Here is a 72,089-nt window from a genome sequence, read left to right on the forward strand (position 1 = left end):
AGGGGTACTTCCTCTTCTTCTCTTGCCTCTGGTGAAAGCTCCACTTCAAGCTCCTCCTCCGACGGCCCCATCTGTGCCCCCTGCTCCTATCATTCCGCTGAGGACAGATTAAGAAAGTGAAGGTAGCTTGATCAGTGACATTTCGTCCATCCTATCAGAGCAAGATATGGATCGTCTTCATGATAAATACTAAATTTTTCGCGAAATCTTTCACGTTTTTTCTTCATCCTCGAATGTTCGCGTGAATGACTTGATCCCTACAGAGGATACCATTATAATCTACACAGAGCAGCTGAAGGTGGATCTTCAATTCTCCATTGACCCATTTTTTATTAATGTCCTTCGGTTAAAATAAATTATGCAAACATGAAAAAAATAAATTAAATATAACTTATGAAAAAAAAAAGAAAAATAAAATATAGCAAGAGATAAATTAAAATATAGAAAAAATAAATTAAACAATGTAAAAAATAACAAGAATTAAGGGAGTTACAATAATTACATAACCTATTTAGATATGAATTTAAGAAAAATAAATCTAAGAAAATAAAAAAATGCAAATCAAATTTCTCAATTATGGAAGAAAGACTCGACCAACCCTAGCTACCGAAGGAAAATTTTAACAATTTTTTTACCACCTATTTTAATACTCAAATATAAGTTAATAACATGAAATCAAAGATTAAAACACAAAAATACAAAGATTGAACTTACAAAAAATTTCTATCTGGTTGTTGATAATTCTAGTACCATAAATCGAAATTTAATGAAAAAAAGGCAAACATATTAAAAAAATTATAGAATTTTAAGAGGATATCTTACAGACATAGAATATAAGAGAAGAAAAAGAAAAACACCGAAAAAACTTAGATTTTTTGAGTTATTATAATCAAAATAGAACTGTCACAGTATAGTTATAACTTGTGCATGGATTTTATTTACAATATAGTATTGTATTAGAGGTAGAAATGTGAAAATCTCAAAACACAAAAATTATAATAAATTTCTCAAATTTGATTTTAGACTCAAGAATTACCTTATTTGATAATCTTAAAGTCAAGTTAAGGATCCTTGAAAATTTAGGTACTCTGACTCAAATTTCAGATTTATCTCTGTAATTTTAAAAATTCATAATTAATTCCATAAAAATAAGAGAAATAAGAATAATATATGAAAATTGAAATAAAATTTGTGAATAATTTAAGAAAAATGTTTAGAGAGGTATAATATTTTTCAATTGATATAGAAAATTCGAAAAGTTCTATTACTCAAGTAGTTTTATACATAAAATTTGTGTTGCCATTAAATTTTATATCTAAATTTATTTGGGTGGTGCCCAACATCTCAAATCAAGTCAATAATATGCAAAAAAAAATATTTTTATGTCATAAAATTATTTATTTCAATAAATTATATTAAAAATAAATAAAAAAAGAAAGAAAAGAAATCTAAAGAGAAGGTTTGAAGGCTTAAAGGAGATATTTTTTATTTCTTTTAAAGCAAAAATTGAGAGAATCAGAAGAGTTAGGTGAGAGGTGACTATTACAAGGAAGAACGAAGAGAAAATAATTGTGATTAGGGTTTTTGAGAATAAAAAAGAGTTTAAATAGGAAGATAAATAAAAAAAGAAAATAAATTATTATTATTATTATTATTATTATTATTATAAGAAAGGGGTGACAACCTCTCCTCTTTTTTTTTATTTTTTTTTTCAAATTAATCAATTATGAAATTAATTTTATTATATGAATAAATTATTTTTATTTTATTTTTAATATTTTTTATGATGTAAAATATCTCTCAATATTTTTAAAAATTAATTTTAAGTATATCAGAATATGATATGATTCTATTATCAGACTCTTATTATTTCAAATATGTATATATTTTAATATGAAAAATAGGAGTGTATAATTATAACTCTCAAAATTTTTTATATTTGAAACAGATTTGAGACATATCTCTCTAGGTTTTCAAAGAAAAAAATTCTCAAATTATTTTTTATTATTTAATTTAAATTTAAAAATAAAATGTATTAACAAATTTATATAGACAAATGTTAACAAAATTTTTAAAATGTAAAAAATAATTTCCTCTTTTGAACAGAAGATGCCATTTTTTTTACATTGATTTATTTTTTTTATTAACTAATTTTTTTAAGTATTTAAACGTTAAAAAAATATGAAAAAATATTTTGCTAAATTTTTTTTATAAAATTAATAGAATCTTAAATTTGAATTATCTATAAGGCTCATAAAGAGATGGAATTGAAAAGTAGAATATAAAATACAACTATGAATCAATACAGGGGCGGAGGGAGGAGCTTCTTTTAGTAGGGCACCGCTGTGCACTGCTGCGGCATTATCGGCTGCGCCGCTGCGGCACCTTCATCCCGCATTTTCCGATCACCGGTACGGCACGTGACTCCCCTTGCTGTATCCTCCCTCCGCCCCTATATCAACTATATACTTTATCAATACTATCAAATATTCTAAATTCTTTTTTTTTTCTTTTCCCGATACAAAGAGGCCATGGACCAATACGTGGAAAGCAACCCCTGTATATCCTATTCCACCAATTCAGCAAACCCTTAGGTTGAGAAGATAAATTTCTATTTTCTCGACTGTTTGTCTTCTCTCATCGTGCTTGGTGGTTTGCAGTGGCGATTGTTGTCCTGAGTTTGCTGGTTGGAAAGTCTGTTTCATCCTCTCTGGGTGAGTCAGTAGGTTGGTACAATGATGAGCTGATTGAGCTTGGGCTGTGTTTTGTTCAACTTTGTTTGGATTGGGATCAGTGTTTAATGGGTTAGGCTTCTTTATTCTTAGTATTATGGACTTAGTGTAACGACTGTAAGCTGTTGTGGCCTTTTGAGCTATTTTAATGTAAAAAAATTGAAAAGAATTTAATAGATGTGACAGAAGCAAACTTAGCGGCTAGATATTTTTTTTTTATTTAAAAAAGTCAAATGATAAAATAAAAATAAATAAATTAATAAATGAAAATATTTCTTCATCCAAGATAATTGTCATTTCTAAGTAAATGACTCGTCTATTTATAATATTTTTTTAATATTATAAATTAAATAATAAAAATAATTTTCTTATAAATATCTTTCACGCCTAAATTACCGAAAAAATAATTCTACAAGAAAAAAAAAATGAACCGACCCAACAAATCAGACACGTAAGCTCCATCTGAGCTTCAAGCGAATCCAACTACTTAAGCACCGCATGCTACGTGGAGTTCACTCGAATCCGCTACTTATGTAAGCATGCCACGTGGGCTTCTACTTCTTCTCCTGTTTCCTGCCTCCAACTATTGCTTACCCTGAAACGTCCTCCAAATCAAAATCCATTTCTTCATTTACGAATGCTACGAACTACACCCTCCATTCGTAAAGAACTTAAGATGATGAATCTTTTGGCCTTGTCTCTTCTTCTCACTTCGCTATTTGCTGCAGCAGTATGCTCTCCAAGCTCGTCAGACAACCAAGAGAATCACAAGTACGAGGATGTCGTTGTTAAAGAAGGTCACAGATTCATTCTGGTTGAGACTTATGACGAACATGGCAAACACAACACTAAAATATCTATCTCACCTCCTCAGGATCCAATTTCCACCGCCGAAGATGGGAAGTTTCCGTCTGGGTTCATAGAGAATGCCAAACAAAAGGTGAAACGAGCCGCAAGTAGCATTTCTAGTTCTGCAGTCTCCAAATCCAGTGGTGGAGACCATCTTGGAGAGCTTGCATGCGAGGCTTTGGGGAAGTGCAGTCATGAGATAGTTACAGCTATTGGTAAAGGTAAAGACAAGGTTTCTGAGAAAGTACATGAAGTGGTTGATGAAAAGAAAGAGGTAGCTCATGAAGCTAAAGGGATGGCTAAGGAAGGAATTATTAAGAAGAGAAGGATAGCCCATGAAGCTAAAGAGAAAGTGGAAGATGCATACGAGATGGCGAAGGAGACTGTGTGTCGTAAAGCCCACGAAGCAAAACAAGCGGTGAAGGAGTCTGCAACACTGCACAAAGCTCAGTCCTTTCAAGGAACTGCAAAACAAGCTGCAGAAGATGTATATGAGAAAGCCAAGGAGTCTGCAATCCATGGAGTTAAGGGTATCAAAGAAACAGCGAAAACAGCAAAAGATTTGAGCAAGACGATTAGAGCAGACGCAGCAGGAAATGTCTCTGCTGAATGGCATAAAATGATCACAGGCCAAGCTGCAGCAAGAATATCTAGGTTTTTTAGCCTTCTGGGTTTTTCTGATGGACTCGATTCTTTGATGGGTGTGGTGAATCTGTTGGGTTTTTCAACAGCTTATGGAATGTGTGTGTGGGTGACATTCATTTCGAGCTATGTTTTGGGTTCTGCTTTAACAAGGCACCAGTTCAGTATTGTGCAAAGCAAGATATATCCTGTGTATTTCAGGGCCATGGCTTATTGTATTGGAGCAGCTTTGTTGGGGCATCTATTTGGGCAGAGGAAGAAGTTTACCAAGGCAGAAATGTTCCAAGTTTATAATCTTCTCGCAGCAATTTCAGTGGTCCTGATCAATGCCCTCTTCTTGGAGCCTTTAGCTACTAAGGTACCATGGTTGAATCTGTCTTTTTTTTAAGTCATACTATTGATTTGAACTTCATATATCTGTTGTTTTTACTGATTTTAATCTGCAGTTGATATTTGAGGAACTGAAGATTGAAAAGGAAGAAGGCAGAATAAGAGAAAGCCTAAGTGAAGAAGGAAACGGCTGCAGTCGGGGAGAGGAGCAGCCAGTTACGGCGGCAGCAGCCAACGCGTCCAACAATCCAGAGCAACAAGAGATCAATTCAAGAATGGCTACATTGAATGCGAGGCTGAAGAAGCTAAATTCCCGTTCTTCCTTTCTGAACATTCTGACACTGATGGCTCTTGGTTGGCACTTAGTGTATCTAGGCCAGGACCTCCACAGAACTTGCTAATAAGAGGGTATATGTAAGGTGGTGTTTTTTTTAATGGTTTGAATTTAGGGAAAAAAAAAAAAAAAGCAGGATTTTAGATTTAATTTTCATGTAAATTAAGAAATTTTTATTTTGTTGCATTAAGATGTTTAGAGTCTGTTATTTCATTTATTAGAAAGTGAGTAGTTTTTTTGGAAAATTTTTCTAGGAAATTGGAAATGGAGTTTTGTATACCAGTTTCAATGGAGGGTTTTTCAATTAATAAAATTTAGTTAGTATTGTATTGTGTTGTTTTCTAGTGTTTTTTTTTTATAATTTTATCAATTTTTCATTTAAAAAACAGTGACTTTTATAAAATAAAAATTATTTTATTATAAGATCTGCATAATGAAAACCATACAACTACTTTAAAAATATTTATTTAAATTATAAAACTAATTATATTATAAAATAAATGAAATATTTTAAAAATAAACTAAAATAATTAAATTATTAAATATATTTTATTAACTTATTTTATTATTATAAAATTTGATTTTTATTGTTTTAAATTATAAAATGTTTTTCAATTATTTTGAGAGATGAATGTGTTTTTTTTTTTTTTTTATTGTTTCACTTATTAAAAAAAATTTGGTTGTGTACACATAAAGAACTTTTTTATTTTTCATAAATAGATAATAGATATTTTTCAGGTTTTACTTGAATTTGTATATACTATTTTGGAAAAACTACCCTATGCAATTAATTCTAATTATCGTAATTAATTTAGTATTAATTAGAAATATTTTATGGAAAAATTTACTTTTTTATTTTTGAAATATAGCATAATTAACGGATTTATTTTCAAAGTTTAATTCCGTCAAAATTAGAGGTATTTTTATGAAAAATGCTGTTAGTAATAGAAAAAAATAACCGAACTATCTTTTTAGAACTTAACACTTTAGTTTCTAAAATTTAATTCCTACAAATTTGTAGGTCACTTTCTCAAAAAAATAAAAAAAAAATATTTTTTCATCCCTAAAATATTGCATAATTAATAGATTTGTCCCTCTATTTTTTGAATTCAATATTTTAATTTTTAAAATTTAATTTTGTCAAAATTTAAAAAAAAAATCTCAAATTTAATCTCCATAAATAAATAAAAATTTTAATAAATTTAATATTTAAATTTAGTAAAGATAATAAAAATCAAAATATATAAAATTTAAATTATTAAAAATAAAAAGTTAAAATTCAATTTCTAATTACTTTTGTGAGATATTGTTCGCTGTCGATTATTGCTCGCCATTTGAAAAATTCATTAAAACATCTCTGATATTTTAAAAAGTATATTAGTTAGTATTTCGTTAATTTTAGTCATTAAATATGATAAAAAAAACCTAAAATACTCCTGATATGAAGGGACTAACTAGTAAACTTTTTAATAATTTGAGAGATCAACTAATAATTTTTTCTTAACTATAGGGACTAAATAGTAAAATATTTAGTGATAAAATTAATAGAGAAACTAACTAGTAGACTTTTTAAAATGTCAGTGATATTTTAATGTATTTTTTAAATTTGAGAGACTAAATAGTAAGGTTTTTCATACTATAAAGACTAAATAGTAATTTTTTATTTTATTATTGATAAAGATATTTTTGAAATTATATTTATTCTCTTTTCTTTGACTAAGTGAAAATCATTAATTTAACAGAAATTTTTGACCGAAATATTTTAAATTTTAACGGAATTAAACCACAGAAACTAAAGTGTTGGATTTTAAAAATAGAGAAACAAAGCACTCTGAAACTTAGCCTGGTGGAAAGTGCATCCTAGTATCCTTGAGAGGTCTAAGGATTTACTCCCCCAACCCCCTAAAAAATAATTTTTTTCATATTTTATTTTCTCCCCGCTTTTGAAGCGGTGGTGTGAAGCGATAAGTAATGGTAATCGTAATACGTGTGTCTCAATGGATATCGATGATATGATGAATCATATTTTAAAGATCATAGGGAAAGTAGCGCTACGCTAGATTATTTGTTAGACCAAAGACTAATTTATATTGAAACTTGGATTTTTTATTTTTGGTTTTCTACTTAGTTGCTCTCTAGATTTTTAATGCAAATTATTATAGTATTATAAAAAAATAATAAAACTATTTATTATCTATTGTAATTTATGTACATGGAAGAGAAATGGATAATAACAATATATGTTAAATTCTATTTCAGGTTTTACTTGAATTTGTATATACTATAAAGGGAAAACTACATTAATTCTAGTCATCCTTATCAATCTAGCATTAATAAAATATTTTATTTTTTCATTTATTTTAAAACGGTGATGTAAAGCGGTAAGTAATAGTAATTTATATATCGGTGGTATAATTTTAAAGCGGTGGTGTAAAGCGGTAAGTAATAGTAATTTATATATCGGTGGTATGATGAATTATATTTTAAAAATCATAAGGTAAATAGCGCGATTTGAAATGATTTGTTAGATCAGATTAATTTATATTGGACCTTGATTTTTTGATTTTTAGTCTTCTATTTAATTACTCTCTAGATTTTTAACACAAATTATTATAGTATGGTAAAAAAATAATGAAACTATTTATTATCTATGGTAACTTATACCTTTTTTTTTAAATATTAACTTATTGATTAATTTTTTATATATTACTATTTTATTTATTGTACATTAATTAAAATTATTAGTTCCTTATTAAAGAAATATAAGTGATTGATATGCTAGAAAAAAATAATTTAAAATTTTGTTTTAATTATATTAATTATATTTTTTAATTATGAAAATAAATAAATTTATTTTAGTGGGATGGATTATTATTATTATTATTATTAAGATTTAATTAAAAAACACCATTGAATGAATATATTCTCAATAAATTTATCCATTAATTTAATTTAAAAGAGAACAGATACATCAAAAAAAAATTTTCTTAAAGATGAAAAACGCAAGCAGTAAGTTCAAAAGTCAGCTTTCAAAACGCAAGCAGTGAATCTGGTTTGTGAATCGGTGAATGGCAGTGATTTTATGAAATGGATTTCATTCATTTATGAATCGGTGGGTGACGGTAATTTAATGAATCAGCTTTCAAAAGTCATCAAATTAAGTAGAATTGGTGGGTGACGGCAGCTTTCAAAAGTCATCAGATGATTAGAGTGGCTAGGGATAATTTATTGGATTGGACTATTCTGTATTGACTTGAGTTTTTGGTCTTTAATCTTGTACTCGTTATTCTGAAGATTTTTAATATAACTTAGCACAACATAATAAAAAAAACTGAAATTATTAATTATCTATTCAATTTATAGGCCACTTTTCTTTTTAAAATAGTAATTTATAGATTAATTTTTTTATTGTATTATTATTTTATTTATTATGAGTTAAAAGTGAAAACTATTAGTTCCTTAACTATGAGGGAATGGTATGCTAGAAAAAATAATATAAATTTTTATCATTTTAATTATATTAATTTTTTTAATTATGAAAATAAATAATTTTATTTTAGTGGGTGGAAGGATTATTATTATTATTATTATTAAGATTTAACTAAAAAAATCATCATGAATGAATATTCTCCTTGTAAATTTGCCCATTAGTCTAATTTAAAAGAAAACGGATAAAAAAAAAATTTGCTTAAAGATGAGAAAAGCAAGCAATAATTTTGGGAAAATCTCAAAATCTTTGATTTGTTAAGTAGCGCGACTTGAGATGATTTGTTAAATCAGACTAATTTATATTTGATAGATCTAATTTTCTTTTTTACTCCATCATATGGGTCTCTCAATACTCGTTTTGAGGAAAATGATATGCAAAATAAGAAATCTGACATTTAAGTCAGGTTCATGAACTAGTGTAGTATGGATAGACAAGAGTTGTCGAGAAAAAATGAAGCCTCGAAAGAAGAAGAAGAAAGCCGGAAGAAGAAGAAAGCCGGAAGAAGAAGACCCCCCTTTTCCTCCTCTGCTAGTGATGTATAACTGCCTATCTGTTACAGTGCCATCTGTCCCTGTCACTCAGCTCCGTACATACGGATGTGTCAGAACCCCTCTCCACGCAAGGCGGCCATTTAATTCTCTCCGGTGCGCATGCGGGCAGGACTGCGAGGTGACTGGGCCTGCTTCCCTACTTCTTGTCATGTCACCGGGCTAGGCTCCCTTCAGATAGGTCCGTACGTGTGACTTGTCCGGCCTGCTTCTCGTTGCTAGGCTGGAGCATGCCGTATGGGGCTGGTTGGATTTGAGAAAGACTTGGTGGGTCTTAGGCCTGCGTCCTTCTTTTAAGGCCTGGCCTTGCCCCCAGATGCAGGAAGCCCGGTGGTCATCAAGTGCCCCTTTACCTCCTCAGCAGTTATTCCATGAGTGATGAGGGGGTAAATCCCTAGGCCCCCATTATGACCGCGCTGCCCTAGAATGGCTCTTGTCAAAACGTCCTTTCCTCCCCTTTTTATTTCTTTGTCTCTTTACTTCGATATTTGAATGTATGGCAATTTGGAGATGTGTATTTGATGATGAATGATATTTCACCCTAGCCTATGCCTCATTTATACTTAGATGATTTTGTTTAAGTTATTTATTCACTGCGAGCTGATCCGAGCTCGGAGCACGACCCTTTGTTTTCATTTGTCCTTTTGTGCATTCCGCATTTGTGGACCTTTTCATATGGGGAGCTCGGCTCTCCGCTATTTCTTCCATACTTAGCTTTATTCTGCTTGGTTGTTTACTTGTTGTGAGTCCGTCCGTACTGCGAGTTCGGGATCTCAGATTTTTATTCTTTGCTTAGGCTTTTATGTCTATAGCTTGTGATGCTGCTCGTGCTACAAGCTCGGGAGTTCGGGATTTTGCTTTCTTTACTTTGGTGCCCCGAGCTCTTTTGTGAAGGTGGACTTAATTTCTTGCTTTCTTGTCTAGCCTTATACAGGTTATGTTTCAGCCTGCCTGCTTGTTGGTTCAGCTTTAACTTTTCTTTTTATAGGCTTATAGCCTCGTCGGTACAGTCATAAGGCTCAGCAGGGAGGTATGTCTGGCCCCTCTAGGCTTTTCGGAAGATCGATCCCGGGTCAAAGAGGTTGGACTATCTGTTTTGGGCTTGACCATACTGGGATTCGATTCTTTTGTATCCAATGAGTCAAGGCTTTCTATTGCCCTGTCCGATCATTTCATAATGGTTCACTTGGCCTTTTACATAGCTCCTGTCCCCTTGATTCTTTCTTTGAGTATTTGGTTCTCGGGTATGTCTCGGTTGTTTGGGTTTTTGCCCCTGAGTGCTTTCCAGGTGATCTACCCTCAAGTGTTTTGCAGGCTCTTTACTGCTTAGACCTTTCTCTAGGCTAGCCGAGCTGGTTTAGTGCCGACGGTCAATTCTCAAGGTCAGTGCCCCTTATGATTACCCCTGGTCCTTTGTTTGGTTCTCTATCTCAGTATGCATTTTGCTTAGGATTCATTTCGCCTTAATTTGGACTGCCTATTGGCTTTATCAGTGCCGAGCTCATTTTCTTGAGATCAGCATGGCGCTTTGGCATTTTGGCTCCGTGAGCCTTGAATTGGCCTTTAGTAGGCCGCATTGCTACATGATACAGGCGTTGGGCGCCTTAGTTTAATTTCTTTATACGCTGGCTGTTTTGCAAGATCGATGTCTTGTTAGCTTATGACCCGAGCTCCCTTGGGAGGTCAGATTTTAACTTTTCATTTGTGGTCCAGTGCCCCAATCTTTTATGTGAGGTCGAAACTGTGTTCCTATGTGATGTTTTTGTGCGTTGTTAGCGTATGCCGCTGTTTGTTGTGAGCATACGGTGTTCTTTAATAAAAGGCGAAAGAATGGTTCGTTTTGTGCTCTTAGTGTGACTGCGTGGTATCGTCGGCCTTTTTCCGAGAGCGGTTGTCTACCTTATTGGGGCCTTCTTTCCCTCTCAACTCGGTTTTGTGCGGATCTGCTCGGGATTTAGGCTTGTTGGCCTTACTGTCGCTTCCAGACTCCTCGACCTTGCTTAAGATTTAGCCTTTTTGGCTTTACTGTCGTTTCGTCCTCTCAGCCGGTTTTGTAGTGCCGGGGGTCATTTTCCAAGACCACTCACCTACATCACTGAGATCTTCTACATTCAAGCTCTTTGGCATTACTGTCACTTCATCATTTCAACCGGTTTTGTGGTGTCAGGGGTTATTTTTCGAGGCCGGTCACCTACCTCACTGAGGTCTTGCGCAAGATTCAGGCTCTTTGGCCTTACTGTCGCTTCATCATCTCAGCCAGTTTTGTGATGCTGGGAGTCATTTTCCGAGATCGGTCACCTACCTCACTGAGGTCTTGCGCAAGATTCAGGCTCTTTGGCCTTACTGTCACTTCATCATCTCAGCCGGTTTTATGGTGCCAGGGGTCATTTTTCGAGACCGATCACCTACCTCATTGAGGTCTTCTAGATTCAAGCTCTTTGGCCTTACTGTCGCTTCATCATCTCAGCAGGTTTTGTGGTGCCAGGGGTCATTTTTTGAGGCCGGTCACCTATCTCACTGAGGTTTTCTAGATTCAGACTCTTTGGCCTTACTGTCGCTTCATCATCTCAGCCGGTTTTGTGGTGCCAGGGGTCATTTTCCGAGGCCGGTCACCTACCTCACTAAGGTCTTGCGCAAGATTCAAGCTCTTTGGCCTTACTATCGCATCATCATCTCAGTCGGTTTTGTGGTGCCGGGGGTCATTTTCCGATACCGGTCACCTACCTCACTGAAGTCTTCTAGATTCAGGCTCTTTGGCCTTACTGTCGCTTCATCATCTCAGCCGGTTTTGTAGTGCCGGGAGGTCATTTTCTGAGGCCTGTCACCTATCTCACTGAAGTCTTCTAGATTCAGGCTCTTTGGCCTTACTATCGCTTCATCATCTCAGCCGGTTTTGTAGTGCCGGGGGTCATTTTCCGAGACTGGTCACCTACCTCACTGAGGTCTTCTAGATTCAAGCTCTTTGACTTTACTCTTTCTTCTGATTTTTTCCTGCAAAATAAGAGTTTGCACAGAGCATACATAACCAGAATGCTCGTTGTTAATTCAATAATATTCATCAATAAATAATATGTCGCACATGTCACTTAGTTTCATATTTCAGATGAATGTAAATATTAGTTTTAACTAACGATATTAACTCATGCAATTTAGAGATTCAATAAATAATATTTTGCATGTGTAAATTTCTCCAAGATTTTTCAATCTATAAAATACATGATCTTTCTTTTAGGAATGTCTGTGCTAACATTGATTAATAATAAAATTTTCATGACAATACTTGAATTTTAATGTTATGTAAACAATTATCACGATATCTAAACTCAGGTAAGTATACTTTAATTAAATTTGGCGTTATTATTTACATGCAAAGCATACCTTTTAATAAATCTATGAAATCCTTTGTATTCAACAATAATTAATCAAAAATAATTGCCAGTAACTAAAAGGTAGTCTTGGAATTCTAGAGCAAAATAATGAGCATACATGGCAAGTGGCAATTTTGAAATTTAAGTTCTATTTTGCTTAGTTGTAATTTGATGGCAATATTGTGATCATGATAAAATGCCTAGGTTGCCCTTTGAATGATGGTAATAATGGGTCAATGGTATTGGACGTAAATAAGTTAGAATTATTTTACGTGGCAAATTATGATGGTCTCCCTATTAATGTAAGCAAGATAATTAATTGTTGTTTTCAATCTTCTCCTTTCATTATAACAGTTGAGGAATATTTTACACAATAAAATTATATATACTATTTTATTTTTTTTTTATTTACAGAAAATAATAACACTTATATTTCAAAGGATGTGTTGGCAACCTAACTAATAGTTTATTTTGTAAATAAAGCTTTCCTTACCTCTTTCCTTCTAACTGAGCAAATGCAGATATGCATGGCCATTGGGTCTTCCTCCACAGGAGAGCCCTCTCAGCCTTAACAAGCTCATCTGTTTGTCGATTTGGATATGTAGTTCCCAAGTTGGCTAGCACGCTGCATGACTCGCTCAACTTCAGTGAGCCCAAGTGGCGGTCGCACCCCAATTTCACTCGTCTTCAAGTTGGCTAACATGTACAACCCGAATCCCTCCTCGATCGGCTTGGGTATTTGATCATTTCTTGTCGTCTCCCTGTCGCACCGATACCTGAGGGGCACTGTTATCCAACCAAGTTGGATGGCTATGAGTCGCGCCCTGGCTGCTCTACAACATCATCCTATCCGATCTGAAATGTGAGTTTGACCTCAAACAGGGCTACGATCTCGAGCACGGATCTAATTTCAAGCACGGGTTCGACTTCAATGTGTAATCTCTTAACGACGTTGTTGACTTTAGTAAAATTCAACCAGTGATTCCTTCTCAAGCCGACGTGCTTTCACTTACAATACTATGATTATTGGATTTTTCGAGCTCTTTTCAGTCCTGCTACTCCGACTAGCCGTCCAATCCATTTTTCCAACTCACCCAATCCGGCCGACTTGCTAATTCGAATCTTGAGGACAGTACAGCCATTCGACCAGGAATGCAAGACCGACTTCAAATATGACTCCAACCTCAAGCATACATCTATCTGACTTCTCGCGTTCAATCTCAAGCGTGAGTCCGTCCACTATTAAGTATAACCTGATTTATTCAAGTTGTTCAATGTCCAGTCGGGCTCGTGATGTTTACTGGGGACCTCTCGTTGGTTTGCTGAAGTCGTTTTTTTCAAATTTGCTTTATCGACCTGTCTGGGCTCTTTCTTTGACCTGTTGAGCGTGATCTGTTGGAGCCTTCCCACTCGAAAGTTGATCATCTGGTGGTGGTGTCTGTTTTAACTCTTGAAGGTTGTGGTTTCTTCATTTGCAGACATGTGGTGTTGGCTCCATCATGTCCACCTATTTGCATTGACAGGTGGTCCATTTCAGTGTCGCGCCGACCTCACTTGTTGGAGTTCGACCAAACCAGCGATTTCCTCATCAGGTCGACACATCTTTGGCAGCTCGAGCTTTTTCCAATCTTGCTATTCCAACCAACCGACCTCTCGTTGCTCTGACCAATAGACTCTGAAGTCCTCAATCAAAATTTGTGCTCGGCAGAGTTTGAGTTTCTTGCTCAAAGCCTTCCATATTCCACCTCTCTAACTTGCCGGGTCTTTCCTCTAATTTGTTGAGAACGACCCGCGGGCACTTCCTTCCACCAACTTGTTAAACATTTAAACAGTTGGAGTCTTTTCACCTGAGTTCTTTCGCCGATCTATTTTTCATCCTTTGTTGCGCAGTACGACCTCGCCTATTTGTTGTCCAGTCAAAGAGCTGTCCAATCTACCCAACCTGCTTTATTTTTCCTCGCGGATCCCTTTTTTTTTATTTATTAATTTTCTCTCTAACTTGCTAACTCGGGACCTTATAGCCGACCTGCTCATCTAACCTTTACAACATATGTACAACCGACCTCACAATTTCAACAAATATATACATCGCTCATTCTTTTTTTTTTTTTTCTTGTTATAGAAAAGATTAAGATTTTATACTCATAGATAAGTATTTCGATCTGAAGTTTCACTTCACCAGATTTCAAAGAAAGAGTTAGTAATAATAAAATTCAATAAACATTAAAATAAACTATCTAAAAAACTATCAGGATATTATTAAACACAATGAATCTTTCTTTTCAGCTGGGTTACTGTAAACCTCTAGCTTTCTTTTCGCACAAACTTTCATACCTTCATGTGGATTTCAATGGGTGAATTTAGAAACTTTAGAGATAGTAAAATCTCTTTCGTCCCCACAAACGGCGCCAATTGATAGATCTGATTTTCTTTTTGCTTCATCATATGGGTCCCTCAATGCTTGATTTGAGGAAAGGATCTGCAAAATAAGAAAAGATGGTCAGGGGTCTACCGGGGATGCCCCCAGTGAAGACTCTCCGACGTTCAAGTCAGGTTCATAAACTAGTGTAGTATGGATAGACAAGAGTTGTCGAGAAAAAATGAAACCTCGGAAGAAGAAGATGAAAGCCGGAAGAAGAAGACCCCCCTTTTCCTCCTCTGCTGGTGATGTATAACTGCCTCTGTAACGACTCGAAAATCAGACCGCTACCGGCGCTAGGATCCAGATCGGCTTAAGGCCGCCGGGACCCGTAGCAAGCCTCACATACAACCTATATACCTGTTTAATCCCATACATGATCAACACATACATAAAAATTTTGAATTTTTCCTCATTCATTTACCAAACTCAACCTGTACATGCACAACTCATAGGCATAACCATCAACCCCACACTGGAGTCCTCATCAATACTCCAATAGGGTAACATAACATATTTTAAGTTTGGTTTACATAATATCATAAAACATTTCATTAAAAGATCATGTAACTAAAAAGGGATTAACAACATACTAGGGTCAAGCACAACTATAAATCTCAATAGACATCATTACATTACATTACTATACATTACATCATTCTCATGTCCACAGCTAGCTATTATATAAAACATAACTTTACTCTTCTTGACCTCCTGGCCTATCCCGTACCTGCATACCTGGGGGATTAGGGAAATGGGGTGAGCTACTAGAGCCCAGTGAGCAAAATAATAAAACATTATAATTAAAGTTCATGCGCTCATGAAATGCATCACAACACAAACAATTCACATTAAGGATGAACTTGTCACCAATAGTCCTCTACATATCCAATAGTGCCAGGGACGTAGAATGGGTCTTCCTGGACTTTCTCTTACATAATATATCATAACATTCCAATGTGCCAGGGACGTAGAATGGGTCTTTCTGGACTTTCTCTTACATTGTGCCAGGGACGTAGAATGGGTCTTCCTGGACTTCCATACCATATCATCATCATATCATACCATATCATATGAGAACTAATGAATCATTCAATATTCATCCACATCAACAACATAATATGCAATGCAACATATTCGTGAATTCTAATGCAAACAACCTAATATATCTCATGGCATTCGTGATGCGTGAATATGCTCAAAACTGATTTATTTACTTTGAAACATAAAGAGTTATTCTACTCACCTCAGGCTAGCTCTGACAAGACACTGAAGCAGCTATTTCACTGCTGGGGTCCTCGGTTCCTCGGGTCCGAACCTACACAGGTGGACTCAAATGAGGGACCAAACATACATGAACATGAATCTAAAATACTCCCCAAAAACCCCCTAAAACACCTTAAAACAATCATAGAAAACATGCAAAGGAAGGCTGAACAGGGCACTTTCGGCGGCAGGTTCGGCGGCCGAAAGTCCCTCCAGAGACGAAAGTCATGCACCTTTGGCGGCACTTTCGGCGGCCGAAGGTTCCTTCCAGAGACGAAACTCATGCATGTTCGACGGCACCTTCGACGGCCGAAACTCCCTTCCAGATCCGAAAGTCCACTTTCGGGGGCAGGGTTCGGCAGCCAAAGGCTAGCCTCCACAGGCAGGTTCGGCGGCCGAAAGTCCTTTCGGCTGCCGAACCTGAGTTCTTCCAAAGGCAGAACTCAGCCTCCAATCATGCATATTTGCCTCCCAAACCATTCAATTCAAACACAACACTTCCACAACATGCATACACACATACATAAGCTCCTAGGGGCTTCAAACTATCCTAAATCCCAACTACAACACAGCAAACATACATAACAACCCATATTGCTCAAAAACTCAACATAAACCCATGAACTCAAAATAACCTAAACATGCATTTCTACCCCATAAACCTTTATAAATCTTGTTTATAATATAAAATGAGCTAAGGATCTACGCTTACCTCTTGGAGAATGAGAAGAGAGGCGATCTAACTCAGAGATGGGGGAGATCTAGCTCCTTGGGTCTCCAAGCTCCAAAACTTGCTCAAAGCTCACAAATCTTCAAAAACCAAGCAAACACTTGTTAAAACTTGAAAGATTGGAGGAAAATCATCAAAAACGACCATGGGAGAGCATGGACTCACCGTTGGCCGAAAATGGGGAGAAAACTCGCCCGTTTCGGCCATGGAGCCCTTATATAGGGGCTGGCCAGACCACCTTCGGCAGCCTAAAGTGCCTCCAAAACTCATGCAAGTTTGGCGGCCGAACATGAACCACATTCGGAAGCCTAACGTGCCCCCCTAAACTATCCCACGTTCGGCGGCCGAACTTGAGGTTCGGCGGCCGAACTTGAGGTTCGGCGGCCGAACTTGAGGTTCGGCGGCCGAACCTGGAAATGCCTCCATAGTCTTTTTCATTTCAAACCCAATTTCTTTCTTACTTAAAACCTTAAAATATATTAAAACATTTTATAAAAACATGATTCTACCCTTCTAGAGGTTTCCGACATCCGAGATTCCACCGGACGGTAGGAATTCCGATACCGGAGTCTAGCCGGGTATTACAGCCTCTTTGTTACAATGCCATTTGTCCCTGTCACTTAGCTCCGTACATACGGATGTGTCAGAACCCCTCTCCATGCCAGACGGCCATTTAATTTTCCTTGGCATGCATGCGGGCAGGGCTGCGAGGTGACTGAGCCTGCTCCCTTACTTCTTGTCACGTCACCAGGCTAGGCTCCCTTCATATGGGTCTGAACGAGTGACCTGTCCGGCCTGCTTCTCATTGCTGGGCTGGGGTGCGCCGTGTGGGGCTGGTTGGATTTGAGAAAGGCCTGGTGGGTCTTGGGCCTGCTGTAACGACCAGAAAACCGGTACCCCTTTGTAACGATCTGAACCATTACTGGCACTAGGATCCAGATCGGCTTAAGGCCGCCGAAGGTGCTGCCGAAGGTGCCCTGTCCAGCCTTCCTTTGCTTGTTTTGCATGCATGTTTTGAGGTGTTCTAGAGGGATTTTGGGAGTTGTTTATCATGTGTATAGAGTAGGTTTTGGTGCCTCATTTGCGTCCTCCATTGTAGGATTGGACTCGAGGAACCGGAGAGTTTAGCAGTAGTAGCTGCTTCAGAGTTAAAGTTGGCCCAGAGCTAGCCACTACTTGGCTACAGGTGAGTGGAACTAAACTTAATGTTTTACATTCTGAAATGACATGATTCTAGCATGATCCATGCATCATAAACTGCCATGTTATGTAGGAGGTTGTGTTGCATTAGATTTCACGAATATGATGCATTGCATAAGCTGTTGTTCCTGTGGATGAATGTTGGATGATCCTTAGCCCTTAACAGAGAGCAGATATAGAGTTATGGCATGAGATAGCCATACCAGGTCGCTCCTGGATAGGCCAGGTCGCTCCTGGTACTATGAGTGAGACAGATAGTTTGTCAGATCAGAGATAAGAGAAGACCAGGTGATGACCTCGTCTCCCTAGCACAGTTGGTCATGTTATGCTATCAGAGCAGAGATAAGAGTAGACTAGGTGATGACATCGTCTCCCTAGCACAGTTGGTCATATGATCACATGTAGTTGAGGGCTGTTGGTGACAAGTTCATCCTTGAGATGATATGTTTGTGATGTGATGCATTTCATGAGAGCATGTAATTAATGAACTGTTTTTATTGTTCCTCCTCATTGGGCTCTAGAGCTCATCCCACTCCCTTAACCCCAGTTTTGCAGGTTCTGAGATAGCTATGGGAAGACAGAGTCAGCAAAAGTAAAGAGGAAAGATATGCATGAATGTATGTTTGTAATAGAATAGTGGACATGATGTAATTAAAAGATTAGTTGTCATGTAATGTATAGATATGTACTGTCATATACTGGATAGACTTGTGCTTTCCCTAGTGTCATTGCGATAGTGTGATGTATGATTAATCCCTTGTACATGAATCCTGTTTTATGTTTCTTGATGAGAAATGTGTGAGTTAGGCTTAATGTATGGCTTCGATGAGATACCAATGGGATGTGTTACAGATTAAAAGGGTTTCAATCCCTTGAACCACAGCAGATAGTAGTCCCTGGTATGGGCCCTGAGGGCCATTTCAGATTAACATATCTGAGTAGCAGTAGTTAAGCCTACAGAGTTTTACAGGATTGTTGAGTCATTTTGTATCATGTATGGGATTTATTAGGTACACAGAGAGTATAGTCGGCTTGCTACGGGTCCCGGCGGCCTTAAGCCGATCTGAATCCTAGTGCCAGTAATGGTTCGGGCCGTTACAAAGGGGTACCGGTTTCCGGGTCGTTACACCTGCGTCCTTCTTTTAAGGCCTGGCTTGCCCCATGTAGCCTGACGAATATTGAAACTTGAATTTTTGATTTTTGGTTTTCTACTTAGTTGCTCTCTAAATTTTTAATGTAAATTATTATAATATAATAAAAAAATAATAAAACTATTTATTATCTATTGTAATTTAAGCACATACAAGAGAAATAGATAACAACAATAGATATTAAATTCTATCTCAAATTTTACTCGAATTTATATATACTATAAAGGAAAAACTATCCTAATTATCGTCAGCGATCTAGCATTAATTAAAAATATTTTATTTTCTCTCTTGTTTTGAAGCGGTAGTGTGAAGCGGTTGGTAATAGTAATTTATGCATCGATGATATCGATACTATGATGAATCGTGTTTTAAAAATCATAAGGTAAATAGTGCGACTTGAAATAATTTATTAGATCAGACTAATTTATATCGGAACTTGAACCTTTAATTTTTAGTCTTTTACGTGGTTACTCTCTAGATTTTTAATACAAACTATTATAGTAAAAAAATAATGAAACTATTTAATTGCATTTGTATTGCACCAAGAGGGAAAAACTAGTCTAAGCAATTAAATCTTAATTATCGTTATGTATCTTTCATCGATTGAAAATGTTTAGTTATTTTTTTGGTCTAAGAAGCGATAAGTGCTGGTTTGTGAATTGGTGAATTGCAGTGATTTTATAAAATGGATTTCAGAAGTCATCTGTTGATTTATAAATCGGTGGGTGACGATAATTTGTCTGTTGATTTATAACTTTGCTAAGGTATTAAGAGAAAAGGAAAATGATATTTATGATACTAAAGGCAACATTAAAATCTGAATATTTTTACCATGAACTTATATGTTCTTAGTAAGGGAAAGATTCAAATAAGAAGCATTGCCTTATTATTATTCTTATTCTTTAAACATCTCCTTTTCTTTATGTAACAAGAACTACTCCTCTTCATTCTCATCCTTTGATTGGTCAATCTTGTCGGTGATCGACCCAGAATTTTCCTTCAACAAATCACTCATGTCATTCATATTCTTCAAAGAATTTGGAAAGTGCATATTCTTAGCAGTGATGCACTTAGCAAGAAAAAGTTGTTGTTCCATTGTTTTGTTTTCTTTCTCTCATTTCTCACTCAACCTGGATATGCTTTTAGCAAGAAAAGATTCTTGGTCCAACATGTACTCATCTTTTTCCTCTGGAGGCAAATTCCTGAATTTTTCAAGCACAGAAACAGTTTCTGAATGGGAAGGCCAAATTTTTTTTTTTTCGACATTTAATATGCCAAATCAAATGAGATATTCTTTATTTAAGCAATTTGAACTGTTATTTTTTTTTTTTTTGAAATAGGGGGTTGGGGGAGTCGAACCTTAGATCTTTCAAGACTACAGGATGCACTTTCCACCAGGCTAAGCCTTGGAGTGCCAATTTGAACTGTTATTTAAATGTGAGATTCACTTATACGATGCATTTTTATTAAAGAATAAAAGGGGAAATAAATTTAATGAAACGGTAGTATTGCCAAAAAGAAATGGTAGGTTTGGAATTTAATTAAACAATGCTGATCATCCATTGAGAGTAGAGCAACTGGTTTAGTATGTCTCTAAGATTTTAAGAAGTTTGTTATTTGCTTTCTGTTATGAGTTGTTGATATATATGAGGATTGTAAATTTTTTGAGGCATCACCACTTTTATCAAAACCATCTAAGATATATTCGATTTTCTATGTGTGTTAGTGTGTGTGGATTTCTTTTACTGTTCCATACTTTATCAATTGGTATCAGAGCAGTTGATCCTTGACCATGGTTGAAGGAACAAGATCACAGAAGTGGAGAAAGGAATTGGCCAACTTAGTTCTTGAATGTGAGAAGAGGCAAGAGGCCATATTGGAGAGTAGACTGTAAGATATGATCATGAGTTGAAGGTATTAATTAATTTCTGAAATTGGTAAATATAGAGATTAGGGGAAAAATAGTAGAATTGTGGAGCAAACAATACCAAAGGAGAAGGAGGTAGAGGTGACAAGCCCTTAGTGAAGCTCCACCAAAATTGAATTATTTAAGTTTGATGGAGAGGGAAATGAAGGGTGGTTACTTAGGAGTGAGTATTTCTTTGAAGTTGGGAAAATAACTCCAGAAAATAGAGTGAAAATTGCAACCCTACATTTGGAGAGAAGAGCTCTTAGTAGTATCAGGATTATGTCAAAATAAAAAGACTAGAAACTTATGCAAATTGGGAGGTGTATGTGAAGGCCCTGCTTGCAAGATTTGGAAGCCATGCCTATGATGAATTGCAACGGGCTATTTGGATGCTCAAACCAAAAAGTTTATTAGAGGTATATTCCTTAGTCAAATTGCAGGAACTTACTGTATCCGCAATCCAACAAAAACCAAAACCCCTTAAACCTCTTTACACCTAAACATCTCCAACACGTACCAAATACAATTGATTCAAAACCCTATATTAATTTATGTAATCTAAAACCTCGACACACAATAATATTAAGTCACATACCAAAATTAATTTTCAAACATTTTATTACATCCATGAATAATGAATATACAAGTTCGTAGATAATTGAATGAGAAAACAAGAAAAGAATAATTACGAAGTTACTAACGGCTATAAGATACTAATTCTTGATACAATATAAAATTAAACAAAATTCTTATCAGAATTTTTTAATCAAATAAGATAATGATTCATAAACAAGAGTTTAAAATTCGTGGCTACCACTTAGAGGGGTTTTTATAACTTTCTAAACCCTAATCTTAATAGTAAAATGATTAATTCTAATATAAGATTATTTTTTATCAAACAATTAAACCTTCTTCTATATCAATTATAATAAACATCTTTTTTCTATAAGAATTAGGAGAACTCTTTCTCGTTATAGACTGCACGAGTTTAAAAAATGTGCATAATTAAATTAAAATAGGTCTACTAAAATGATAAAATTACCAAAATAACAAAACGAACCTAAGTGGAATTCAACCATAGATGCGTTATGTGATCTATGGTTTATCAGTAATTTTTTCCAGCAATTTCAGTGGTTCTGACCAATGCCATCTACTTGGACCCTTTAGTTACTAAGGTACCATTGTTGAATATGCTTTTTTAAGTCATACTATTGATTTAAAGTTCATGAATATGTTGTTTTGCTGCTTTTAATCTGCAGGTGATGATTGAGAAAAGATTGAAAAGGAAGAAGGGAGAGGAAGAGAAAGCCTAAGTGAAGAAGGAAATAGTTGCAGCATGGGAGAGGAGCAGCCAGTCACAGTGACAGTAGCAACCAACACGACCACTGTTGCAGAAAATCCAGAACAACAAGAGAATGAGAGGCTGAAGAAGCTAAATTCTTATTCTCCCTTTTGAACATTTTGACCCTAATGGCTTTCAGTTGGCATTTGGTGTATTTAGGTTAGGACATCCACACAACTGGCTAAGAGGGTAGATAAATATTTTTTTTTCTTTTTTTTTTTTTATTTACTGATTTGAATTTGGGGAAAAAGCAGGATTTTAGATGTTCAATTTTCATGTAAACTAACAAACCTTTCTTGTGTTGCATTGAGATGTTTCGAGTTTGTTCTCTGATTTATAAAAGTATAAATAGTTTTTTGGAAAAATTTTCTTGAAAATTTGGCGACGGAATTTTATATACCAATTTCAAATGGAGAGTTTTGTCGATTTATAAAATGTAGCTAATATTGTGTTATGTTGTTTTTTAGTGTTATCTTTTATAATTTTATCTATTGTTCATTTAGAAAAAAATGACTTTTATAAAATACAAATTATATTATCATAAGATTGCATAATTAAAACTATATAATTACTTTAAAATATTTATTTTATAATTATAAAATTACTTATATTATAAAATAAATAAATAAATATTTTAAAAATAAAGTAAAATTATTAAATTATTAAATATAGTTTTAATTATAAAATTTATCTTTTATTTTTTAAAATTATAAAATATATATATTTTTTAATTATTGAGAGATGAATGTTTTTTTTTCCATATTTTGATGTTTTTACAATTATTAGTTCCTTACTAAAGGAGTATAAGTGAATGTTAAGCTAGAAAAAATAATAAAAAAATTTATCATTTTTAATTATATTACTTTTTTTTTAATTATGAAAAATAAACAAGTTATTATTATTATTATTATTATTAAGATTTAACTAAAAAAATCATGAATGAATGAATATATTCCTGTAAATTTGCCCATTAGTCTAGTCTAAAAGAAAACAAATGAAAAAACAGATGTACCAAAAAAAATTAATAACCGCCATATTTTTTTACTTCGGATCCTGGCTAGGCCCATCAAGACGGTCCGCGAGCTAGAGGCCTCAAGGCTTTCCGACCGAGCCCGGCCCATCCCACTCTGTTTCGAGACCAGACTCCTGCTAAACTCTTCAGTCAGACTGGTCCAGCCCATTCGGACCTGAGACCAGGCCTCTCCCGGGATCGGCCTTTTTCTCTCCAACCCTGTCATGAGAAGAAAAGATAATAAGGCCGGTCACTTCGCAACCCTGTCCGTCCTCGCGCCGGAGGGCATTAAATGGCCGCCTGACACAGAAAGGATCACTGCAATATCCGTACGTACTAGCCCATACGGAAGAAAAGGTACCCTGTACCAGAAAGGGCGTGACACGCTACTGAAAAAGCAGGATAAGGAGAGAGGAACACTCCTTTCTCAGATTAAGCTTACATAGCACTTTGTAAACCCTATTTTTTTGATCTCAGATCATTAAAAATTTTGCTTAAAGATGAAAAATAAAAGAAGTAATTTTGGGAAAAAGCTGCATAACTTAGCTAAATATTAAGAGCAAAAGGGAAATTAGTATTTATTACACTAAAGGCAATAGAATTATTAGATAACAAAAGATCTGAATCTTTCTACCATGAACTTATAAGATTCATATAAGAAGCATTGACCGATTACTATTATTCTTATTGTTTAAACATCTCCCTTTCTCTATATAACAAGAATTACTCCTCTTCATTCTCATCCTTTGCATGATTGATCTTGTCGGTGATCGACTCAGAATTTTCCTTCAATAAATCACTCATGTCTTTCATATTCTTCAAAGAATTTAGAAAGTGCATATTCTTAGCACTGATGCACTCGGAAAGAAAAGTTGTTCCATTATTTTGTTTTTCTTCTTTTCTTTCTCTAATTTCTTACTCAATCTGGATATGATTTTAGCAAGAAAAGATTCTTAGTCCAACATGTACTCATCTCGTTCCTCTGGAGGCAAATTCTTGAATTTTTCAAGCATCAGCATTGTAAATGATTGCACATGCAGTAACTCCATAAAGAGTAGTCAGTTCCTCGACTCCCTCAGCGGACCAACCTTTTTTTTCCTCGAAGGTCACTTTCCTAGCAGATTCTTCAGAAATCAATCCATATGACTATGCACATAAAAAATGGCATAAAACTTGTGAGCGACAGAGATTTATAAGGGGCAAGGACAGAATATACATGGTAAGATGGGGCAACAAAGGTATGAATTTGCTGAACAACTCAAAAATTATTTCACAAACAAATTTCTAAATATAGACATAGAAACCTGGTATGTAGAAACTTAAAGGGAGATGGATTTAATAAAACAGTGAGTATTGCTAAGTAGAAATAGTGTGTTTGGAATTTAATTAAGCAGTACGGATTATCCATTGAGAGTAGAGAAGTTGGTTTAGCATGTCTCCCAAATTTCAAGAACTCTGTTATTTTCTTTATATTATGAGTTGTTGCTATACATATGGGGATTGTAAATTTTTGGAGCCATCACCATTTTTATCAACATAATCTAAGAGATATTTGGCACTTTGCGTGTGTTAGTGTGTGTGGGTTTCTTGTATAGTTCTATATCTTATCAATTGGTATCAAAGCAGTTGATCCTTGGCCACGGCTGAAGAGACAAGATCATAGGAGGGGAGAAAGGAAATGGCTAACATAGTTCTTGGATTTGAGAAGAGGCCAAATTAGAGAGTATATTGTAGGATATGGTCAATAAGCTTTGGAACTGGTAGATCTAGAGGTCAGGCGGAAAGTGCAGCTGTAGAATCCTAAGCTTCATGTTCTTAAATTGAAGCAAGAAGTAAGGTTTGAACCTAGCAGTTTACAAATGCATATAAAAGAAATTGCATTACAATTTGATTCATAAGTTGAGAGGTGGCATAAAATCCCTAACCACTACCCCATCCACCCCAACTCTATATAAAGGAGAGAGTTGAGGGGATGGAATGAAGAGAAGCTCATTTTGTCTTCCCACAAAATTTTGAGAGCACTCACCTCTCTTTTATTTTTTTATTTTCTTTTTATTATTTATTTGAGAGAAATAATTTTATTTCTATTTAGGACCGTAATCGAACCGAGTCGAGCCGATCTTTAATAAGTTCAAACTCGATTAGAAAATAAATTTAAAAACTCGAGTTCGCACTCGACTCGACCTTCATTTATAAGTTTGACTCGACTTTCATTTATAAGTTCGAGTTCAATTCATAAAATAAATATTAAACTCGAGTTCGGTTAGAACTCGATTCATAATAAACTCGTTTATCACATTAACGATCCAATTCAAAATCTATTAAAAAAAACTCGAATTTAAACTCATTTAAACTCGAATTTAAGCTCGATTATATTATAAACAACTTTAATATAATTCAAATTCATTTAAATTAAAAATAAATTTAAATTAAAAATAAAATTTAAATTATAAGGTATTAAGAAATTTTTAAATTAAATTTTTTTATTTAATTGAAATCTCTCGAACTCAAAACTAATAAAAAAAATATAGAAAGATTGTCATTTTATAGAGAAGTCACAATTCTCCGTATCTATTTAATTTCTAATATGGGATTCATGTTGGTGAACGAGCATGTTTACGAGTCAACTCGTGAGCATGTTCACGAGTCAGCTCGCGAGTCTGTTCACGAGTCAGCTTGCAGGCTTATTCATAAACTTGAAAATGAGCAGAGCTTACGAGTCTAAACGAGCCGAATACTGCTAAACTCAAACTCGGCTCATTTATTAAACTAGTCTAAAAATTGAGTTTGAGCTCGGTTCGTTTCGAACTTTTATCGAGTCGAGTCTTGAATAATTCAAAAATAATTTGGTTCGTTTACATCCCTATCTCCATTGTTGTAAGTTAATTGTTAATTCTACAACTCATTCCACGTAATCGGTGAGTAAAATATCAGTCTCCTATTTTTAACAATTTAAAGAAAAATTAGAAGATAAAGGATTTCGGCAATAGATGGTGAATCATGTCGAGATCAATTCGTGTAGACGGATTAGATAGTTGACATTTGAAGGCCTATTTTCTACCAAAATAAAGATTAAATTTACGCTATAAGAGATAGGATCCTAAATTTATTTCAGAATAATTAATTTTTAATTTTCTCCGTATTGACTAATAGATTAATTATGTTGATACTTGAATTAATTACATAAAAATTAATTGAGTTTCTCCATATTGACTAAGAGATTAATTTCTCCATAAAAGACTAAGTTTCCTATACCCTTGATTGAGGAGCAATTAGAAGAGTAGGGGTGCAGTTGTGCTCATAGAAATAAACTTGAGATCAGGATATTATCAAGTAAGAATGAAAATTGAGGATATAATTAAGACTGCTTTTAGAACACATGTCGGTCATTATAAATTTTAGTAATGCCGTGACCCTTGGTCTACTAATGCCCTGTTCGCCTTTCAATCCTTATCAATATCAGCCATGTCGCATGGCACGATGTCCCCAATCGGCCATGATCAACGGCATGGGATGCGATGCTTACCACCACTGTCGCATTGCCATCGTTGTGAATCCGGTGAAGCTAGGTGGACGCTATCGACAAGACGCAGGCTGCAAGTCGACGGAAATGTGAGGATTGTCTCCGTGATTTTGTTGACGAAGGACTATCAGCGTCAAAACAAAAAGGGCCAGGGAGCGCAAGAGTTGCACAGTCTCCAACGTTTCGCTTTGGCGGAATGGGCGACTAGCTAGTCATTAGGTGAGCTGTTGGACAGTAGGCGATAGCTATGGCTCTTTTCAAGAAAGAAAACAATGTTTCTTATCCAAATTATGATTTAGTTCCGGCAAGTATTTTACTTTTTGTAAAATGGTTTTTTTAACTGAAAAAATTAATTAAAATTTTTTTTTAATCTATAAATTTAATTAAAAATAATAAAAATAATTATTAATATCTGCGTGTCAAAATTTTAAATGAAAATATCATAAAATATCACTTTGACTAACCATAAAATTTAAAATAAAAAATTAATAAAATTACATAGCTAAACTTAAAAGATAAATTAATACAATAATAACAAGTGTTTATCTATTATTTTGCCAAGTGGCATCTAAACCCGTTGGTTCTTTTAACTTTCTCCATTATTCATCTCTATTACATATTTAAATCATTAATAACAATTAATATTTATAATTTGTGGGCCACTTTTCTTTTTAAAATAGTAATTTATATATTAATTTTAATATATTATATTATATTATTTACTATGCATTAAAAGTGACAACTATTATGTTCTTACTAAATTATTATAAGTGAATGGTGTGAAAAAAAAAATTTTTTTATCATTTTAATTATATTAATTTTATTCTTTTAATTATGAAAATAATAAGTTTATTTTAGTCGAATGGAGGGTTATTATTATTATTATTATTTAATTAAAAAAATCGTATATATTGGCTTATAAATTTTTCCATTAGTTTACTCTAAAAGAAAACAGATACACCAAAGAAAATTTTGCTTGAAGATGTGAAATGCAAGCAGTAATTTTGGGAAAAGCTCCATAACTTTGCTAAGATATTAAGAGAAAAGGGAAATGATATTTATGACACAAAATTATTGGATAACATAAAATCTGAATCTTTCTACCATGAACTTATATATGTTCTTAGTAACCAAAAGATTCATATCAGAAGCATTGCTAATTATTATTCTTATTCTTTAAACATCTCCCTTTCTCTGTATAACAAGAACTACTCCTCTTCATTCTCATCCTTTGCTTGGTCGATCTTGTCGGTGATCGAACCTGGATTTTCCTTCAACAAATCACTCATGTCATTCATATTCTTCAAAGAATTCGGGAAGTGCATATTCTTAGCAGTGATGCACTTAGCAAGAAAAAGTTGTTGTTCGATCATTTTGTTTTTCTTCTTTTCTTTCTCTAATTTGTCACTCAACCATGATATATCTCTGACAAGAAAAGATTCTTGGTCCAACATGTACTCACATTGTTCCTCTGGAGGCAAGTTCCTGAATTGTTCAAGCACAGAAAGAGCTTCTGAATGAGATGGCCAAACATCTGGAGAGGAACCATCAGCATTGAAAATGATTGCACACCCAGTAACTCCATAAAGAGTAGTCAGTTCCTCCAGCTCCCTCAACAAATCAGCCTTTTTTTCCTCGAAGGTCGCTTTCCTAGCTGATTCATCAGAAATCAATCCATGCTTCACCTCTTTTCCGTCCATGACTATGCACAGAAAAATTGGATAAGACTTGTGATGACAGAGATTTACAAGTGAAGGGGATTTATAAGCGGGAAGGGTAGGACATACATGGTAAGATGGGGCAACAAAGGAATGAATTTGGTGAACAACTCAAACATTAATTCACAAACAAATTTCTAAATATAGACTTAGAAACATGGTAAGTAGAAACTTATAATTTGCTAGTTTTTGGTAAGTGTAATGATAAGTGATAACACCTTAACAATTAAGAAAATATTTTTCTTTTGGCATTTAGTCTGCCAAATCAAATGAAGTATTCTTTATTTAAGCAATTTGAAATATTATTTAAATGAGAGATTTACTTATACGATGCAGTTTTATTAAAAAATAAAAGGGAAAATGGATTTAATAAAACAGTGAGTATTGCCGAATAGAAACGGTGCGTTTGGAAATTGGAATTCAATTAAACAATATCGATCATCAGTTGTGAGTAGGCAATTGGTTTAGTATGTCTCTCAGATTTTAGTAAATTTGTTATTTGCTTTCTATTATGTGTTGTTCTATATGTATGGGACAGTAAATTTTTTTAGGTATCACCACGTTTATAATTTTTTGAGTGTGTTAGTGAGTGTGGGTTCCTTTTACTATTCCATGCCTTCTCAATTGGTATCGGAGCAGTTGATCCTCAGACATGGCTATAGGAACAAGATGATGGGGGTGGAGAAAGGAACTGGCCAACTTAGTTCTTGAATATGAGAAGAAGCGAAGAGGCCAGATTGGAGAGTAGATTACAAGATATGGTCAATGAGCTGAAGGTATTGATTTCTGGAATTGGTAAATCTAGAGGTCAAGGGGAGGGTAGTAGAACTGTGGAGCAAATAGTACAAAAGGAGGAGGTAGAGGTGATGAGCCACGAAGGAAGCTCCACCAAAATTTCTGGAATTAGTTCTTGAATACCTGTTTGCTATTCAAGAAGATGAACCATGGTATGCTGACATAGTGAATTACCTCGCTACGGGTGATTTACCCTCTAATTTGCCCAAACACATGAAGGACAAGATTAAAAAGGATGCAAGGTATTATATGTGGGACGAACCTTACCTATGGAAGCATTATTCAGATCAAGTCATACGAAGATGCATCACGGATCAAGAAATTTCTTCAATTTGGCCTTCTGTCACTCATTGGTGGACACTTCGATCCACGCAAGACAGCCCTAAAGATCCTTGAATGTGGGTTATATTGGCCTAACATATTTCGAGACACTTATTTATTTTGCAGGTCATGTGCAAGGTGCCAACAAACAGGTAACCTTAGTAACCGAAGTAAAATACCATAGTCACCTATCATGGTTTGCGAAATCTTTGACATATGGGGCATAGACTTTATGGGACCATTCTCTCCTTCCTTTGGCAACACTTACATATTGCTAGCCGTGGACTATGTGTCCAAGTGGATAGAAGCCACAGCAACAAGCTTATACAAGAAGGACATCTAATTGCTTACATAAGCAAGGCGTTGTCTGCCAGGAACAAGTTACATGGATTGCTTAAGACAATTATCACTAATAGAGATGTGTTTACCAGTAATTTTTTGCAGGAATTATTTAAGTTGCATTGAGTTTACATGTCCACTGACTATTATCCCCAAACATATGGGCAAATTGAGGTTGTTAATAGGTGCTTAGAAGCCTATTTCAGATGCATGTATGGTAACATGCCTCAGTCTTAGGTCCAGTGGCTACCTATGGCAGAGTTTTGGTATCTCATCAATCTTCTACATATACTACTCCCTTTAAGGCCTTATATTGTGTAGTACCTCCAATACACATTCCCAATTTTCCCAGAGATTCCAATGTTGAAGCAGTTGACATATACAAGAGAAATAGGGAGGAAGCTATCGATATTCTGAAACAACAGCTAAAGAAGGTTACAACTAGGATGAAGTAAATGGCAGATAGAAAACATTCTGAGAGAAGTTTTCAAATTGGGAAGATGGTGTATCTTAAGTCGGAAACATTTGTCCAATAGTCACTTCCACATGCATGAGTTGAGTAAGAAGTATTATGGACCTTCAAAGATTATTGATAAAGTGGGACTTGTTGCTTATAAGATGGAATTGCCAACTTAGGCAAATATTCATAATGTGATCCATGTTTCCCTATTGAAATCTGCATATGCTACTGTTATAGCCTCCCAAGAGTTGCCCTTACATTCTACACGGCCACTTCCTTACTCTCAAGCTATATTGGATAGGCAGATGGTTAAGAGAGGGAATCAAGCAACCACGAAATGGTTAATCCACTGGGCAGGTTCCTCTCCAACTAATGCAACGTGAGAATTCGCAAATGACATTCAAGTTAAATTACCTGTACTCTATCCTTGAGGACAAGGAGATTTTTTAGGGGGTAGAGTTGATATGATGTCGTTTTATTAAAGAATAAAAGGCGAAATGGATTTAATGAAACAGTGAGGATCGCCAAATAGAAACAATGTGTTTGGAATTCAATTAAACGATGCAGATCATTCATTAGGAGCAAAGCAGCTGGTTTAGCATGTCTCCCGGATTTCAAGAAGTTTGTTATTTGCTTTCTGATATGAGTTATCGCTATATCTATTGTTGAATCTCACAGGGTAATGTGCCCCTTGTAAGGGTTTCGGGCACTCCTCTCCTTGAGCTAGTTTTGGAGTAAGTTAAGTCTGACCCAAATTTAAAATGGCATCAGAGCCTCTGCATTCATTGTTGGGCCTCCTATAAGTATTTCACGCTCCAATTTAGTCCTGAGCGTGATGGGATGTGTTGAATCCCACATTGGTTTGGATACGGGTAACATGTTCCTTACTTCTTTATAAAGATCTTAGGCACTTCTCCCCCCTTAAACTATATTTTGAAGTGAGTTATGCCTCGCCAGATATTTAGCTCTTTGCGGATGTTAGACCTCTTTTTCCATTAGATCCAAAATAGTTAATCTAAATTATTTTAGTAATTTTGAGTTAGATAATATATATTCTATTTTCATCTCATACTCCCTCGATATGGGATTTATATCCATCACCTTAGGTTAGATCACTACATTTTCACCCACCGATACTTGTTACAACCCTAATGCTATATCAGATGTAATTGCCAAGCCAAGAGTCAAACCTTAGACATTGTAGTTCACTAATGTTTCAGACGACTCCACCTTATTTCACGAGTAGCTCTTTCTTCACAAGCCTACTAGTTATGCACAATTCTTTCTGATTCAAATTGACTCTGATATTAATTATAATAGTCTAGCTCCAACTAGTATATATAACTTTTAAATATATTTTTCACTAGGTCCAAAATAATTAAACCCAATTTTGGGTTAGGTTATATATATATATATATTCTATTTTCTCTCATAATTCTTCAATATGGATTTATGTCCACCAACTTAGGCAGAATTGCTGCATAAGGTCTGAACACTTTAAAGATTCAGAACACATTGTCACTTAAATGTCTTCTAAAATCCCTAATTTTCTTCCTAAACTACTTCTACCCTATAATCTTTTTGCAAAGAGAAATAATATATAATTTTTGTGCTTTTCAGATCAAAACCAGCTATTCAGACAAATAAATATTGATACAGTGGATCTTTGCTAAAGAGAAAGCCATTTTGAAGAAGTCCGGTTCCCTTGTAAACAATTATTTCTCAATAAGCATAGTCTTTGCTGCAGACAGAACATGACGGACCTTATAATGTGCAAGACTTCCCGTTTGAAAAGTTCAAACAAACTTGTAAAAAATTTCAAGTTAAATTGAAATGCCAAAGAAAATATTACTTTAAATCTCCAAATGACACAAAAAAAGACAAAGCAAAGGAGACATCATATTGAAAGACAGCAAAATTAACCCAAGCACTTCTGCAACTTTTCAGAAACACCAAGGTCTTCTAGCACTAAAAGTGCTAAAACATCAATACAACTAAATATAAATAACAATTTCAATTATGAAGGCATACAGCGTAGGCCAAAATATTCTCCTCAACACTGATTTATCAATTGCCAGTAAACATGGAAATGATAAATTAAAAGAAAGCTTGAAATGCTCAATCCTTAACGCACCTTCCACAAGGTACATTAAACAAGCAAGAAGTGAACAATTCCAGAAGATAGACATTTAAGGAATTCAAACTAATAACAAACGCTAATAAAAAAAGATCAACAGAAACTATAGAAGAGAATTACATTCTCCATTTAAATAAAAAAATTATGAATAACTTGTTTTCCTTGGTGGACTAGGAGGAGAATAGGGCCTGGTAACTATAAAGGCAGAGGAAGCAAAGTTGGGAAGTTCTGAAGAGTAACACCAGTAAGCAGTAGCATGAAGCCAAGCTTTTCTTATTGGAATAATAACAATGATGCACCTATTCCACAACAGAAAAATCCAAGGAATAAAAAGAACACTTTGAATGAAGACAGGAGATGTACCTTCATACTCCATGTAATTTATTAAAAAACATTGAAATAGCACTATTTCAGAATTCAGATGCCAAACAGCATGGAAAAATTAATTGTCATGGTGTGAATTGAATAGAACAATGATTTATTACTAAAAAGATAAAATAAAATGCAATCTCATTGCCTGTAATTCTGTTTCTTTTCTTCTGAAGTAATTATGACTTTTATCTTTTAATTGTAAAATTAACCCAGGCTAGATTGCTAGAATGGCATGAGGATTTCTGCTGGTTATTGGGACTATGAATCAAAATCACTGAATCCTATTATTTTAATGGCATAAGTCTTCTACTAATTCTTAAATTGTTGGAAACAAGTTTCTCCAAGGTAGATATAAACAATCACAATCCTAGGAAACAAATTAGTATAGCTATAGATGTTAACCACAAGAAGAACCTTTTGTAATAATAGAGAAATGACAGATCTATATGAACTAACCGCTTCTTTTTGACTTTGAAGAGGAGATTCATTGCTTTAGCACCAAAACATAACTTCCTCATCAGTCTCCAGAAGCTGATGTTGATCAACTATAAAATTCCAAGAGGTTGCTCAACATTGAGCATCACTTGAATCTGCTTCAGATGTACTGGAAACCTTAGAAAATTTAGCTTTTAAAATATTCTGTAACTACTTTTTCAATCTTGTTTAACTGTTCAACTTCTTCCTCAAAAATAATGAATCCTATCTACTCCATTTTAAGTCAGATTTCCCACTTTGTTATCTAATTTTCCAAGCAGGGTTTTATATTCCATCACCAGCTTAGATACTGCAAGACACTGGATCTGTTAGGAATGAAAAGATGCAGATAAGATGAAGCTATCATAAACTAGAGCTTAATGACCCCCTCTACAACAAGCTTCCTAGAGACAATATGACTATCATACCTGCTAGCACCCAAAAAGCCTCACCAAATTACTGGCCATCCTCAAATCAACTAGCCTTCAGCACAGCCCTAGACGAAATGATGTGGGAAAAGTGCTTAAAATTGGTTTCAGCTCTGACCTTTCCAACTTCATATGCTTATGAAGCATCTGCATTGACAAAGAAATTGCAACTAGTCACTTTCATGAGTTGGAAAATAAGTAGATCAACCTAGAATGAGTTTTTCATGGCAACGAACTAAATTACTGATGTAACAACACATACCTACACCAGCAATGTGTTCAAGCAGGGGTCTGAAATTGTTAAATGGGATGGTCGATCAGGCTTCTTTCTGGTAGTGATGAAGGGGTTCAAAATACAACAGGCTTTCTGCAAATCATACAATTGAAAGGTAACATGGTAGGGAAGCCACAGCCACTCTGGGCCTCTATCTATCCATTTGGAGTTCCGACATGGTTTTCACATTAGGTACTTAATTTCTCATCACTTTGCTCGCTTCCAGATTCCTTTCAACTTGGCCACTTCCCAAGCCAATGGTAAGACATTGATTCTTCCAACTTAAAGATTTCTCCACCTTCTAATCATTTTAGAGCAAACAAAATTGTTTGGAATCATTACCGAAATTACCAGTAATCATTACATGAACAAGAGCCTCCTCTGAAATGATGGAAACGAAGTGGATCTCTAAGAATTATTTCTCTCTTTTCCACTTTTGAGAAGAGCTTCATTGCTGTATGACAATCATGGCAGACTCTCAAATTTTTCATCACCTTCACAGAAGCTGATTGTGGCAAACTGATAATTCCAAGAGTCGCTGCTAGTTTTTCACTGTGGTGATTGACCATTGAGATGCCCTTGACTTCAGCTCTAGAGTGACTAGAAACAAGGTTCTGATCAGCATAACCAATTTTCCTTATCTTCTCTAACATTTCTTCCAATTTTTTATAAATTAAGTGGCTCATTGGGTGAGAAACATCACCCACCACAAAAGAATGAACCTTGTTTCCTAACTCAATCCAACTCTGACCAGGTTCCTTCTTAATCCCTCGATGTTCCATTAGTTCTCTAATTTTCCTAGCGGGTGATTCCATTCCAGCATCTGCATAAATGTTGTAAAGAAGAACATAAGATGAAGATTCCTGAGGGTCAAGTTCAATTACTTTCTCCGCAACATGTTTCCCTATAACAGTGTCCTTATAAACTCTGCAACTGCTCAAAAGGGCTCGCCACATCACTGGGTTATCTTTAAAACCTGAGTTCAAAATGAAATTTTCAGCATCTACCAGACTTCCAGAACGGCTAAGGAGGTCAGCAACACAGGCGCAATGCTGTACATTAGTTTTCATGCCATAATCATTCTTCATGCTTTCATAGTATCTGAAGTAACAAGAGAAAAAGAAACCATTTATATAATGAGTCAACTGAAAAAAGCTCACACACTTATAAAATATAAGAAGCATGACTACATGGATAGTTTCAGCAACATATGTAATATGACTGAGAAGGAATTAAACCACAAACATTCAAGCAATTTCAGCAGGCAGGAAGACTGACTTCCATTTTTAAACCAATATAAATTTATAGAATCCTCAATGATTTGATATGCGAAATTGGAAAAGTTCTAGATGGTTCTGTCTTTCCAGAGTCGGCCTTACGGCTGTTGTTTGAATTATATAGTTGGTTAGCACAATTGTTTTGCATGTAATGCAGTTTACTCATATTTCAGTTAAGAAATCTCATCTACATCTCTTAAGCTCATGCTCTTAAGCAGTCATTCTTGGGAAGTGCTCCATTACATAAGAGCCCAAAAGTTAGAAGTTTCCAAGCCTCAACTTTGTTTACGTTCACTAGCCATAAACACTTTGTTAGGGAAATTACACGAGGGAGTCTTGGGAAAAAAACATGCTGAAAAATATAGGAAAAAACTTTCATTGAATGCAGTAATTTGCTATACAACTCAATGAGTTAATTATGCCATTTATAGCACTAAAAACGAAATAAAATCTTAACAGCTAGATAAAATAATGATATTATTTTAAATAAAATCTTAACAACTAGATAAGATAATGATATGATTTTAAAAAGCTAAAATACAAGAATCTTGAAAAAATATAATCTAAAATCTGGAAGATATTGTGAAGACCAAATCAACCTGTTTGAATTAAGTTCCAATTTCCTTCCTTTAATTCAAACACAGTTTTATTATTTCATATCACAATTTGATGGATTGGAGCACATCTCTCCGGCTATCAATTTTATGTGTTGGAGTATTTTTCTCCAACTAACAAGTGTTAGAGCAATTCTCTCTAGCTAACAATTTTGATGTCCTTCTCATTAACCTTGCATTGTTAATTATATTGGACCACTTCTCTTCAAATTATCAATCTTTAATTGTTGATTTTTTTTTTCTGTTGGAGCATTTCTTTCCAAACAACCCTTCTTGTTAATGTACTTCTCATCAAACATTTCTTTGGAGCACTTCTCTCCAATGACAACCATTTGGAGCACTTCTCTCCAATGACCCATAAAAATTTTAGCGCAATTCTCACCATAGAACTGTTTTTTTTTCTCTTTCTAATAGAAACTTTTAAACGGGTATAAACATATCTATTAGTGTTTCCCTGAAAATACACTTTTTTTTCCTTCACAAGCCTCATAAAATCATTAAAACTCTAATACCACTGTTTGAAAGAAAAAAAAAACTAAAGACCAAATCAATTTGTTGGAAGTAAGTTCCAACAAAAAGGAAAGAAAATGGAGGGAAAATAAGGAAACAATCTCTCTTGTTGGTTATCCTATATGTTGTTTTTCCTATCATTGTTTGGATTGAGGAAAACAAAAGTTGGTGGAAAGGAAAAAAAAAACAATTTTCTTGCTTGTAAAGAGAGGAAATGAAGAAAGAAAGAAAATATTTACAATTTTACCATCTATATCTTTTTTAATAATTGTGATACAAATATTTATTATATTTCTTATAACAATGAATTAAAAAATTGTAATAACTAATATGTTCTCATTTAAACTATGATTTTAAGAATAAAAGAAGAGGGAAAATAATGCAGTAATCATGTGAACTGGGAAAGGCCATTTAAAAATTTTCAGTTATTGATTAGTAAGAATAAAATTTGAGCTTTTGAATCATCCTTGTATCTGTGCAAGATTGGAAGCGGAAGAAAAAAAAGCACAAAATTACAAATTTCAAGAAAGACAATAGGTTTAATAGTATAGTTTCACTTTCTTTTGAACTTTGCTCATTTTATCACCAATTTGGAGAGGATGAACATGGGAGACTATAACTTATATTTTCTTTCCTCTTTCTACTATTCTCATATCCGAATTCCAAAGAGGGAAAGTAGCATTCATCTGCTATTTTAAGTTTAATTCCTCTCAAACTTTCCTTCAATCCAATAACCTTTAATAGAACATATCTTTGCAAATGTACATGTGGATCTATTTTAATTTCTGCTGGTGATTCTGAGGAAGAATCCAGCAATAAGAAACTGAAATTACTCCTCAGCAGCAGTTTCACTTCCATAACTGTAAGGATAAACGTTATCATTGTTTTAAAATTAATAAAAAAATAAAGAAAAGAAAAGACAAGAAAAAAAGAAAAAGCTCAGCTATCTCCTTGAAAAGTTAAGTAGGTTTCGGTTGTTATCCAAACCAAACATAAGAAAAGGAAAAATTTTGAAAAATAAAATAGATAAGATGAATGAAAAAAGACACTGTTTTTATACCTTAGTCCTTCTTCAACAAGTCCACCATGGCTACAAGCAGTTAAAACTCCAAGGAATGTAATGTGGTTTGGAAAAATTCCATAACTCTTCATCAACTCAAAGAGGTTCAAGGCATCTGCCGCATGTCCATGTTGTGCATTGCTACAAATCATCACTGACCAGGACACCACATCAGGATTCTTTATCTCGTCAAATGTTAACCTAGCAGAAGTTATGTTGCCAGACTTTGCATACATGGAAATCTGTGAGTTTTGAACAATAGAGAAGACCCCAAGGCCAGTCTTTAATGCAAATCCCTGGACCTGCTCCCCAGATCTTTCTGCTGCCAAATCTGCACAAGCACCCAACATAGTTGACATTATGAACTCATCTGGTTTCTTTCCAGATGCCAGTAGTTCGTAAAACAGAGCTAATGCACTTTCAAAATTCCCATTGTGAACATGACCAGCAATCATGGAAGTCCATGAGACAATATCTAACTTAGGAGTTGAATTAAAACATTTAAATTGATCCTCACTTGAACCCAACAAGGAGTACAATTCAATAAGTGTGCTGCCAATGAATTCATCAGATTGAATGTTGTTCTTGCAGATTTGGGCATGAATTTGCTTTCCATACTCAAATGCTTTAATTTGGTTACATAGTTTGATCATGCTTGAGAATGTAAAATTTGATGGATTTATTCCCCTCCTTTGCATCTGAGAGAAAAGATTAAATGCTTCACTTGCACATTCTTTACTGATAGCTTCAATTTGGATGAATCCAGCAATCATGGCATTAAATGCCACAACATTTTGGTCAGGAATCGTTCTGAAAATTTGGATTGCATAATCTGAAAACCCAGTTTTCACATACATATCAACCAAAGCAGTCCCAATGACTACATTCGAATTCAATCCAAGTTTGACAGTGTATCCATGAAGTGTTTTACCATAGTCTATCATGTTAACGAGATTCGAAGAACAAGCTTTAAAGGCACTTCCAAGAGTAAAAGAATTCAAGCTTAATCCAGTTTGATGCATTTTGATTAACAGTTCCAATGTTTCCTCATATGCACCAACTCTGACATATCCAGCAATCAAAGAATTCCAAGAAACAATATCCAACCCATCAGAAGACTCAAACAAAAGCCTTGCCTGATCAACCTTCCCACACTTGCAATACATATCAATAAACAAATTGGTCAGAAACACTTGTCTGACCAACCCGCAAACAACAGCCATTCCATGAATCACTTTACCCACTTCAAGATCCCCGGTTTGACCACAAGCGCTTAGCACTCCAGCATAACTAAACTTATCCAACTTTAAACAAGCCATTCTAGCTTCACTGAACATACCAATAGCCTTATCATAAGAACCCATCTCGGCATACCCAGAGATCAAAATATTATAAGAAATCACACTACTCTTAGGCATTCTATCAAACAGCTTTTGAGCAGTACGCATCTCGCCACATTTACCATACATGTTAAGCATATTGTTGAACAAGAAGAGGCAAGGCTTGAAAGCAGTTTTTATCATGTGGGCATGAGCTAGCTTGCCCTGGATCAAAGACTCAGATTTTGCAGAAAATTGAATCAGTTTTGTATAGGCTACTGAGTCCAAAGAGAAAATTCGGAGACATGGTTGAGAAAGTTGGGGTGAAACTGGTAAAGTTGAAGGGAATGCAGTGAAAGATGGTTTGGATTGTGTGAATGGAACTAGAAAATTAGGCAAGACAATGGTGTTTGAGAGGCAATTCAGCTTTCCAGGCTTTTTTTTCTCTAAAAGCATTTTTGGAAATTTCATGCATAGATAGTAAGAAGAGTTCTTTATTCATTCTTCAGTACGGATTGAAGTTAACACCGGTGAATGGATGGTAAGCGTAACATATTTGACAGATTTGTTATTAATTTTTAAAGTTTAACATTTGAATAGTTTGATTTCTGTAAGTTAATCTTTTTAAAATCAATATTTTAATTCTTAAAATTTAATTTTAATAAATTTATAGATTTTTCTCTAAAAAAATTAAATCAACAAAATTTTATTTTACAAATCAAAATAACAAAGTAAAAATTTCAAACTTAATTTTAACCATAAAAAAAATTATAATAAATTAAAATTTAAAATCAATAAATATAATAAAAATCAAAAAAATATATTTTTTTCTTCTTAAAATATAACATAATTAACGTATTTATTTTTATGAAATATAATACTTTATTTTATTGAGTTTAATTCATCAAAATTTAAAAAAGAAAATTTTAAATTTTATCTTCATAAACAAATAAAAATTTTAATAAATTTAAGATTCAAACTCAATAAATATAATAAAAATTAAAACATATAAAATCTAAATTATTAAAACTAAAAAATTAAAATTCAATAAAAGTTATTTTTATGATATAAGTCACTGTTTGCTGCTCACTACACCAGTTGCTCGCTGCTTGAGTCGCTCCATCTCCTTCTCAATTACTCTAAAATGAATTTTTAACATATAAGTTAGATATGATTAATGAATAGACCGTAAGAAATACATGAAAAAAATATGAGAATATAAAGGATTGAAAGAATTTTTATTAGTAAAAATTATTACTGGTATAGAAAAACTCACTAATTGATTATTTGATTTTGAAAAATATATTAAAACATATGTCCTTTTAAAAAAATTTATTAATTAGTCTTTCTATTAATTTTAATTGTTAAATATTATAAAAAAATCTCAAATATTTATTAATTTGTGAATTTTTTAATAATTTAAAAAACAACTAATAAATTTTTAAAATTATAGGATCTAAATAGTAAAATTAGTCATATCAGAAGTATTTTAAATTTTTTTTATAATGTTTAACGATAAAATTAATAGAGGGAATAATTAATAGATTTTTCAAAATGTTAGGGATATTTTAATATATTTTTTAAAATTAAAAAATTACCTAGCGAGTTTCTCCATATTATAAGAATAAGTAATATTTTTTCTGTTTTAGAATAAAAAAATTTTAATTCTTTTTAACTTAAAAAATTTTATTATATATAAAATAAAATCAGATATAATTTTTTAAAATTTTATTTAAATTTATTACATTTTGTTAAAGATGAGATGTTCATCAATTATATATTTGCAGGTTTCTCATCAAATTTGGGGACCATTTGTAGAGTGTGTCAGGCTTTGTTGCTATGTATCCATATCAGGAACAACTTACATTTCATCTTTTACTTCCCTTGTTGTAGTCTATGGCAGATTCAGAATTTAATTTTAGAGGCATATAAGGATAGACTAACTATCAATTTATTGAGTAAAATAAAAATAAATAAATAAATATTAGTATTAAGCTATAATAATTGAGGGTTTAATAAACTAACAAAGAGCAAACTTTATATTTAAGTAAAGACAATAATAAAAATTTTAGGAGCAATGAGATAAAATTTTATTTAAATAGAAAGAAGATAAACATTATATTTGGAAATGTTTGGGACAATGGGCCGGAGTGAGCAGCAGTTGTGTGAAATCAAAATAATCTATTAAGTTAAATTAATTTAAAAATTTAATACGGTTTTATATTTTTTTAGTTTAATTTAATTTTAATTTTTAAAAAATTTAATATTTTTATTCGATTTAATTTTAATAAAAAATTTGATAAAATCAAACTAAACTAATTAATTAATAATATTGTATTTGTAACGACCCGAAAATCGGACCGCTACCGGCGCTAGGATCCAGATCAATATAAGGCCGCCGGAACCCATAGCAAGCCTACTATGCATCTGTATAGCTAGTATAATCACAAACATGATCAAACATTTCCATAAAACATTTAAAACTTTACATTTACCCAATTTGACCTGTGTATGTACTATGACTGAACTCATAGAACCCCTAGGGTCAGTATACCCTATGTCAAACTCGGGCCAACACATAAATCAACATAATATAAAAGTTCATGTACAAAGGGATTATCCAACTCGGGCCAAGCACTATACTATAACTCTGAACATATTACATAAAATCATTTTACAATACAACTCTTTTACATCATTACATAACCTTACATTATATCATGTCCATTACTATTCTATTACACATCATAACCTTAGCCATAGCCTGCTGACTTCCTTAACTACCTCTGACCCTGCAAGCCTGGGGTTAGGGGAGAGGGGTGAGCTATAAGTGAGCAGAAACCATAAAGAAAACAATTCATTTTAACATATGCTATCATGGAATGCATCACAATAATCGATTAAGCTAAATTATTCAAAATTTTAGTTTGATTTTATATTTTTTTAGTTTGATTTTTAAAAAAATTAATGATTTTATTTCGATTTAATTTTGATTAAAAAAATTCAATGAAACCAAACTGAACTAATTAGTTAACAATACTATATCATTTTGATAATATAGGAAAATCATACTCTATCGTGTAAAAAATAAAAAATTCAATTGATTAAATTGAACAAAATCAAACTAAATCAGATGTTTGATTCAAAATGATTTCTCTCTTGATTCAATTTTACAAATACTTAAATTTTGATTTTCAATCTATTCACTTCAATTCAATTTTGAATTAAACTAATCCAATGCTCACATCTAACGGTGAGTATAAGTACTTCATTATATTTGGTATATATATATCTATGCTGGTAGCACCTACCCTTTAGAGATCCTCAGCAGCTAAATCAATGGAATTGGTAGCTAAGCATTGACATGATCAACACCAATCTATATTTGCTCAAGCATATTCAACTTAGCTTGGTTTCATCCTTACTTATGCTTTAGAGAAATTTTTGTACACCCAGTGTGTCAGGGGTTATAGAGTTTCAGGGACCAAAATTGTAATTTTTCAATATTAGAATTTTCGAGAAACAATAGTAGGATAAATTAGTAGAAAGTAGTAGTAAGAAAAGGACCATGTCAGTTTCTTGTAATTCCTTTTTATTTATTTATTAAAGGGGGTGTCACCTCAGACATATTGATGTCTTCTCCCACCATAGTTTTACTTGTTCTTAAGGCTCTTTAGGGAGGAGCGACTAGTTGGCCACCAGCAAGGGCTGGGCCCGACTGGCCACCGTAGGCTTGTTAAGTCCCTGGATTGTGCCTTCTCTTCTTGCAGGCATTCCCCCCTATCTGCAAGTTGGGAGTGGATCGTTGACATGATCGTGTAATGACTATTTTGCCCCTAGAATAAAATAAGTAGCCCATTCAATAAATCTCTATGCTTGGTTGCTTATTGATGTGCTTGTATTGCTATAATTATCCGATCATGATATTTCCATACGATAATTGTGGTTTTCTCCATTTTTATGGGAATGGGGCAGGAGGTCCTAACTTTTACGTTCCTTTGTCCAGGTGAACGCGTAGAGATCTTGACTGACTTGACTTGAAAAGAGTTCAAATCAAGTGCCGCACGGTTCCAGGCCAGTGTCAAAATCTAAAACCATGACAATTGGTATCAGAGCAAGAATGATCGAGAATAGTGTGGAAGTATGACAAAATCTACCACATGCATCGATGCCCTTGAGAGAAGGGTTGAGAACATTGTTGCTCTATTGAGTGACTATGCCACCCAAGAGGGGATGGCATTGGAGTTTGATTCTGCTTATAAGCGCATTGAGGCGCTAGAGAAAGAAAATGAACGGCGATTGGCTAAGAGGGCCAAATCACCTAGAGGTGAGGGTGAGCCAATAGAGCTTGAGGCCACCCAAAATCCTTTTCAAGCGAAGGACACCCGGTGGGGTGATCTGGAGTCTAAAATGACGGAATGGGAGGCAGTGGCCTCTCAAGTGGGAGGCATAATGGAAAGTCTCAAATCTATTTCTGATGCTCATACCTCTTTGGTAGGGGTTGTTGAAGAGATTAGAGATGGTGCTAAAGAGACCATCGATGCGGTCAATGATAATGTCAAAGAGATGATAGACACGTTCCAAGGTAAACTGGAAGAGCTTGATGCGAGGGTGAACACAATTATGAAGGTTATGGGGAGCAGTGGCATAAAAACTTATGGGGCAGAGAGGACAAACGTCCCGGAGCCGAAAGCTTTCGGCGGAGCAAGGGATGTAAAGGAAGTAGACAATTTTCTTTTTGACATGGAGTTGTTCGTTAGGGTTACCAAGCGAGAGTCCGAGGAGAACAAGCTATTGATCTTACCCTTGTACTTGGTTGACGATGCTAAATTGTGGTGGCGTAATAAAATAGTGAGAGCGGGGCCGGAGAGTCAAACCAAGTTACATCGTGGGATATGTTCACCAAGGAGTTAAGAGCTCAATTTTGTCCGGAGAATGTGGCCTATGATGCACGGTGCAAGTTAGGAGAGCTACAGCAAACAGGTTCGGTTCGAGATTACGTGAGGGATTTCTCACGCCTCATGCTAAACATAGAGAACATACAGGAGGAGGATCGGTTTTACAACTTTATGAAAGGGTTGAAACCTTGGGCTAAGAATGAATTAATGAGATGGAAGGTGACAGATGTCGATGCAGCTATAGTGGCGGATGAGGGCCTGGAGGATTATTCCAACTCATCTTGTAAGCGGAAGCTCAATTCTACTGTGGGGCAAGACCTTCGCCCTAACAAGTGGGCGAAGGCCCAAAGTGGGGGAGCAAACCGATTGAATCACACTACTGGAGGGGTAGAAAGAAGGAACTGGAGTGGTAATGTGAACTCGAAACCTTATTTTCAAGGAAGGGAACTGAGCTCTACAGGATCACAGGGTAGTCAACCCCAAGGATCAAGTTCGTTCTCATTGCCAAGGCTTAAGGTAAAGTGCTTCTTATGTCTTGGACCCAATCGGATGGTAGATTGCCCTCATAAAGGGGCGTTGAATTCCCTACGAACTCTACAAGAGGAAGAGAAGGGAAATGAAGAGGAAGAACAGAAAGAAGTGGACAATGACCAATCTATGGTAGGAGCTCTTCGTTTTCTAGGAGTTATGGAAAAGCAAAGAGCCAGCAAATCCTCTGAGAGGGGATTAATGTATGTGGAATTGAATATCAACGGGAAGTTAGCTAGAGCCTTAGTTGATACAGGAGCTACTAACAACTTTATAGCTGATTCGTTGGTTTCTCGTTTTAAACTGAAGATCAAAGCAGATAAGGGGAAGATAAAAGTAGTTAATTCTAAGGCACAAAATACGGTAGGCGTGGCTCAATCAGTAGCTTGTGAAATGGGATCCTGGAAAGGAGAGGTGAACTTCACAGTAATGCCATTAGATGACTTTGATGTAGTGATCGGAATGGAATTTCTTAAGACAGCACGGGCAGTGCCGATTCTCTCAGTCGACTGCCTTCTCCTTATGGGAGATAGACCGTGTGTGGTACCCACCACTTTCAATTCGATATATGAGAAGAAGTTGATTTCAGCATTACAATTTAAGAAGGGGGTGAGGCGCAAGGAGCTGACGTACATGGTGGTTCCAGTTATGAAGGAAGAGGGGGAGATGTCTACATACCCCCTTGAGATCAGGGACGTGATGTAGAGATACAAGGATGTTATGCCAGAGAAGTTGCCGTCTGTTTTGCCATCCCGTCGAAGTATTGATCATGAAATAGAATTGTTGCCGGGCACAAAGGCTCCAGCAAAAGTGCCTTACCGGATGGCATCCCCAGAACTGGCAGAATTGAGAAAACAGTTGGATGAGTTACTAGAAGTTGGGTTTATACGACCAGCAAAAGCGCCCTTTGAGGCTCCTGTGCTTTTTCAAAAGAAACAAGACGGAAGCCTAAGGTTGTGTGTGGATTATCGAGCTCTGAATAAGGTGACAGTGCAGAATAAGTATCCTATCCCCTTGATAGCAGATTTGTTCGACCAATTGGGTCAGGCAAAGTTCTTTACCAAGTTGGATCTTCAATCATGGTATCATCAGGTTCAAATTAAAGAGGGGGACGAGCCCAAAACAACATGTGTGACACGGTATGGTGCTTTTGAGTTTCTAGTTATGCCTTTTGGATTAACAAACGCCCCTGCTACTTTTTGCACTTTGATGAACCAGGTTTTTCATGAATATCTTGACAAATTTATGGTGGTCTATCTTGATGATATTGTGGTATATAGCTCTTCACTGAAAGAACACAGGGAACATCTTAGTTTAGCATTCGAGAAATTGAGGGAGAATAAGCTCTTCGTCAAGAAATAGAAATGTGCGTTTGCTCAAACCAGAATTAAGTTCTTGGGTCATGTGGTCGAGCAAGGGAAAAATAAGCATGGATCAAGGTAAGGTAAAAGCCATTCAAGATTGGAAGGTACCCAGGGGTGTAATAGAGTTGAGATCCTTCTTGGGATTGGCAAACTATTACAGGCAATTTGTGAGGGTATATTCCCAAAAGGTGTGTCCCCTCACAGAGCTCCTAAAGAAGGGAAATAAGTGGCAGTGGACAGACGAGTGCCAAGCAGCTTTTGATGATGTGAAAAACACGATGATGGCTGAACTAATATTAGTCCTCCCCGACATGAGTAAACCTTTTGAGGTGCAGACAGATGCTTCCAACCTAGCACTAGGAGGAGTACTCATGCAAGAAGGACATCCGATAGCATTTGAGAGCCGAAATTTGAAGGAAGTGGAAGTTCGATACACAGCCCAAGAGAAGGAGTTGTTAGCAGTGATTCATTGTCTAAGAACATGGAGACATTACTTATTGGGGTCAAAGTTTGTAGTCAAGACAGACAACATGGGTGTCAGCCATTTCTTTTCTCAGCCGAGACTAACACCTAAGCAAGCAAGGTGGCATGAATGTTTATCTGAGTTTGATTTCCAGTTTGTGTACAACCCAGGAAGTTCTAATAGGGTGGCCGATGCTTTAAGCAGAAAACTTGAGATAGCAACTCTGAAGCAGATAGCTCAATTGTCCCAGAGCGTAGCAGGGACAACTTTAAAAGAAAGGATTCGGGAAGAATTACAAAAGGATCTCCAAGCCGTGGCCTTGAGAAAACTAGTGGACAATGACAAAACAAAGCAATTTTGGTTTTAGAAGCGGACTTGATCATGACAAGAGGGAACAAAATCTATGTTCCCAAAGCAGGGGGACTTAGAAGTTTGTTATTAAAGGAATGTCATGACACTAGGTGGGCTGGCCATTCAGGGTGGCAACATAATTTAGCACTTTTGAAGCAGGAGTACTTTTGACCGAAAATGGCGAATGATGTCCAATACTATACAAAGACTTGTTTGGTGTGTCAACAGGATAAGGCAGGCAGACAGAAACCAGCAGGGTTGTTACAGCCATTACCAGTGCCGAGTAGGCCATGGGAAAGTGTGTCCATTGACTTTATTGCTGGACTCCCACGAGTAGAGAAATTTGATCACATTCTGGTGGTTGTCGATAGGTTTTCCAAATATGCCATGTTCGTGCCAGTATCAAAATATTGCTCGGCAGAGGAAATTGCTAAAGTATTTTTCAAGCATGTGGTAAAATACTGAGGGATCCCAAAGAGCATAGTTAGTGATCGTGATGCAAGATTTACGGGGTCATTTTGGTCAGAGCTGTTCAAGCTGTTGGGCACCAACCTGGCGATGTCCTCAAGTTATCATCCTTAGACAGACGGACAAACAGAGAGAGTTAATGGAATGTTGGAGGAGTACCTGCGGCACTTTGTTAGTGCCAGCCAGAAGAATTGGGTTTCCCTCCTTGATGTTGCTCAATTTTGTTTTAATTCTTTACAGAGCTCTACTACTAACAAAAGTCATTTTGAGATTGTGACAGGTCAATAACCGTTGGCATCTTATAACGTAGATGGGCCTTATTCAAGCCGCAATCCGAAGGCATTCCAATTCAGTAAGGAATGGAAACAAAATGTGGAGCTTGCCCGCGCTCAGTTGGAGAAAGCTAAGAGTCATATGAAGAAATGGGCAGATGAGAACTGGCGCCCGCAGGAGTTCACAGTTGGTGACTTGGTGATGGTGAAGCTATTGCCAGAGCAGCTGAGATTCCTCCGCAACCGTGACAAGAGATTAGTCCAGAAGTATGAAGGACCAGTACCAGTGGTCGCCAAGATTGGACCAGCCGCTTACAAGATCGAACCTTCGAAGTGGATGACAATCCACCCAGTATTTCACGTCAGCAAATTGAAGCCATATAATGCCGATGAGTCTGATGCAAGCCGTAACACAACATCATGACCAGCAGTAACCCGCGCACCACCTGTCAATCAAGGAGTTGAAGAAATCTTAGCGGAACGAGTCGTCAAGTCCACCAAGTGTCCACCACACGAAGAGTACCTTGTCAATTGGAACGGCCTTGGTGTTGCAGAAACCAGTTGGGAGAAGGAGTCAAGCCTACAGGCATATGCACACAAGATTGTGGACTTCATTAATGCTCTGTCAACGAGGACGTCGACCGTTTAAGTGGGGGAGTGTCAGGGTCATAGAGTTTCAGGGATCAAAACTGTAATTTTTCAATATTAGAATTTCCGAAAAACAATAGTGGGATAAATTAGTAGAAATTATTAGTAAGAAAAGAGCCGTGTCAGTTTCTTATAATTCCTTTTTATTTATTTATTAAAGGGGATATCACCTCAAACATATTGATGTCTCCTCCCACCATAGTTCTACTTGTTCTTAAGGCTCTTTAGGGGGGAGTGACTAGTTGGCCACCAGCAAGGGCTGGGCCCGACTGGCCACCTGTAATACCCGGCTAAACCCGGCATCGGAATTCTTACCGTCCGGTGGGATTCAAGGATGTCAGAGGTTTCCTGAGGGTAGAGTGAAGGTTTTCTAAAATGTTTTAAAGTATTTTCACGGTTTGATTAGGAAATAGTTGAGTTTTCGGGAGAAATGGCCAAAGGAGTTTCTGTCATGTTCGGCCCCCGAATGTTAAGTTCGGCCGCCGAAAGTGCCCAATGTTCGGCCCCCAAAGTTTATGTTCGGCCCCCGAAAGTTGCATGGTTTTGCATGCAGTTTCGGCAGCCGAAGCTGGGGTGGTCGGCTAAGCTGTGCATGCGCCTCGGTCCGTGGTTTGGCCAGCTGTTGCCTCCAGATCATGGCTAGAGGGTTATGCCACGTCTCCCATGACTCATCTATACACTTTTAATCACTCATGCACAGGTTTGAGGGTGGTAAAGTGTTTAGAACGTTTTGAAACAAAAGAAGAGAGTTTTGGGGTGTTGGTGAAGGGAAAGAGGTGTTGGTGCATAGTTTGGTGTTCAGGTTGTCCAGCTTCTGATTTCAGGAGGTAAGGGAAGTCTTTATACTTGTTTTAATGATTTCTAATAGCTTTTAAAGTGGTTAAGGGTAGAGATGCATGAGGTGTATGCTTAGGTTAGTGTTGATGTGTTTATGGAGAAGTTTGCTTACATGTTATGTTGCTGTTTTGTTGGGGTTAATAGGTAGTTTTGGACCCCTTTGAGCATATACCAGAGTATATGCAAGTTGAGGATTGGAGTTATGCATGTTTAGGAAGGAGGAAAGGATGGAGGAGCTAGGTTGCGGATGAAGCTGAGTTCTTGAAGAACTCAGGTTCGGCAGCCGAAGGGAGGATTCGGCCGCCGAACCCCTTGCATGGTGGCTTAGACTGCCACAGCTAGCCCCTGAGTGCCTTGAGGTTCGGCTCTGTTTAGGGATTTCGGCCTCCGAAAGTAGCCCCGAAAGGGTTCGGCCGCCGAAAGAGGATATTCGGCTGCCGAAGGTACTTGAGTTTCGGCTCTGTTCAGGACATTCGGCCGCCGAACCTGCCGCCGAATGTGTTCTGTCCAGCCTTCTTTTGCATACTTTATGTGATTGTTTTATGAGCTTTTAGAGGGGTTTTGGGGGGTTGTTTAAGAGTTAATAAGAGTATGTTTGACACCTCATTCGGGTCCCTTTGTGTAGGAGTGGACCCGACAGTTCAGGGAGGTCGTCAGGATTAGCAGTTGCAGAGTTAGTCAGGTTTCTGCTTGAGGAGCAGAGGTGAGTAGAACTAAACTTAATCTTTTATTAAAGAAACATAATGCTTTAGCATAGTTCATGCATCATGAATGCTATGATATGTATTAGGGTGATTGCATTAGAATCACGAATGTGAAGCATTGCATATTATGTGATCAGAGATTAGGTGGACCCAGGCGACTCCAATAGCCTAAGCTTCGGCTCCTGTCATTGTGTCAGGTCAGTTGGGCAATTACTTGTTGGAATGCCCTATGTAGCTCCTTTGGGGGGGGCCAGTGTTGACAGAGGGTATTTTTGGGGTCATGTCTACCTTAGTGGGGATTGGACCAAGGCGACTTCAATAGCCCGTCGAGGGAGTTTTGGGGTCATGTCTAATCCAAGATATATTGAGATGTTTGTGTTGTGATGCATTTTCATATATAGTGCGTATGAATGAACTGTTTTCAGTGTTTCTACTCACTGGGCTTTAGAAGCTCATCCCTTTCCCTTAATCCCAGTTTTGCAGGTACAGGGTTAGCTGGGAAGTCAGAAGCAACAGAGTTATGGCTTCAGTATGCTTATGTATAGTTAGTATGGACATGATGTAAATTAAAGAGATATGTATTACAGATGTAATAAACAGTCAGATAGTGTGCTTGTGGTTTAGTAAGTGCTTTGCCTATAGTATGTTTTATCCCTTGTCGATGCATGTATCCTGTTTTCAGTTTCATGATGAGAAATGAGTCAAACCAGGCTTAATAACATGTTGTGTTTCGAAAACCCAGTGAATTATAACTGTGAGGGAAGACAGGGATTAATTCCCTTGACCCAAAACCAGTGCGGAGGAAAGACCAGGTTTGATTCCTGTGATCCATAGAGAGGCCAATAGAGAAGATCAGGTTTGATTCCTGTGACTCTATGGTAGCCAAGTTAACTTATGATATGCTGACCCTTACAGAGTGGGTTCTATGCTGCAGAGCGCATAGGGTATGGAGGTTACTTGGTAAAGCATCACTGGTGTATTATAGATAGCCAGAGGGCTAGTTCAGATTAGTATATCTGAGCATTTGGTTCATATGATTGGACCTATGGTACAGTGTTTAAAAGGTTAAGTCTGGTAGTTTTAAAGACAAGTTTTAAAAAGTAATAGTCCAGTCGGATCATGTATGGGATTTTATCAGGTTCACAGAGTTCATAGCAGGCTTACTACGGGTCCCGGCGGCCTTAAGCCGATCTGGATCCTAGTGCCGAGCAGTTTGGGCCGTTACAAAGAGGGTACCGGTTTCCGGGCTGTTACACCACCGTAGGCTTGTTGAGTCCCTGGATTGTGCCTTCTCTTCTTGCAGGCGTTCCCCCCTGTCTGCGAGTTAGGAGTGGATCGTTGACATAATTATGTAATGACTATTTTGCCTCTGGAATAAAATAAGTAGTCCATTCAATAAATTTATGTGCTTGGTTGCTTATTGATGTGCTTGTATTGCTATAATTATCCGATCATGATATTTTCATATGATAATTATGGTTTTCCCCATTTTTATGGGAATGGGGCAGGAGATCCTAACTTTTATGTTCCTTTGTCCAGGTGAACGCGTAGAGATCTTGGTTGACTTGGTTTGAAAAGAATTCAAACCAAGTACTGCATGGTTCCAGGCCAGTGTCAAAATCTGAAACCGTGACACGATGCATATACCCATCTAATATAAAATTAATATATTATTTAAAATTATATATAAATTTATCTAAACATAATAGAATCTACATATTAATATGATATTTTTATTGTTAATTGATTGGATGTATAAATTGATTTGTATACTTAATAACTCTGAGATCCGAAGGTAAATGAGATAGTTAAATGTGGACTGGTTTAAAGTTTTTTGAATGGTAAATAGACTTGATTTAGTAAATAAAAATAGTAATGGAGTGGGTATAAATTTTTTGATGGTTTAAAGTTGAAGTTGCAGAATAAGTAAATAAGGTTAGAGAAAACATAATGAAGTTGTCTCCTCTATAATGGAAGGGATTTATGTATGACGTTTGGTACATGTCCTTTTAAAGTGAACCTCCATACTTGTGTCAGATATTTTTAAATCGGCTTATTAATAGTAACTCGACTTATTAATAATAAACAATTGACTCATATAATATTGAACTGACTAATGTCTTATTACCTCTGACATATACGCGTAAGAGCATACTCATGTAAAACTTTATATAATTATACGAGGGAACAGAAGTCCGAGCATCCTTATCCCAATGCTATAGTTAGGAGTTAGCGGTATTCGGTTCAAACCGAAAAAATCGATCGAACCGAACTGATTTAAAATTTTGGTTCGGTTTTTTATACATTTCGGTTCGATTCGGTTTTTAATTTCAAAAATTTTGGTTATTTCGGTTCGGTTCGGTTTTAATAAGAAAAAACTAAAAAAATCGAACCGAACCGATTAGTGATAATAATATATTTTTTTAATAATATAGAGAAATTAAATCATATTAAGATTAAAATATTTTAATTAAATTTTAAAATATTAAAAATAAAATGTAAAAAATAAAAAAATTATTAAAAATCGAAACCGATCAAATCGAATCGAATCGAATCAAATCAGACCAGTTCAATTCGATTCGATTTCTGACTAAAATCGGTTCGATTCGGTTTTCATAAACACTAAAATTTTGATTTTTGATTTATTCGGTTCGGTATTCGGTTCGGTTCGATTTTGAACCGAACTGACCGAATGCTCAGCCCGGCGATAGTCAGACCATCTAGGGCTCTTTTCATGCCGTGAATGTTAAAAGCATGAACATACTCTTTAATACCACTTGACTCTATCTAGGGGTGTAATCGAGCTGAGCCGAACCGAACTTTGTAAAGCCCAAACTCGTTTATTAAAAAAGTTTGGAAGCTCGAGCTCGAGCTCGAGCTCTAATATTTGATTCGAGCTCGGCTCGAGAATTAAATATTATAATCGAGCTCGATTCGAACTCGACTCGTAAAAGGCTCGTTCGATTTAATAACGAGCCTAATTCGAGCTCGAGCTCGAAAAGCTCGATTAAGAAGCTCGTTAATAAAATTCGAGCTTGAACTCGGAAAGCTCGATTAAGAAACTCGTTAAAAAAGCTCGAGACCGAGCTCAAAATTAAAAAGTTTGGTTTGAGCTCAAGTTCAGGCTCGAGCTCGAATTAATAATTACACTTTAATCAGTTTTTAATCATCATTAATTTAAATAATATAAAAAAAAGAGAGTGTACATAAAAAAATTACGTAACACAATTTATAACTAAAATAACACAAATAAATATAAATTCAACAACATAATAAAATTAGATTACACACAAAGTTTAATATCAAACGAATAAAGTTGATTCTAACTTCCAACAGTTGAAACAAGCTAATATAATTTAATTATCTTCATAATCATCTTCATGCTTGTTCAATTAGTTAACTTGAATTTCAACTTCAACATCCATATAATCTTAATTAATTATTATTAATATACTTTGATAATTATTATCATCTTTTATATTGTATGCTTAATTATATACAAAAATTTTTTTATAATTATATTTTAATTTTAAAATGTATATAATTTTTACAACTCAATTTATCATGTAGTACTATAATTTTAAAGAATACTTATTATAATAATTAATATTAATTATTTGTGATTATACATTAATTTTATGGAATCTTATTATAATAATTATATACAAAAGATTTTTATAATTTAATTTTAAAGAATATTAATTATAATAATTAATCTTAATTATTTGTAATTTTCAATACTATAATTTTTAAATATTTATAATAGTTGAAATTTTATAACTTTATAGTTATTTTTATTTTTTTTAATAATATATGAACTTGTTCATAAATTTATTTAACGAATTAGTTCACCAATTTATTTAAACAATATTACTCACGAGCCTATTTAACGAGCCTGCTCGTGAGCCTTCTCAACGAGCCTGCTCGCGAGCCTTCTCAATGAGCCAGCTCGCGAGCCTAAAAACGAGCCAGCTCGCGAGTCTTAACGAGCCAGCTCGCGAGTCTTAACGAGCCGAATACTATGGAGTTCAAGCTCAGCTCGTTTAAGTGACGAGCCTCAAAATTGAGCTCGAGTTTGGCTCGTTTAAAAAACGAGCCGAACTCGGTCGAACTTTTATCGAGTCGAGTCTCGAGCAGCTCACAAATAGCTTGGCTCATTTACGGCCCTAACTCTATCCAATTCATTACACAGATTATGTAGATATTCATAATTTCAAAAGGGGTGTATTTTATATATTATTGAGTGTTGTTAATTCAATATGCAAATCTATTAAGTTGTTTCGGCTTTTTCTTTCCCTACTATATTCAATTAAAAATACTAATTCTCTATTTAGAATAAAATATTTTCAACAAATATTTAATCTAATTTTTTTATTAATTCTCTTATTTTGTAATAAGAAAAAAAATGCTTTTAACTTGAAAATTTTTATTTTAAAAAAATTGAAATTACGTTTAATTTTGTAATAACATATTTAAATATTTTTTTTATAAAAATGGGTCATTTCAAATGATGTGAAGATCTTCATTACTTTAGAATTGTTTAGAAGTGAATTTAAAAGAGAAGCAGATAAATGCTTTTATCAGTTTCATTGGCAAGCCAATAGTTTATACAGTTATATTTACTCTTCACTTATTCTACTTTTAGTTCCTTTTCAAAACAAAACAATTTTTATATATGAGATTCCGAAAATTTTATTTAGTTCGAATTCACATAAATTCGTATAAATATATAAAATTTCATAAAATTTTATTCTTATTTTATACTACAAATAAATACATAAGATTTTATAAAATTATATTTTTATTTTACATTACCAGAGTTCATATAAATCCCGTTTAAGTAAGAAATTCCCAGGTGATTAATCTCAAGTGCAGAACTAGTTTATTGAAAATAATGTGCAAGGGATTTGTGATGCATTAGAATTTAATTATTGCAATTGGTATTTTCAAAATATTTCCGATAGAAAAGGGTATTGTTTTTAGCTTAATCTTCAGTTTCATCAATTGTACTTATTGGGAAAGTTTACCTAGTTCGTTTTTTATTTTTTATTTTTATCCAAATTAGCCAGGAAGTTTTATTTTAAGCTTAATTTAACTAAAAATAACCAAAATGTAGCTCATAAATTTTGAATTTTGGGCTAGATGAGTTTAAATTAAAATTTTACACTAATTTGAATTAAAAATAGACTAAATGGGTATCTAAATTTATCATTTGTATCATTAATTTTTAATATAATAATATATATTTAACATGAATTATATTAAAATTTTCATAGTTTATATGTGTATATTATTTATAAAATTAAAATATTTAACATTTCTTTGATGAGAGCTTTCGAAAATCAAATGGGAGATTAATGAATTTAAACAGTTTTAATACATAATTTAGTCATTTGAATATTAATACATAATTTAGTCATATAATTTAAAGATTTAAATTTAAATTTTCATACTATAATTCTCTAAAAAAATAGATTATCTCATATTTTATTTTATTTAAGGGAAAAAAAAAAATTCCATGGCCTCTACAAGAAGATGTTGACTTGCTTGCCAATGTTGTTCCCTTCTAGCCGGCCACAAAGAATACAAATAAAGGGTTTTAATCCATGTTGAAGTGGCAGATTAAGAGACCAATACATGTGATAAGTGGAATCTTTTAATCATAATTAAAATCTTAAACCTTCTTATACACGTTCTCCCTTACGTAATACATTTATTCCTTTTTGCTGATTTATTACTTTTTATCCACAAATATGTTAAAATTTATTAGGAGTGAGAATTCGATCGATTCGATTTAAAATCGGATCGAATTAAATAAATTAAAAATTAAAATTTTAATATTTATAAAAATTAAATCGAACTGAATTTTATCAGAAATCAAATCAAATCAAACTTATCTAATTCAGTTCGATTCGATTCGATTCGATCAATTTAAATTTTAATAAAATTTTTATTTTTTATATTTAATTTTTAGTATTTTAAAATTTAATTAAAATATTTTAATCTTAATATGATCTAATCTTACTATATTATTAAAAATAATATATTATTATCAATAATCGATTCAGCAGAACAGAACTAAAATAATTAAAATTTTTAAAATTAAAAACTAAACAAAAATAATAAAAAATAACTAAAATTTTAAATTAATTTAATTTTATTAATTTTTTTAATTTGAATAGATTAATGCACCCTCTTAAAATTTGTTATGATTTTTGATAGGGCGTCAATATGTAATTTCTGAATAATTTATGAATTTCAAATTACACTATTGTTTTTGATTGAGATATGTGTTGATAATCTGAGATTCAGAAAATAGAGTTTTACAATGGTTGTGTAAGTTTAGTTTGAGAGGAGAATGCTTCCCCCTTTTATCATTTTCCTTCGTCTGTCAGTGACGTGTAATGGCCTCACTGTCATTTGATCATCTGTCTCTGTCATACGGATACGGACGTACGAGAATATCAGATCTCTACTTCATATGTAACGACCATTTAATTCTCCTGGTACGCATGCGGATGGACTCACAGAGTAAATGGGCTGGCCACCTTTTCTTCTCCGGACTGGGCTGGAAGGTGAAGTTAGAACTGAAGCTCAGGGGAGGTCTGAGCTGAGGGCCGAAAAGACTGGGCCGGCCCGATTTGAGAGGTTTAAGAAGGGGTCCGGTTTTAAGGTCGAGTGGGCTGGACCTGATTCATGCAAGGGGCTTAAAAGCTTTTGGGTAAAGGGCTATCGTCATGGCCAGACCTCATATCGGGGTAGTGAAATCCAACGGTTATCATGTGTAATGAATTTAAAATTATTTATTAAAATGATATTAATTTATAAATAATTTTAAATCCATATTATCTATCGGGCTTAATATAAATTCATCATTTTAATAAATTAAATAAAGTATATATTTTATCAAACTCAAAATTTCATATCTTATTTTAAAAACTCCGCCCACAGAGAATTCGTATGAGATTTGTGTTCACCTAATATTCCCCCTTCTATTCCAAAATGATAATTGAGATGTATATTTCTATAATTTTATTATAATATTTAAAAATAAACAAATATTAATAAATTTATATATAAATGCATTAATAATATCTTTAAAATTCAGAAAGTAATTTTTTATTTTAAATAAAAATAATTTTTATTATTAAAAATGTAACATAAAATTGATTGTTTCTTAATATTAAATATAAAAGTAACCAAATTTATTTTGATAAAAGAATTAAATTTATTCTTTAATCTGTATTATGAAGGCTAAAAATATTAAATTTTATTTTATTTTATCTAAATTTCTCATTGAATTATCTGAAAAATAACAAAAAAGGTTCATTCATTATATTTTAGAGTATGGATTATGTTTATTTATTTTATTTTATTTAAATTTTTATTGATAGTTCATAAATAAATTTAAATTAAAAAACTAAAATTTAATATTTTTTAATCCACTAAAATTTTAAGGACAAATTTATTAGTTTAGCGGATTTGTTATTGAGAAGAAAAAAAATTGTAATTGATGTATATAATATTTTGAGAGAAGTAGCATGAGATTCCTAAGTTTTTAATAAACTAGTTCGTTATTTAAAATTATTTAATTAAAATATTTTTATATTTTATAAAAATAAATTATTTAATTTAATTTTAATTAAAAACACTATATATGCATACTTAAAATTAAATGAATTATATAATATATAAAATTAAAATTATAAGAATACAACAATATAAATATTTAAGATAATTAACCTTGCTTTTAATAAAAGAAAATATATAAATATTTTAATTGAATAGTTTTAAAATAGAAATAAACTAGTAAATTTTTAAATATTTTGAAATTTATAATAATTTATTTAAATAATTTAAAAAAATTACATTTAGTTCTTAAATTTTAGTATAATTAATGAATCGAACACTATATTTTTAAAATAGTACATTCGAAATATTTTATAATTTTTCATCTACTGTCCATTTTTACTTGTTTTTATTATTCCTTTTAAATAAGTAAATTATACTTGAAATTTTAAGTTTTAACATATTTAATATATCAGTTTCTATATTTTTAAAATTTTACATTTATATCTCGCTATAATCAGCTCATCATCATCTATTATAATTTAAATATTTTAATTATTTATTTTTATTTAAAATAACACTTAAATTTTTTGTTAACTTTTATTTATAATATTTCATTTAATTAATTTTTTATACTTTTTATTTTTTAATTTTCATTCATCAAAATATTTTAATACTTATAATTTTAAAATTTCTAAAAAATACTTACAACTTTATCTATTTTTAAGTAGTATAAAATAATTTTTAAATAAATTATAAACTTTATAAAAAATAATTTAAAAGAAATTATACTTTTAAAATAAGTTTAAAAATAGTAATGTTTATAATAAATAGAAAAATTATAATTTTATATGGATTAAATATAAAAAAATTTAAAAATTTAGTTTTAAAAATATAAAAATTAATTTATTAATTACACTAAAATTTAGAGAGTAAAATATAGTTTATCCAATATAAAATTTTTATATATATTAAAAAATTTTTAAATATTTATAAAAATATTTTAGATATTTAAAATATTTATAAATATTTTAGATATTTAAAATATTTATTTTTTTAAGTGATTGAATAATAGAATTATGAGTTTATAACATTTTAATTTAGATGAGCGGATTATATAAAAATTTTAAATATTAAATTTTAAAAATATAAAAATTAATTTATAAATTATATTAAATATAAAAATTAAAATATAAATTACCAAATAATTTTAGCCTTTCTAGAAGAAGACCATCCCTTTCTCTTATTTTCCCCTCTCATCACGGCTGTTGAGTTGAAATAATTATATCAAACAGTTTTGTTGGTAATCTTTAGGAGCAACAGAGCATAAAAGAGAGATTGAGAAGGAAAAATAATGCAACTTATCCCTAACACAGATCAAGAAGTCAAATGGTCAAAGCCTGCATCTCCTTCGCCTCCGGCGCATGTTAGTAAAAGGCAATACCAGATCTCACCACATCAGTCCCCATCCTCTGCGCCGTATGCTCCATAACTACACCAGACAAGCACAAAAGTTGAAGCTTTTCACCCATCGTCTTCTTCATTTCCATATTCCTTATCCTCCCCTCAACCCTGCAACACACACACACCCTCCTAGAATACTTACATGGCTCACCACACCACCCGCAGGCGCATCTTAGCATGCCCAGACCCCGCTTCCAACTCGCCATCCATGGATCCCACCCTCAAAAATCTCACCAAACCCACCTCTAGTCACCCAACTAACAAAAACCTAGATCACATAATTCATTCTAAACCTTTCTACATGTCAAACCCCTTGTCAAAACTCAACTCAAATCGTAAATTTGGTGCAATTACCCAGAAACCCACCAAGAATCCACCTCCTCCTTGTGTAGATTCCCATTTGCAAGCTAAATCTTTGACTCTTTCAGCTGATTTTGATGGCTCTAGGCTTTCACTCGTCAAGCCAAAGCATCAGTACTCAAAGAAATTGGAATCAATTGTGGATAAAGGGAGCAGAATCAAAGCAACAAAGGAAGGTTCTGATGAGAAGGTCAAGAAAGTTTCATCTGAAGGGTTGGTGGACAAGAAGAAAATTCAAGAAATGGCAGTGAATGAAAAGAAGAAGGAAATATCTTCCATAGTGAAAGCTAATAAGGAAGTTAAGGATCTAACTGAAGGGCTTGATATTAAGAGGATGACAGTTTCATTAGGTGGTGGTAGAAGAAGATCCTTCTGTGGCTCACAAGTGGAGTTGGCTGATTTTCTGGCTCATAATGGTGCTAAAGTTGTGTCAGTTGATATGCCACCATATATGCAGATCCATGCTGTTGATTGTGCAAGGAAGACTCATGACAGTCTTGAAAAGTTCACCTCCAAGACCCTTGCACTCACTCTTAAGAAGGTGATTACAGTAATCATATTGTGATTAGTGAATATTTTAATCTGGTTTTGTTAGTTTGGTCATTGATAATTGATAAATCTCTGTTCTTTTTTTAATATTCTGCAGGAATTTGATGGGGTTTATGGGCCGGCATGGCACTGCATTGTGGGGACAAGTTTTGGATCCTTTGTGACTCATTCAGTTGGAGGGTTTCTGTATTTCTCAATGGATCAAAAGTTGTATGTTCTCTTGTTTAAGACTACAGTACAAAGAGCAGAGTAAATCATTCAACTATATATGATTTGGGACTTGAAGCATTTCTAGACTAGGTAAGTTAATTAGTAAAGCTAAAAGATGAAAGCAATTGTCGTCACTTTTGCAGCTTGTATATTGTTTTTGCTTAGGAAAAAGCAGTATATGATATGAAAATTTCACCTTTTCTCCTGTTTAAGGACATCCCTTTTTTCAGTGCTTTAACTTTCAAGACATCATATAGTCATTCAACTGTGTTCTAGGAAGAACGGGAACCCCATTGGCTAGTTTCTTCATTACTTCTTGTTTGCTTCTCTTCTCCTCTTTTAAGGTTTTAAAACAATACTAATTGCCTTGTCCATATGAACTCTAGATGGGTTTTCTGTAATGTTGTGGTCTTGGGATCATCTGGCTTTGAAATCAACATAGAGCTATGCATTGAAGGAATGAAGGGCTAAGATTTCTTTTACCTTCTGTTTAGCATGATTCATTTTGCAATAAAATAATTAAAATGAATTCTTGCAAAATTACGTATGCTTTCACTTTCCTTACAAATTTTATAAGTTAAAAGACAAAATTCTTTCATTCTAAACAAGAAAATTGATAGAAAAGAATTGAATTCTTATGAAATATTTGATTTTAGAGTTACTGTGTCCTGCCATTCATGAGAAATTTCTACTTGCTAGAGCTTGAGATCTGGGTGCTGTGATTGCGACCAGATTCCAGAGTTGCAGAACTCTTAACTTAACCATAGAGAGCAATTTCCTCTCTGTCACCGGACCATTTATTTCATGTCTCACTCAAGAGTATGAGCTTATTTTATACTGCAAAATCTGTCTATGATATGATGATTGTCTCATTTGAGGGTCCATGGCATTTAACTGAAAAGTTAATGTTTTTCTTTACTGATCACTTGTAACTTATGTTATTTTTTAGCTCTCGTAAATGATATTATTTGAATGAGAAATTAATTTTTATTTTTTCTCTTCATAATTAATCATTAATTATTTTACATTTCAAAAAATAAGATGAAAAGTGTTGGACGACTATTGAATAAGGTCCCCCCAGTTGCTGTACAATACAGTGAGTTCTGTGTTTTTGCCTGGTAGATGGTAGGCTATCTTCATTGAAATTGTGGGATTCACCAAATCAATTATGATCAATAACATGCAAACAGGCACATGCCAATTAGGTCAATAATTGATCACACAACTAGAAAAATAAAATAATAGGAAAATTCTGTGGTTGTGGAAACTTAGATGGAGAAGAAAGACGTTTTAACTGTTTCTCTATAATGACGCCACCTGTCTGCCATTTAGATCCGTACGTACGGATGTGTTAGAGCTCCTTTCCACGTTAGACGGCCATTTAATTACCTGTTCTCCCTACTTCTTGTCATGTCATTGGGTTAGGCTTTCAGAGGATGGGTTTGCGCACGTGCTTGGTTCGGCTTGCTTCGTGTTACCGAGTTGGGGCGCTCCGTATTGACTGATTTGTTTATGAGAAAGATCCGGTGGGTCTAGAGTCTGAATCTTTTTTAAGGTCTGGTCTCGCTCTTAGAGAGATAGAAAATTTGACGAAAATAAATTAAAAAATAATAAATTAAAAATAAGATATTAAAGTGTAATAATGATCACTAATATAGAATATATTTATGTAAAATATTTATTTTTCTCGGTATTTCACGGACTAGTACGTTAAGGCATTGTAAATTTTTTTTTCTTCTTTTTTTTACTATTAGACGGAGAGGTTGAGAAGTGGAGACTCAAAATCTTATGCTGCCAAATGAATACTATACTTTCAGCTACTGAATTAAGGTAGGCTACGGGCTTAATTAAGGTAGGCTACGAGCTTACTTCAATTATTGGTTGGTCAAAAAGTGAAAAAATTTTCTCTTAGATAATACTTGATGTCCTCAACAAGAAAAACAATAAAGTTTATCTGATTACAAGGGTTACTACAAAAAGAGTTATTCTGAATGAGCTTTTTGCCTAAACAATGAGCAGTTTAATTACAAGATTTTCAATCCAAGAGAAGTTGATTTTTATGAAAGATTTCGCAAGCTAAAGTGAATCACTAATGGTGTCTTGGATCGGAAGTAGTATTTGGCGATCTTGACAAGTAAGAAGTCTGTGAAGGAATCCCATTTACGACAGGATTAGTCAATGATAATCCCCTTTAATCTCAGATAACCACTGTTGAAGCTCTTCTACTGTTCCATTAATTAACTAACTGCAACATCAAAAATTTAAATAGTAAAAAAGTTAGAAAACATCATCAAACACTTTTTGCCGATTCTAATGTCTTCACATCTTATTTCATTGTCCCAGGAGAGGAATGGGGCCTTTGGTGGTGTTCCACTCTTTCAAGAAGTGGGGACATTTAACTCTATTCCACTAGCCAATCAAGCATGGACACAAAGACTCCACCCCATGACTCTCACTCCTCAGTTTTTCCTTTTACCCTTTTGAGGCCCAACTCCAGTGTGTCCTACCACTATCACTGTCCCATTGAATCATAATTCTATTTAATTTTATTTTATTTTCAACATAATTCCTTATTAATATTTTTTTAATAAAAATCCAAACCATCTATTATATTTAATTCAAACAATGTGTTATTAATTATAATTTTATTATTTCAATACAACCTACTGCTTTCATTTTATATTAAAAAAAAGTGTATAATTAAAAAGTTAATAGAAAATATTTATCTTTAATTAAAATAATTAATTTTTTAGTTTATATAAAAAAATAAAATAGATAAACATTATGAAATAAAAAAAAATATTATTATCCTTTTCCATTTGCCTTCATTGAATTCATAATTCATATAATGGCTCAATTACTCTCTATAAAAATTCGAGAGAGAATTATTTTTTTTAATGGCATCCAAAATAATCATTATTTAAAAAGTAATTTTTTTATCTTTAACTCTTATTTAAAATAAAAAATTTCATAAAAATTTAATTAATTATTTTGTTTAGAATAAAAAAATTTTTTTTTTAACTTTAAAAATTTTCATTTTAAAATTTATTTGAATTTCTATTTTACAAAATAAATGATGTGGGTTAACTTTAACAGCAAAGTGAAATGCATTTCACATTTTGATAGAACCGACAAATAATAATAATAATAATAATAATAATAATAATAATAATAATAATGTATTTTTAAGACTTTTTATCTTTTGAAGATAATTTAATAAAAAAATTTTAAATTTAATCTGAAAAAAATTATTTTTCTATTGCACGTTTAAAATGCAGTAAAATTTATTACCCTTTAAATTATGAATGTATCTATAATTTTAAAAGAGTATGATAAATATTTTATTAAAAAAATTGATAATATGATATCCAATAGAATAGGGTTTTACAAGGGTTTTGGCATTGAAGAATAAAGTTTGGTCCATCTCTCTAGAGGGGTATCCCTTTTATCCTTTCTGTCTGCTTGCTGGTGACGTACTACGGCTCTCCTATGATTGGGCCACGCGTCTCTGCCATATAGATATGGGCGTACGAGGATATCAGGCGCCTGCTCCATGCGTAACGGCCTCTGATTCTCCCCCGTGCGTATGCTCGAGCGGATCTGCCAGGCTGTATGACGAGTCTCGTTCTGGATCCTGGGCTGGGCCGAAAGCTGGGCTGGACGCGGAACCCAGGAGGAGAAGGAATCCGTGGGGAGGTTATACGGGCTGGGCCGATCTCGATTAGGAAGAATCTGGTGGAGTCCGGCCTCAGGGGTCTGATGGTCCGGGCCTGTTTACTTGAGAGAGCATGCGGGCCTTCCTTTCATGGGCCATGGCCTTAATCTAGGCCTAGGATTGGGGATAGGGAAATCCAGCGGTCATCAATTGCCCCTTCACCTTCTTGGTAGTTATTGCTCTGACTGCCGAGGGGGTGAATATCGAGAACCATTATGACCGCGTCTGTTCGCGTACAGATGCCTTCATAACTCCCTTTCATCTTTTTGTCATTCCTCATTTCTTGAATCCTATCTGCCTCTTTTCCTTTCTGGCCTTTCCTTACCTCTCAGATACTCTGCTCTTCTTTACTTCCTTGTCATTATCGCCTGGACATGCTTCTTTTTCCTTTTCCATGAATATCTTTTAAAGATCCTGACATCGTGGGCTTAGAGTCTAGAGTTACTTTGCGCTAAGACTTCAGATTTTGAGTATATATCAGTGTTGATTCTTTTTCACTTCTAGGCCCTTTGTCGGAGAAAATGAGTCTTTCCTTCCAGCGAGATTCTCCTGTTTTTTCCGCAAAGGATGTATTTGACGCTTTCTTCAAACGGATTAAGGTGAGCCGGGGGCTTCATTGCTTTGTTGCCCCAGGGGTTTGCTTTAATCTTGCTTTCATTATTTTGACAAAAGATTATCCTGACTTGTCTCTGTTTGGAACTTTTTGCAGTACCTGAGATAAAGATGGATCAGTCCAAACCTCTTGAAAATCTGATATTACCTCGAGGGAGTCTGAATGTTGCTTCTGAGGTCCTTCTAGCAGGGCGGTTGATGGGTGGAGTCATTTGGCAGGTCGTTGAAACTGTTTTACCCAGATCGTCTGGCTGGCCTCCTCCTCTGGTTGTTGTTCGGGCTCCAAAGAGGCTATGGGCTGTTGGGAGGTCTGTTTTGACTTTATCTTCCTTCGAGAAGGAAATTTCCCCGATGTCCATGTTGTCTGCTTTTGATATAAATGGAGGTGGCGAATGTAACGACCCGAAAATCCGGACCGCTACCGGCGCTAGGATCCAGATCGGCATAAGGCCGCCGGGAACCGTAGCAAGCCTGACTTAACCTGTAATCCTGTTTAATCCCATACATGATCAACAATACTCATAAACCTGTAAACATTTTCATAAAACAACCAAGCTCAACCTGTACATAAACATAAACATAACATAAACCTCCACTGGAGCCCTCATCAAAATGCTCCAATGGGGTATCTCATCATACATAAGCTTGGCTGAAACATAACCTCATATCTCATATCATAAAGACCATGTACATACAAGTGGGATTAACAATCTGTATTGGTCAAGCACAACTCTATCATCAATATTCAAATTACATAACATAGCTTAAAACACCTTTACATTACATCATAATACAATCGTCATGTCCACAATCTAACTATTACATAAACATAACTTCCATGCTCTGGCTAACCTCCTGATCTACCCTGTACCTGCACATCTGTGGTTAGGGGAGGGGGGTGAGCTATAAAGCCCAGTGAGCAGAATAGAGAAAACATATATTAAATATTTCATGCTTCCATGAAATGCAACACATCACAAACATATCACATAAGGATGGTATTGTCACCTATAGTCCTCAACATAGTCCAATCGTGCCAGGGGCGTAGAATGGGCCTCACTGGTCTTTCTCTTACATACATAACCTAACATAACATTCCAATATGCCAGGGGCGTAGAATGGGCCTCACTGGTCTTTCTCTTAACATAGTCCAGGGGCGTAGAGTGGGCCTCACTGGCAATCCATACCGTATCATCATCATCATATCATACCATAGGAGGACTAGAGGATCATCCAATAGCCAATCCGCATCCACATCATATTATGCAATGCAACATATTCGTGAATACTAATGCAACAACCTAAAATATCACATGGCATATATGATGCATGAACATGCTCCAAAAAGTTATATTTCATTTATTTAAAAGCTTAAGGTTCATTCCACTCACCTCTGGCTGAAGCTCTACAGACTCTGAAGCAGCTATCTCACTGCTGAGGTCCTCGGTTTCTCGGGTCCAAACCTACACAGGTGGACTCCAATGAGGGACCAATCATACATAAACATAACTCTAATAAACTCCCCAAAAACCCCCTAAAACATCAGGAAAACATCACATAGAAATATGCATGAAATGGCTGAACAGGGCACTTTCGGCGGCACCTTCGGCGGCCGGAAGTCCTGGACAGATCCAAAAGTCAGGCACTTTCGGTGGCACCTTCGGCGGCCGAAAGTCCCAGACAGAGACAAAAGTCTCTTTTCGGGGGCAACTTCGGCAGCCGAATGCTGCCTCCACAAAGGGGGTTCGGCGGCCGAAACTCCCTTCGGCTGCCGAACCTGGTTTCTGCCAAAGGGCAGAAACTTGGTTCAAACGAACCTCTTGCCTCCCAAAACCTCTAATCATGCATAATCTTGCTCTACAACATGCATACTTCACATACATTACACCTAGGGGTCTCAAACTATCATATACCCCAACTACAACACTTCAAACACACACAATCAACACACATTGTTCAAAACATCAAGATTAACCCATAACTCAACATATAACCTAACATGCATTTCTACCCATAAATCTTGCATAAAACCTATTTAAAACACATAAGGAGCTTAAGATCGGCTCTTACCTCTTGAAGATCGAGAGGGAGACGACCTAAACTTGGAGATCCACGAAAATGAGCTCCTGAGTTCCCAAAGCTCCAAAACTTGGTTTAAATGCTCAAAACTTGCAATGTGAGTTTAAAACTCAAGAAAAATGGAAGAGATTTGGAGGAAGAACACAAGATTTGTAAAGGGAAGGTCGGAAGCTTGCTGTGGCCGAAAATGGGAGAAAGCTCGCCCATTTCGGCTAAGTGCCCCATTTATAGGTGGCTGGCCAAGCCACGTTCGGGGGCCGAATGTGCCTCCGCATCCATGCAATGTTCGGCGGCCGAACTTGACTTTCGGCGGCCGAACCTGAACTTCCCTAACTCATGCTTTCGGGGGCCTAACGTGCCTCCAAAACGCATGCATGTTCGGCGGCCGAACTTGACTTTCGGCGACCGAACCTGGGTTTTCCTCCTAGGACTTTTCATGCAAAAATTCATTTAATTTCATACTTAAAATCATTTAAAATGCATGAAAACATTTTTATAAAACATGGTTCTACCCTTCTAGAGGTCTCCGACATCCGAGATCCCACCGGACGGTAAGGATTCTGATACCGGAGTCTAGCCGGGTATTACATTCTCCCCCCCTTAAGAACATTCGTCCCCGAATGTTCCTCAACTAGCACATGCATAGCAAACAACATAACATACACATGAAACACATAGAGACTAACCTTAAAAGAGGTGAGGATATTGCCAGAGCATGGACTCCCGTGTCTCCCAAGTACATTCTTCCAAATTGTGGTGGTTCCAAAGGACTTTCACCATCGGGATTTCCTTGTTTCTCAGCTTCCTGATCTGGGTGTCTAGGATCCGTACTGGCTGCTCAACATAGGTGAGATCCTCTTGGATCTCCACATCAGGTTCACTAAGAACCTTGCCCGGATCTGACACGAATTTTCTCAACATAGAAACATGGAAAACCGGATGGATTCTCTCCATTGAAGCAGGTAAATCCAGCTTGTACGATACATTCCCAATCTTTTGCAAGACTTCAAAGGGTCCGATGTACCGCGGAGCCAGCTTACCCTTCTTCCCGAACCGAACCACTCCTTTCATTGGAGACACCTTGAGCAATACCAGATCCCCCTCCTGAAACTCTACTAGCCTTCTGCGGATGTCTGCATAACTCTTTTGTCTGCTTGCAGCTGTCTTGATTCTCTCTCTGATTAAGGGTACCACCCTGCTGGTGATCTCTACTAGTTCAGGCCCTGCCAAGGCCTTTTCTCCAACTTCCTCCCAGCAAACAGGTGACCTGCACTTCCTTCCATATAAAGCTTCATATGGAGCCATCCCAATGCTAGCATGATGGCTGTTATTGTAGGCAAACTCCACCAAAGGTAGATGCTGCCTCCAAGAACCGCCAAAGTCCAGCACACACATTCTTAGCATATCTTCTATGGTCTGGATGGTCCTCTCTGACTGTCCATCTGTCTGTGGGTGGAAGGCAGTGCTGAAATCCAACCTAGTACCCATAGCATTTTGCAGACTTCGCCAAAACCTGGAGGTGAACTGGGGCCCTCTATCTGACACTATAGAAACAGGAACCCCATGCAGTCTGACTATCTCATCAACGTACACCTGCGCCAACTTGTCCACAGAGTAGCCACTCCTGACAGGGATGAAGTGAGCAGATTTGGTGAGTCTGTCCACAATCACCCATATGGAGTCCACTCTGTTGGACGCCGCCGGTAACCCCACTACGAAGTCCATAGCTATATTTTCCCATTTCCATTCTGGAATAGGTAGCGGGTTAAGCATTCCAGCTGGCTTCTGATGTTCCAGCTTCACCCTCTGACACACTTCGCAGGCTGACACGAACTGTGCCACTTCTTTCTTCATAGCTGGCCACCAATAAACCTTCTTTAGATCTTGATACATCTTGGTGGCTCCGGGGTGAATGCTGTATCTTGCATTATGAGCCTCTCTCATAATGTCTCCTTTTAGCCCAATGTCATCTGGTACACATAGTCTGCTCCCATAGCGGAGGATCCCCTTACTGTCGAATCTGAACTCGCTATCTTTGCCTGACTGAACAGTCCTGGCAATCTTCACTAACTCTGGGTCCTCATGCTGTTTCTGAGCCACCTGCTCCAGAAACACGGGTGTCACTCTCATCTGTGCAATCAAAGCACCTGTACCAGACAATTCTAACTGTAGACCTTCATTCATGAGCTTGTAAAACTCCTTCACCACTGGTCTCCTCTCTGCCGTGAAGTGGGATAGACTGCCTAGTGACTTCCGGCTTAGGGCGTCTGCCACGACATTCGCCTTACCCGGATGATACTGAATCTTGCAATCATAGTCACTCAGCAGCTCTACCCATCTCCTCTGTCTCAGGTTCAAATCCCTCTGACTCAAGATGTACTGCAGGCTTTTATGATCTGTGAAGATCTCACATTTAACCCCATAGAGGTAGTGCCTCCACATCTTGAGTGCAAAGATTACTGCTGCCATCTCAAGGTCATTTGTGGGGTAATTTAACTCATGCTTCTTTAGCTGTCTAGAAGCATAAGCAATCACCCTCTCATTCTGCATAAGCACACAACCCAATCCCACACGGGACGCATCACAAAAGACGGTAAAGTCCTCACCATTAGATGGCAGAGCTAAAACTGGTGCTGAAGTCAACCTCTTCTTGAGCTCTTCAAAACTCTCCTCACACTGGTCGGTCCACAGAAATTTCTGATTCTTCCTGGTCAGTCTGGTCAGAGGAGCTGCTATCTTTGAGAAGTCCTGAACGAACCTCCTGTAGTAACCTGCCAAACCCAAGAAACTCCTGATCTCTGTCACTGAAGTGGGTCTAGGCCAGTTAGCTACAGTTTCTGTCTTCTTGGGGTCTACCTCTATCCCATTCTCTGACACTACATGCCCCAAGAACGAGATGCTCCTCAGCCAGAACTCACACTTGGAGAACTTGGCATACAAGCCATGTTCCCTCAAGGTCTGCAAAACTGTCCTCAGATGATGGGCATGCTCCTCTGCATTCCTGGAATACACTAAGATATCATCTATGAAGACAATAACAAAGTGATCCAGGTACTGTCTAAACACTCTGTTCATGAGGTCCATGAATGCTGCAGGGGCGTTGGTCAGCCCGAACGGCATCACAAGGAACTCATAGTGCCCATATCTGGTCCTGAAAGCTGTCTTTGGCACATCCTCTTCTCTGATCCTCAGCTGATGATACCCAGATCTCAGATCTATTTTGGAGAAACAACCCGCTCCTGCTAGCTGGTCGAATAGATCATCGATCCTTGGCAATGGGTACTTGTTCTTGGTAGTGACTTTGTTCAACTGCTTGTAGTCGATACAAAGTCTAAGGGATCCATCCTTCTTTCTCACAAACAAAACCGGAGCACCCCAGGGTGAGGTACTCGGTCGGATGAAGCCCTTGTCTACCAGCTCCTGCAACTGCTCTTTCAATTCCTTCAACTCGGCTGGAGCCATCCTGTAGGGAGGGATAGAGATCGGTCGGGTTCCAGGCATCAGCTCTATCTCGAACTCTATCTCCCTAGCAGGTGGTAAACCTGGCAGTTCGTCTGGGAACACATCTAAAAACTCATTGACCACTGGCACTGCGGCGGGCTCTCTAATCTGACTGTCTAGCTCTCTCACATGAGCCAAATACCCCTGACATCCCCTCCTAAGCAACCTATGAGCCTGAAGAGATGAGATCAAACCTCTAGGTGTACCCCTCCTGTCTCCTCTGAAGACGACCTCTGATCCATCCTGACCTCTGAACCTGACTACCTTGTCCCTGCAGTCCAAGGTAGCGCCATGGGTAGATAACCAGTCCATCCCTAGAATGACGTCAAAATCTGTCAACTCTAGAACCACAAGGTCGGCGGACATGCATCTCCCCTCAACAAAAACTGGACTACACTGACAGACTGACTCTGCCACTGATGGATCACACTTGGGTCCACTGACCTAGAGAGGACACTCTAACCCAGAGACCATTAATCCCAACCTCTCTACGGCCCTCGGAGCAATAAAAGAATGAGATGCACCAGGGTCCATTAATGCATACACATCAGAACACCCAATGACTAAATTACCTGCCACCACGGTGTTAGATGCATCTGCCTCCTGCTGTGTCATGGTGAAGATCCTTGCTGGAGCTGACGGACCCTCACCTCTGAACCCTGCTGAAGAAGAGGCTGACCCTCTCCCTCTGCCTCTACCACTGGCCTGTGTCATGGCTGGAGCTACTGGCTGTGCCACACTACCAGAAGCTGTCTGCTGAGACTGTGTCACAAAAGCTGCTCTAGGACACTCTCGTGCCATGTGTCCCTCCTGCCCACATCTGAAGTAGGCTGACGTCCCAACCAGACATACTCCTCTGTGCGGTCTCCCACATTTCTTACATATTGCATTATCTGCACCTGAGCTCGAGCCGCTTCCTAATCCTAGACCTGACTTGATCTTGTTCCAGAACTTGTTCTTCTTAAACTTCTTGGTGGTACTGCCCCACCTCTTACTACCTGAGCTTAAGGAAGAAGGATCCACTTTTCCCTTACCTGGGGTTCTGGAACTAGAAGGCTGTGCTGCTGGCTGCTGACTGTTTGACTTTTCCCTCGATGATAGCACTAGCCTCCATCCTCCTAGCCATGTCTACTATGGCATGAAAACTCTCTCTATCTGCTGACTGTATCAAGGAGGAATACCTGGAATGGAGCTTCATGATATACCTCCTTAACTTCTTCTGGTCTGTATTAAGATTCTGCCCAGCAAATGGCAGCAACTCCATAAACCTGTCAGTATATTCATCTACACTCATGTCATCAGTTTGCCTCAACTGCTCAAATTCTATCATCTTCAATTCCCTTGAACTATCAGGGAAAGCCCACCCTGCAAATTCATTAGCAAACTCCTCCCATGATAGACTATCTACCCTCGGTTTCACATAGCTCTTGAACCACTCACGGGCCTTCTTGCATTTTAGTGTGAACCCAGCCATCTGAATGGCTCTACTGTCATCCGCCCCTATCTCATCTGTTATCGCCTTGACCCTCTCAAGGTACACAAATGGGTCATCACCAGTTTCAAACTGGGGAGCACCCAACTTCATATAATCAGTCATTCTGACCTTGCTCCCTCCAGATGAGCTAGGTTGAGGTATTTGGGCTTCTGGGACAGTAGGTGCTGCTGGTGGTGGAGGAGGTGCAGCATCCCCTGAGATAGGGTTTGCTGGATTTGGGTGATAGGGTGGGGGTGGATACATAGGGTACTGTGGGTATGGTGGATAATATGGTGGGTATGGCATCTGTGTGGGGTAAGGGCTAAAACTAGGGTAATCCGATGTACCTCCCATCGAATACCCGGGATTCTGTGAGAAAGGTGGGTAATGAGGTGGCTGAACAAAACCCGAGGCCTGAGTGCCTCCTTGGGACTCTCCCATACCTTCCTCTGACATACTCATCCCCAAACTGCCATCCCTCCTCTGGTCCACATCCATGTCATCTCCCACATCTTCTGACATACCACCTTGGACTGTTCCTCGTACTGATCTGCTTCTTCCCAGATCTAAAGATCTTCTAGGGTCTCTCACTGCTCGGTCCCTGTTGGACCTGCTAGACATTGCCCTAGGCAATGCTGGAGGACGGGCGCTCATGCCCTCATCCTCAGGTGGTACTCCAGTCAATCTTGCTGATCGACGAGTTCCTCTCATCCTGTTTTCTGAAAAACAGTGCACATCACAAGCAACATTAGCATCATATGGTTCATGTGGGCACACATGAACCCGCATCACATACATAGCATACATAACATATCATTTATGCACATGCATATAATCATGGCATATCACATCATCATGCAAGACAGGACTCCACATCCTATCCTAGTGGACATGATCTTTCCTATTGTGCTTGACCTTCTATGACCTCTATGAGCCCGACACTCTAGGTCCGACCATATGAACCTAGGGCTCTGATACCATTCTGTAACGACCCGAAAATCCGGACCGCTACCGGCGCTAGGATCCAGATCGGCATAAGGCCGCCGGGAACCGTAGCAAGCCTGACTTAACCTGTAATCC

General features: G+C 35.8%; 4 protein-coding genes across 8 annotated transcripts; 2 read left to right on the forward strand and 2 right to left on the reverse strand.

Moving 5' to 3' along the window:
• Positions 1-3,312: 3,312 nt before the first annotated feature.
• On the forward strand, positions 3,313-4,966 carry LOC110608860. Its single transcript, XM_043953805.1, has 2 exons — positions 3,313-4,581; positions 4,670-4,966. The coding sequence occupies exons 1-2, from the start codon at positions 3,370-3,372 to the stop codon at positions 4,952-4,954; spliced, it is 1,497 nt and encodes a 498-aa protein (XP_043809740.1). The 5' UTR covers positions 3,313-3,369; the 3' UTR covers positions 4,955-4,966.
• A 22,914-nt stretch (positions 4,967-27,880) lies between these two features.
• On the reverse strand, positions 27,881-39,489 carry LOC110604762 (pentatricopeptide repeat-containing protein At3g13880). 5 transcript variants are annotated; one of them, XM_021743083.2, is made up of 4 exons: positions 38,142-39,489; positions 37,625-37,955; positions 34,152-35,264; positions 27,881-34,036 (listed from the first exon to the last, which is right to left on the reverse strand). In XM_021743083.2, exons 1-3 carry the CDS (start codon positions 39,412-39,414, stop codon positions 34,511-34,513), a joined length of 2,358 nt encoding a protein of 785 aa, XP_021598775.1. In that variant the 5' UTR covers positions 39,415-39,489; the 3' UTR covers positions 27,881-34,036; positions 34,152-34,510. The 5 variants fall into 5 exon arrangements, with proteins under 5 accessions (XP_021598775.1, XP_043810282.1, XP_021598759.1 ...); XM_043954347.1 differs by having other exon boundaries at positions 27,881-28,547; positions 33,890-34,036; positions 37,625-39,489; XM_021743067.2 differs by having other exon boundaries at positions 27,881-33,577; positions 33,890-34,036; positions 37,625-39,489.
• Positions 28,054-28,545, reverse strand: LOC110604786 (agamous-like MADS-box protein AGL80). Its single transcript, XM_021743095.2, has one exon. The coding sequence runs from the start codon at positions 28,543-28,545 to the stop codon at positions 28,054-28,056; it is 492 nt and encodes a 163-aa protein (XP_021598787.1).
• An 18,880-nt stretch (positions 39,490-58,369) lies between the features above and the next one.
• LOC110610169 lies at positions 58,370-59,840 on the forward strand. Its single transcript, XM_021750053.2, has 2 exons — positions 58,370-59,410; positions 59,516-59,840. Exons 1-2 carry the CDS (start codon positions 58,652-58,654, stop codon positions 59,669-59,671), a joined length of 915 nt encoding a protein of 304 aa, XP_021605745.1. The 5' UTR covers positions 58,370-58,651; the 3' UTR covers positions 59,672-59,840.
• The last annotated feature ends 12,249 nt before the right edge of the window (positions 59,841-72,089 follow it).

The sequence above is a fragment of the Manihot esculenta genome, chromosome 2 (assembly GCF_001659605.2).
Source record: "Manihot esculenta cultivar AM560-2 chromosome 2, M.esculenta_v8, whole genome shotgun sequence".
NCBI classification, from domain to species: Eukaryota; Viridiplantae; Streptophyta; class Magnoliopsida; order Malpighiales; family Euphorbiaceae; genus Manihot; species Manihot esculenta.

What these genes read in the sequence shown, in the direction of transcription:
- LOC110608860 (XM_043953805.1), top strand. Translation starts at nt 3,370, where the DNA reads ATGCTACGAACTACACCCTCCATTCGTAAAGAACTTAAGATGATGAAT. An exon ending in TGGAGCCTTTAGCTACTAAG is followed by an intron (nt 4,582 to 4,669) that starts GTACCATGGTTG and finishes TTTAATCTGCAG; the next exon opens with TTGATATTTGAGGAACTGAA.
- LOC110604786 (XM_021743095.2), bottom strand. Translation starts at nt 28,545, where the DNA reads ATGGACGGAAAAGAGGTGAAGCATGGATTGATTTCTGATGAATCAGCT.
- LOC110604762 (XM_043954347.1), bottom strand. Translation starts at nt 39,414, where the DNA reads ATGAAATTTCCAAAAATGCTTTTAGAGAAAAAAAAGCCTGGAAAGCTG. An exon ending in CTTGTTGAAGAAGGACTAAG is followed by an intron (nt 35,265 to 37,624) that starts GTATAAAAACAG and finishes TTGTTACTTCAG; the next exon opens with ATACTATGAAAGCATGAAGA.
- LOC110610169 (XM_021750053.2), top strand. Translation starts at nt 58,652, where the DNA reads ATGGCTCACCACACCACCCGCAGGCGCATCTTAGCATGCCCAGACCCC. An exon ending in TTGCACTCACTCTTAAGAAG is followed by an intron (nt 59,411 to 59,515) that starts GTGATTACAGTA and finishes AATATTCTGCAG; the next exon opens with GAATTTGATGGGGTTTATGG.